The sequence below is a fragment of the Vicia villosa genome, linkage group LG1, assembly GCF_029867415.1.
Source record: "Vicia villosa cultivar HV-30 ecotype Madison, WI linkage group LG1, Vvil1.0, whole genome shotgun sequence".
NCBI lineage: Eukaryota > Viridiplantae > Streptophyta > Magnoliopsida > Fabales > Fabaceae > Vicia > Vicia villosa.
The window spans coordinates 200,662,009-200,734,097 of NC_081180.1; the positions used below are offsets into that span (position 1 = coordinate 200,662,009).

General features: G+C 38.2%; 1 protein-coding gene and 1 long non-coding RNA gene across 2 annotated transcripts; both read left to right on the forward strand.

Annotated features, from left to right (window-relative positions):
- The first annotated feature begins 42,338 nt into the window (after positions 1-42,338).
- LOC131644783 (FT-interacting protein 1-like) lies at positions 42,339-45,260 on the forward strand. Its single transcript, XM_058915372.1, has 2 exons — positions 42,339-44,892; positions 44,979-45,260. Exon 1 carries the CDS (start codon positions 42,499-42,501, stop codon positions 44,890-44,892), a length of 2,394 nt encoding a protein of 797 aa, XP_058771355.1. The 5' UTR covers positions 42,339-42,498; the 3' UTR covers positions 44,979-45,260.
- Positions 45,261-50,857: 5,597 nt separating this feature from the next.
- On the forward strand, positions 50,858-54,488 carry LOC131644784 (uncharacterized). The gene is made up of 2 exons (XR_009296651.1): positions 50,858-51,785; positions 54,237-54,488. It is a non-coding gene; the product is annotated as an uncharacterized LOC131644784 (long non-coding RNA).
- Positions 54,489-72,089: the final 17,601 nt, after the last annotated feature.

Sequence of the window (72,089 nt, forward strand, 5' to 3'; positions counted from 1 at the left end):
CTCTTTTGTCAACTACCTCGAGCCTTGCTTTTCCTGCTTTAACTGACTTTGCCTTTAATAGCTTCTAACGTTCCTTTTGTCAGTCAGCGTAGCCTGCCATCTAGTACTTGCTTCTGATTTGATGTTTGTTGATACAACGTTTGAATTTATCAGAGTCAAACAGCTTGGTGCAGAGCATCTTCTTGTCTTCTAACTTTGAAGTGCTTCTAGCGTGACACCATAAGAACTTCAGTGCTTCTGCTTCTAATCTCAAGTTCTTCTGATGCTTCAATAGACCATGTTCGGATTCTGCTTGACCATCTTCTGATGTCTTGCGAGAGCATGTTCTGATGTTGCATATTTGAACCTTCTGAGTCAGTGCTTCTTGCCCTTAATTGTGCATAGTCTATATATATCTCTTGAAATGGAAAATGCATAGGATTAGAGTACCACATTGTCTTAAGCAAAATTCATATACATTGTTATCATCAAAACTAAGAATATTGATCAGAACAATTCTTGTTCTAACAGTACTTGGTCGATTAAAACAACATGGAGAAACTCAAAAGAAACATAAAATTATTTCAATGAAGGCAAGTGAAATATGAATCAACAAAAAGAAAGTTTAGAAGAAGATGACAACATAAATCTTCTAGTAAAGAAGTTTGATAAACTCTTCAGGAAAGATAAGACAGTAAGATTTGGTCAAAGGAAGAGATTAGTCAAGAAGAAGGAAACATCAACATCAAATCAAAACTTCACTTGCTTTTCATGTAGAAAACATGGGCATATCAAGGCCGATTGGTCATCTCTTCAAAAGAAAAATAAATGTAAAGGAAAGAAGGACATGAGACCAAAGAAAGCATATATTGCATGGGTAGACAATGAAGTAAGTACATCTTTAAATTTTGAAAATGAAGAACAAGCACATATCTCATTAATGGCATCATATAACATCCCAATTTTATTACTATTTTTATTAATTATATTAGTAACTATATTATTTGGTGTTTTTAATAATTATTTATTTATTTAGTTATTATGTGATATAATAATTATTTGAATATTTGATTATGTGTGTAATTGTGCTATTTAAGTTAATTGAGTTATTAGAGAGATATAACTAATTGGGCCTAAGTGTTATAATTATGATGTTAGAAAGATTGTGGGTTAAGCCCAATTAAGAAAAGAAGGATAGTAGGAGAGTTAGGGTTTTAGAGACATAATCTTCATTTGGGAAAATATGAGAAAGAGAGAGGAATAAAAGAAAGAAGAGAAAAAAGAGAAAGAGAAGAGGGAAGTAGATTCTTGAAGAGGGTGGACTAGAGATTCAAGGTAAGGGCGTGAATCCAAGTCTATAGGTTTATATAATTGGGTAATGGTTGTTGGGTTAGTAAATTCATGATTTAGGATTTGGGGATTTTGCTATTTCATGAGTTGTGTTGTGAAATTGAGAGGATAATCCATAAATGATGTGAAACCTAACTTGTATTTATGATTCTATGCATGATTCAATGAAGGGGTATGAGAATAACATGTGAATTGGTGAATATGTGTTGATTTTGGTGAAACCCTAACTTTGTAGAATTGTGAAGTTGTGTTCTAAACATGTTTTTGATGATGATTGTTGTTAATGGATGTTCAATACTGGTTATATGTGGCTTAAATTGTTGTTTTAGAATGGTTTTAGTTAATGGAATAGTGATTTTTGTAGGTCTATTATTGCTGTTGTTTTTCTGCAAAATCACGCGTCCGCTTTAGTTCTGCGAAGCGCTCTTGAGCCCGCTAAGCCAACCTTGCTGTTGAAAACTTTTTGAAACTTCTAATTGATGTATCTTTTGATCCATAACTCTGTTTTAGGTGCCATTCGAAACGTTAGGAAGCTAATGTAATTATCTATATGATAAGATAGATTTTGTTAGCACTTGATGAATTAGTTATGATGTTGTGTGATGAATTATGGCTAACATGTTATTGGTGAATAACGGTGCAATACCTGTTATGTGATGAATTATGGATAACATGTTATTATGTTTGTGTGCGTTATGGATTGATAAACTGTGGATAGCATTAGTGGATATGTCATGGGATATGATATTCATGACAAGTATGTTTTTATTAAAAATTTGAATTAACCGTATCCTGTCGTTACTTGATTTGTGTACTATGATGTTTGTTGTCATTATGATTAGTTGATGTTTACGCGTTGGGTTGACAAAGATGCTTATGATTTTTGTATAATTGGAAATGATTATAATTTCACATAACATGATGTATGCTCTCTGTGATGAATAAAAGTCGTTGTGACGATGTTGTTTTGATTGTTGTTAATACGATGATAAAGTTGTAGGCCTATGGCCAATGTTGAATAAGTTGAATTGTCCCGATTTATGGACATATTTGAGTTGTAGGTCGATTGACCAGTGTTGATTTAAGTTGATGCATCTGATGCATATTTAAGTTGTTGTTGTATGTTGATGTTATTGTCGCATTATTGTGTATTTGTTGTTGAAGTTGAGGTCGCATGGCATACATCGCATTATTAAGTTGGCCTAGATTGGAAAATTAAGTTGAAGGCTTATGCCTTGTTGATGCCTCTATTAACTGGCGGTTTTTAAGTTGGGAGTTCTGCTCCATGGTACCACTGTTTACGGTGATTTCCGGTAAACAACCGCTAGTCTTCCAAACTATAATAAATATGATTTGGTTACTCGCAGGATCGACTAGATTGATCCTAGGACATAGTCAAATAGGTTGTTATTCATGATAGTTCGAATTATGTCTATGATTGGTGTGTCTTGAAATAAGAAGTACTTGATCAAATAAATAAAGATTAGCAATCACCTTGTTATACACGTAAATATAACATCAGCGAAAGGTAAGTTAAAGATAAAACATAAGACAAAACTGTAAAAGTGCAAGAATCTTAAAGTGCAGAAAAGTAAAATGCTTCGAAGATAAATGACATGAAAATAAAGAGTGCAGGAATGTAAATGACAGAAAGTAAACGAAACGCTGTAATATCGAAAGATACTTGAATAAAGGAAAATACACATGTATTTAAATTGGTGTTGGTGTCATACGTACATTTCTCAGCGAACTCTTTCTCTTAACACTTGATACTTGAGCAATATGTGAGTGATTTGTACAAAATGAACACACGGAATCCTAACATTAAGATCCTTATTTATACTAGTTTCGACCCTAACGGTCCTACACTAATCTAATGCCACGTTGCCCACAGAAAATCCAGGGATGCCATCTGTCTTTGTGCGGTTACATAAACTGTTTCGAAATTCAAATCATCCCGCCTGAATCCTCCTTCGACGCGTGGCAACATAGTTATAATCGAGAATGCCACGAAAACACGCTAAGCTTCAGTACTTTGCATATTTCGCAAAAACGTCTAAGTCTTAAAGACCATTCTTCTCGAATTTAGCTTCGGTGCTCACTATCCTTGTTTCAACTTAAACATCATTCTCGAAGCATGGCCATCAGTAGCCATTCTTTATCTTCAAAGATGGTCATCAGTAACCACCTCCTTCGAATTTCAGACCTTCGAAGGACATTTCTTCCCAAACGAAATCTTCAGCTAACAAATTGCCCCCAATAAATGCCTGTTTTGAAAAACAAGAGAAATAGGCGTTTCTTGCTGTAACAAGATTTTGTTTTAGAGTTCCAAGATCATTGACTGACGTCATAATCATTTATGACTCTATTTCCAAAACGTCTTGTCATTTTCAAAGATGTCTACTCATAACTTACATTCCCACGTTCTGGTCTTACTTCCTGATCATTACTCCTATATACTAGGAGTCAAGCTAATAACTATTCGACCGCCGTTGGATGAAATCAACGCCTGCCGCGTGTCTCTTCGCTTTTACCCAAAAGATTTAAAAGGGTTTCCGTTTAAACCTTTAAATACCTGAGCTCTCACCTTCATATAACTTTCACCTCCATTTCCTTATTCCTCCATAGAAAAGAACATTCCTGGTTATATTCAAACCCATTCCCAAGAATCAAACTCATTCATGGCGTCCTCCTCAAACGTTCTTCAACCAGTTTTGAAACTTCAGAAATCTACACAGATGGGGGATCAAGAATACATACCAAACCCAAATACTGCAGAAGTGCGCGCCATTTATGCTTCTCAGGTAATCATTCCCTTTGAACTTTCAGGAAAAACTCATGCCTTCATGGGTCCTTTACCAGGAGAAACTAACTCTTCTCTGAATAAATTCTTTCCTGCTTATTATAAAACTAGGCCTTTAGTTAGTAAGAACAAAATAGATGAAGATGGCCGTCCTATCTTAGCAGATCCTGATAGTGCAGAAGACACTTCGACCGTAACCCCTTCAGCCCTAGAGAAAATTAGGTTAAACTATGTAACCAATTTTGTGAAAGTTTTTAGGTCAATTCCCTTAGCAAAAGACCCTGAACTGTATTATGCCTGGCTAACAAGAGTAGAGAAACACAAGGCTTCTTTCTAGAAACAATTGGGCATTTATGATTTAATCCAACTGTCCAAAACTGGTTTAGAATACAACCAAACCATGTTAGTAGCATCAGTTCATTTCTGGGACGCTTCCCACAACACTTTTCATCTCCCGTGTGGAATGGTCACCCCCACTCTTTTCGACATAGCTGCTATCACGAGGCTTCGACCAACCGGAGAGACCTTTGACCCCAATGTCATGGATACCGATACCATTAATTTCAGCGAAGCAACAGTTACTTACACTGCGTTCATTCAACAATATCATGACGAAAACAATGAGGTAGTCTCGGCCGAAGAGCATATTGCTTTCTTAGCCTTATGGCTTTCGAGGTGCGTTTTCTGCTCTAGGTCCATACAGGTAGCAAAGAGGTATCTTTGTATGGCCTATCAACTACATGCTGGAACACAACTGAACCTAAGCCAGTTAATTCTAGGGTTTCTCTAGGAGAACCTAGGTGAAGCAACAGACCTTGTTAAGAATTATGAATCAGGATCTCTGCTCTTTGCTGGTCCTTTCTGGTTTTTGCAACTGTGGCTAAATGCCACTTTCGAAGCTCACCTCCCATTTCGAGGTACTGTCAACGAAGAAGATCCAGACATAAAAAATCGAGCTGTAGAAGGAACCAGGTTGGCTTCGCTAACTCCTAAAGAAGAAACTGGGAAGCTTCGTGAACACTTTTTAGCATATGTCATGATGTTCGCTCAGTGTTATCAATTTAGCCCTTCAATGGCTCCATTCGTACAAAGGACAGTGGGTCCTGAATGGTTCACTCGAAGGTTTCCAGCGACGTCCCCAGATTAACAGACTAAATATGTAACTATTTGGGAAGCTTTTCTTACCCCAAGGCTGTTCTATCACCGTCTTCGACCCTCCAAAGGCCAATGTGTTCTTCTCTGCTACCAACCAAATTTGGTGTCGAGACAATTTGGATTGGTTCAAATAAAACCCAAATGCCTGTATGAGAAAAGGAACCATATGTGTCTACATACTTTGTATTTAGCTGAAGATAAGTGTGAATCAAAAATCGCCAGATACACTGGTGTTACCAATCTCTCTCCTATTCCTTTCGAACCTGCCTTTTATTCTACTCCAGATTTCCAACAATGGTGAACAGATTACTACACCATGCAGATCTTCGATGCTGAGAGCCTTACTCGAGAACTAACTGAAGCTTTTGCTGATGTGCAGGAAAACTTTCGCAAAGGTACTTCAACCCATATTAAAGAAATACAAGCCTTTCAAAAATTCTTTGAGACTATCTACAGGCCTGATGATCTTAGTCGGACCGTTCGTGAAGCTGCAGTTATTTTGCGCGAAAAGTTCTCTGCTAAACTGGATAAGTTTAAACTGCCCTCGTCTGTTCGACCAGAACTACGTTATGAAGTGGCTTTCAAACTTAATCCTCCAAAATTCCCTCCACTGCCAAGTGCTGATTTTGGTGTGGCTTTAAGCCCTCCTTTCCCAGACTGGTTCGTGTGTGGGAACGCTTTTAAAATTCTTCAAGAAAGCACTAAAAAACGCGCTGAACGAGTGGTCCCGACTAAGCATACCCTGGATACTTTCAAAGGACACCTTCATATAGATCTTGAACATGTTCGTGTCTTGACTCCAATACCTGAAGGTTTGGGTTTAGACAACTTTCGACTAACTTTTCTTTCTTTTGGCTGAAATACTGATTCCAGTTTCAACTACAGCCGTAGCTCGAAAGAGAAAGATCAAAGAAGCCGCTGTACAAAAGGATTCTGGAGTTTCGAAGAGCAACAAGACAAGTAGGAGTGATTCTACCACGACCGGCAAGAAACCCACGGTATATACGCATTTTATATTCCAATTGGTATATTTCTGTGGATAGTACTTACTTTGCTCAATTCATATTCTTCAGACTTTGAAACCTCCGGTGCACTCGAAGCAAAAAGATCCTCAAACCGTTGTTTCAGATGATGAAGACAAATCTCCTCCTCGCACCAGGCAAGGACACAAGAAAAGACAGAAGACTGTCACTCCTTCGGGCAAAGAAAAGGGGTCTGGTTCTTCGAATATTACTTGACCGGCTGATAAGGTATCTTCCGAAGAATCACCTTTGAAAGGTGGTAGTAACGTTCTTATTGTGGAGAGCCACAACTCGAGTCCAGATAACATTCCAACCAAGGTATTTGGATTTCACAACATAATCATCTCTATAAATTTTTAACTTAAACAATTAAGTTAACATTTTACCTTATGGCTGTAGGATGATGCTGGCACAACCACTTCTGATCTCAAAGCTTTCAACCTTACCATCGACCTTGATAGTCTCCAAGGTAAGTGTACGTTTTTTTCTCCTTATGACAAACAAATTTCTTGCAATCTTCCCATCATAAGGTGTTCTAATTACTTAATGCAGATAAATCTCACGTGCTTTCACCAGTTGTCGAAGATGCTCAGCCTTTAGCGACCATCATTCCTAATATGCCAGTTGAAGAAAGCCATTCAACTGATGATTCTCCCCTACCCACAAAAGCGAAAATATGGGGGCAGATCGTCAATGTACAGGTAGTAACAATGCAGCTGAACACCCAACTGGAAGTGAGGATACTGTATCTGAACGAGATGCTATGGAGGAAACTTCCAAACTAGCCACAGCTGGTCCTCACGAAACTTCATCCTTTGGGACCATAGTTTCTCCTGAAACTACTTCGACGCCTGCCCCAGCAAAGCCCACTCCTTCAGAACTGGAGCAGCTTAAACAAACTGATCCTCTCAGCTTCCTCAAGGCTATGATGGACATTGATAACATTTCGGCTTCTGAGCTCGAAACTTTTCTAGCTGTTCAGACAGAATCTGGTGATAAAGAGGATACTTCTAACCTTCTTCATCAGATAAAGGAAAAGTTCTCCGAAACCAACCTCGTCGAAATTCTCAGCAAGGATTCTACCAAAAGTCATAGCCTGAATCAACTTCTGAAAAAGGTGGATCTACTTCTGGTTTCGAAAGAAGTCTCAGAGGTGATTGTTTTGTTGGGTTCCCTGATCGAACAACTTCAATCAAACATTCTTCGACGTTGCAATGTTGAGGAACAACTTACTACGAAGGTGGCTTCTCATAGTTCATCCTGGAAAGCCGCTACTGATGCGTCGAAGAAAGGTGATGCTTTCAAGCTTAAACGCTCAGAGAAACAAAAAGAGTATGATGAATGTGAGCGGAATATCCAATCCTGGAAACAGGAAATTGTCCAGCTTGAAGAAAAGATAAAGGAGGCTGAATCTCGTAAGGCAACCATTCAACAGTCCAATGAGCAGAATTTGACTGAAGTTGCGCGTTTAGGAATCCAGCATTTCGAAGCTGCACAAAAACTAGTTCCTGAAATTGACGAACTGAAGAAACAACGGGCCTTGATTGAACTTCGCATGTCTTCCTGGGAGATTCAGTATTCGAAGATAAAAGACACTCTTCCTAGAGATTTTAATTAGTCCTTTCGAATCTTGTAATGACTTTTCTGTAATGCGCATTGATTTATCTTGTAATCGAATTTCACCAGGAATATATCTATGTAGACCTTTTGTTTGCCAGTTTACATACTCCATTCCATTTTGCAATGATCATGTGTAACACTTTAGCAATTCTTCAAATCTTGCCAAAATATATTTAATTGTCACAGTAATCTTAATAAATGCAAGCACGTGACCTGACTATCCTTCGCACTCCTTTTAGTCTAGACTTGAAGTTTCCACTCCCTTAGCCGTAACCATCATTTAAGTGATGACGTCACTTCCTCCAAAACGTCTCTTTTAAGACATGCGTGCACCAGTTTCTCATGAATACATTTCAACTTCCTAGGGCGGGAAACGGCGGAAGCCATAACTCCTCTTTGGAATACCAAACGCAGTCTAATCAATCATTAAAATTAAACCGTTCCTCTATTGCCCCAGGTCTATATAAAGGATTAACATCACACTTCTTCTTTCACACTTGCTTGAAACCTTTTGCTCAGAACTTTGTTTCTCTTCCTCCGTTTTCTCAAAAAACACAAAGTCTTAAAAAGAACAACCTTTTCAACCTTTCCTTCTTCACATGGCGCAACCTCTTACTTACAACAACATCAGAGCTTGCATAAAAAAGGAGTTCAAACTCTCTGAAGAAGAGTTTGATGAAAACTTCATCAGCATCAGTGCTCTCTTTGCCAATCAAGAACTCGATTTCTATTATGAAATCTTGGAGGGACCTGTTTACCCCAACATGCTGGCAGATTTCTGGATGTTTGCGTCTCTACGCATAGATCCAGAGGGCAGAACTACTATACTTTCTGAGGTTCGACATGCTCAAATCAGAATCACTCCTTCCACCATCTCTAACTTGATGAGATGTAACAACTCTGGTGAAACCTTTGATGATAACAGCTTTAACATGACGACTCACCTTCTTTTGAGGACTCTCATGGACAACGATCCTTACAGCGCCAAAATCATCAGGGTTTGGCATCAACTGCTCGTGGGTAACTTTCAACCACGAAACCATGACCAAAACAGCATTATGGTGGAGGACTTGGAGTTTATTCTCTGTGCCCTTCGTGGGAAGAAAATCAACTTCCCCTTAATGATTTTCAAAGGGCTTGTCGAAGCCGTTTCCATGGCTGCTGCCCGTCAAGGGGTTGTGACCTGTCTTCCATATGGAAGGCTCTTGTCTTACATATTCCTTAAAAAGGGAATAGTGAGAAGGATGCGCAATTCTAGATCCATGAACATGTTCGAGGCAGAGAGCTTGCCCCTGTTGCCTTTGGAAGGCTTAGACCAGAGGATCAACTAGGAGGTGGTTTAGTTTAGGCTTTTATTTGCTTTAGTTTTTTTTTGTAACCTTCCATGTTTTGGAAACCAAACCTCCTGCCATGAATGTATTCTCTTAATATTAATGGAAGATGTTTTGAAGTTTCTTCGTTTTCTTCTCTTTATTTTGCCATACATATTTGTTTAGACAACAAAGCCATTTTGGTGTTAATTCAACCATTTTGGCTTACGCAGTATACTTCAATATCTACGTTTTTGCAATCTTTACTTCATGCATGCTTGGTTTGTATCTCTTTAGATATTTCCCGTTTACTCTTAGGATCCTGCGATCTTCTGCTAACTCTTCTATCTCGTAAGCGTTATTCGAAAAGACTTTCAAGATTCGAAAGGGTCCCTCCCAGTGTGGGGACCATTTACCAAGTGCTTGATTCTTTCGATCTATAGGTAAAATAACTTTCCAAACTAAGTCATTATTGATAAACGTTTTACCTTTCACCTTTTTGTTGTATGCTCTGGACACTCTTTCTTTTTGTCTTTTTATCATCTCCAATGCTCGAAGTCTGTCTTCGTCCAAATCTACTAATTCATTCATCATCAACTCCCAATACATGTTAGGAGGGATTTCTGCTTGTCTCTGTATCCGAACCGACTGCAAATATATCTCAACTGGGAGTACTGCGTCATGTCCAAATGTCAATTGGAAAGGCGTAGTGTTTGTAGCTTCTTTTGGAGATGTTCGACAAGCCCAAAGCGCTTGGTCTAAGGTTTTGTGCCAATTCTTAGGCTTTTTTCCCACATGTTTCTTTATGAGACCGATTATTATTTTGTTTGCTGCTTCGACTTGTCCATTTGCCTGAGCATAGTAAGGTGTAGAGGTGAACAACTTGAAACCCATTTCTTGGGCGAATTCTTGCATCTTTCGCCCAGTGAACACTGATCCTTGATCTGTAGTTATACTTTCTGGGATTCCAAATCTGTATATGATGTGTTTTTGAATAAACTCAATCATAGCTTCTTGGTCCACATTCGCTAGTGGTATCGCTTCGACCCATTTTGTGAAGTAGTCTATTCCTACTAGTATGTATCTTTGACCCTTAGAGGATTTAGGGTGAATTTCTCCAATTAAGTCTAGTGCCCAACCTCTGAAAGGCCATGGTTTTATTATTGGACTTAACTCATTTGCTGGAGCGTGTTGAATACCTGCATGTTCTTGACATTCTTGACACCCTTTTGGGAATTCTATGCAATCTTTTAACATAGAAGGCCAATACATTCCATATCTAAACAAAAGCCATTTCATTTTGTGCCCTGCTTTATGTTCCCCACATGCTCCACTGTGTACATTTGAGAGAGCCAAATATGCTTCTGCTTCACCCAAGCATTTTAACAAGACCCCTTCAGGAGTTTTCTTGAACAATTCGTTCCCCATCAGGAAATATGACAAGGCTCTATATTTCACCTTTCTATCCGTGTCTGTCGAAGGATCTTTTAGATAGTTCACAATTGGACTCCTCCAATCTGTGTCTGCTAAGGAGTCTATATTTAACACTTTGAATTCTTCTTTGCTGGCAAAGCCTAATTGTGAATTCTCCAGGTCACTTGGGGAAAGTTTGGTAGCCATTGCTTTTCCTCTGACTTCGATCAGTTCTTCTAATTTTTCTTTCGATACCTTATATCCTGAGGCTAACTGTGCCAAATCATTTGCTTCTTGATTCTTGGTCCTCGAAACGTGATTTAACTCCACATATTCGAATTTTTTAAGCAGCCTATTTGCTATGACAAAATACATGATCAAGTTTTCTTTGATGCATTTGTATTCCTTTGTTAGTTGCTTAATCACTAGTTCGGAGTCTCCTTTAATTTCGACTCTGGTTGCCCCCAATTCTAACAAAGCTTCAAGTCCAGCAATCAGTGCTTCATATTCAGCTTCGTTGTTGGAGCATAGAGGACCTTCAATCTTGTACTTGAGCTTTGTTGGAATTCCATCAGGAGAAATTATCAATATTCCAACACCAGTTCCCTCTCTATGAGTCGAACCATCGAAGTATAGCTTCCAAGGCTTCAAATCTACATATTGTTGAGGGTTCTCAACTACTGCATGGTCAACAATGAAATCTGATACAATCTGACCTTTCATTGCCTTGAGAGGTTGAAATATCAGTGAGTACTCAATAAGGGCTAAAGCCCATTTGCCAATTCGACTATGCAATATTGGCTTTGATAGCATATGTTTGATAACATCACAATGAGACAAAACATAAACATCAACTGGCTTTGTATAATACTTGAGTTTGATACAAGAGAAATATAAACAAAGGCAGAGTTTTTCTATTGCGTTATACCTAGTCTCTACATCATTGAGCACTCTACTTAAATAATAAATGGCTCTTTCGATGCCATTTTCATCTTCTTGTGCTAACATACTGCCTATTGTATTATCTGAAGATGAAATATACAGGCGCATGTGTTTCTTCCCATTTGGGGGAGACAAGATTGGTGGATGGATCAAGTATTGCTTGATTTTATCAAAAGCCTCTTGATGCTCAGCACGCCATTCGAATTTTCCTTCTCTGAGACGAAGTAGAGGGGAGAAAGCTTGCGTGCGTCCACTCAAATTAGAGATGAATCTTCTCAAGAAGTTTATCTTCCCCACCAAGGACTGCAGTTCTTTCTTCGTGGATGGAGGCTTAGTTTCCATGATAGCCTTCGTTTTATTCTGGTTAATTTCTATTCCCTTTTTATGAACTACAAAGCCCAGGAAGTCTCCAGCCTGCACAAAGAAAGCATATTTAAGGGGATTCATCTTTAAGCCATGTTTTCTCATTCTCTCGAATGATTGGCTTAGATGATCGTAATCTGAGACAGATTTCACAATGATGTCATCTATGTATACTTGCATGAATGTTTCTATAAAATCATGAAATATAGAATTCATTGCTCTTTGATAGGTTGCCCCAGCATTCTTTAAACCGAAAGGCATTACAACCCACTCATAGGTGCCTATTGCCCCTGGGCAACGAAAAGCTGTTTTAGACACATCTTCTTCTGCAATGAAAATATGATTATAACCAGAGTATCCATCCAACATATTTAGGTATTCGAAGCCTGCGGCTGAATCTACTAACATTTTTGCCATAGGCATGGGATATTCATCCTTAGGAGTTGCTGCATTCAGATCACGAAAATCTATGCATACTCTTAATGAACCATTCTTTTTAATAACTGGTACAATATTAGCAATCCATTCGACATACCTTGTGGTTCTGATGAACTTACATCGTAGGAGTCTTTCGACCTCTGCTTTAATCTTCGAATGAACTTCTGGTGCGAACCTTCTAGGAGTTTGCTTGATGGGCTTTTTTCCTTCCTTTATGGGTAACTTTAATTTGACCAAACCGCGCCCTAAACCAGGCATCTCATCGTAATCCCATTCAAAGCAATCTTTGTTCTCCTTCAACAACACGACCACTTTTGACTTCAGCGCTGGCGCTAGTTTCGCACTGACATATGTTACCCTCTTTTGATCTCCATCTCCAAGATTCACTTCTTCGAGTGGATCTTGGGCTAACATTTTGATATTTGATCCCATTGGGTCTTTCTCGAAACCCAAAGGTTCTTCGTCGTAGATTGCATCCAATCTTTGACCTATCTCTTCTCCTGAAATCTCTTCGACTCGAACTGAATCTTCAGGCAGTTGAGGGATCATATATATCCCCAATTCTGGAGTTTCTTCCTTTTTTAGACCTTCATTAAACAACATGTTTGACAATTCGGCTTCGAGAGCCGTCTTTCTTTTATTCCCGGCTACGTAAGCCGAAATTTTTTCGAAGAATGAAGACTCGGACATCATCAACGTCATCATCCCAGCCTGTTGGCCGTATTGTTGGATCATGCTCTATTGGTGCGGTATCTTCTGGGCGTCCATTATTTCTCTGTTCCATTCGAATCCATTTGGGTGCAAAGATAAGTAATACAATGCATTCTTATTCGGGGTATATATATCTTCCGCAGCATGACAAGGCCCTATGTTTGCCAAGTTCCTATCGAAGTTAGTCTTATTAACCTGGTTAACTTCAGCCATGTAGTAACTTTGGTCTCCCTCAATATTCTCTATTATGCCATCTTCTCTCCAAATGGTTAACCTTTGATGCATTGTCGAAGGGACAGCAGCAACCCCATGGATCCATTCCCTTCCGAGCAAGAGGTTATAATTTGCTTTCGCTGGTATGACCATAAACATAGTTGGCCTTGTGACTGATCCCACCGTGAGATTTACTTGGACAACTCCCAAGGTTTGCCCTATTTTGCCTTCATAGTTAGACAAAACCATGTTATGTGGCCTTACATCAATATCAAACATGCTAATTCTTTTCAGCATGTATTGGGGCATTAGGTTCACTGCTGCCCCTCCATCTACCAGGACTTTATTGATTCCAACATTTTCAATCTTAGCCCTTATGTAGAGTGGCTTCAAATGGTTTCGCATACCTTAATCAGGTCTTTCGAAGAAGGCATTCTGCTCCTCAACTGCACCGTTGTTCAGCACATAGTAACACACAGGTCTGTGTTTTGCCATCTCTTCGACGTCAGCCTCCTCACAATCTTCAACTTCAGTTTCTTGATTAAACTCGTGAGGGAGTACAGATACAACATTGCAGTTTAGGTTTATAGATGATACTCCATCAGAGTCAAAATCATTTGTCATTCTATCATCCTCTTTCCAAAGGCTTGAATGCATCCTCTCCTCTTCTTTCTCGTTCTCAGAATCGAACAACTTGCGCTCCAACGGAGGTTTGCTTGTCTTTGCCCCCTGCATTGGGATTTGATTGCTACTTGTCTCTCCAGCCTCCCTTGGTTTGAACTCCCTTTTGGCTTTCTTCATCCTCTAATGCCTTCTCCATTGGGATCTACACATAGGATTTTTCCCTTTGTAGTTTTCCAACCTGTACATCTCTCGATTGGAGGTCTGGAATTGCTTTCTATATGCCATTGCGGTTCTTCCTCCTTGGTCCCAACTTCGCCATTTGTTGGTTCTGGCACCAGCTTGCATCCATCTATCCCTGGGTATGTCTGCAGGAACCTTGAATGTAACCCTTCGAGCTCTAGGGTGTGGGCTGTCAGGCCTTCTCGATGGGGTTCGATCATCAAACCCAAACAAGTTAGGACGCAGTCCCTGGGTCTCCCGACCCATATAAAGATACATCCTTTCGAATGATCCTGCTAGCAGTTCGTCATAGACTGCACCACATCTGGGGCATAGTGCAACTTCAGAATTGTCGCTGTGACACCTGACCAAGAAACCAACCAAGCTTTCTTCATACCTTGGGTACACTTTCAACAGCACGTTTCCTCCTCTCCAAGGTTGCTCTAATCTTTCTTGCAAAGCCCTCTCGAAATTGGCCTGGATCCTCCGATTTGTCATAATTGAACATCTTGGGCACATCACCCTTTTTCCTCCATTCTTTATATGAACATTCCAAAGATAATCTTTCAAACTGTTTCCTCTTGGCGGAATCTCAAGGTTTGCTTTCTCCCACATCAACCATTTTTCTAGTTCTTCCATTTCAGATAAGGGACGTCTAGCATTGACCATGTTAACAACCGCCGGAGGAAATTCAGAAATCTGTATCTGCTGAAGCTTCGCCGTGAGGTCTTCAGTGGCCTCACTTGTTTTTTCTTTCGGATCTTCAGTCATTTCAGAATCGAAGGATCCTTCAACATCAGCATTGAGGATCAGATTGGCAATTAGGCTTTCAGTAGCCTGCTTTCCATCTGAAATTGTCTTTGATCCAGCAACATGAATTTCAGATACTTCCACCATGTTGACATCAAATGGTTCACACAAGTTAGTGTCAGCCACGTTCAACGGATCGGCGTCAACCTTCATAGGGTTCTTGCTTTTGTCAGCGAATTTCAAACGTCCATCCTTGATAGCATTCTGGATTAGATCCCTGAAAAGAAAACATTGTGAGGTTTTGTGGCCTAGGAAACCATGATATTTACAAAAACCTCTCTTCTTCCATTGTTCTAACGGAGGAATTTTAGAATTGGGAGGCACTATCATTTGGCCATCTTTTACTAGTAAATCAAATATTTCGTCACACTTAGTGACATCAAACGTATAAGTTTTCTTGGGAAATCTATCACTTTTATCATTATCTACTGGATTTCTTCCATTAGAAGGGGTGTCTAATTTGCAAGCATAGGGTGGCGCTTCTTTTAACTCGGCAAGATCTACTTCGACCTCTTCCATGTCGCATGAGTCTTCGAAAGGTTCGCCATCAACTTCGTCTGCTTCGACGTATGCTACTCTTTCCTTCTTATAACTCTTACTTGCTCTGGCCTTTTCTGCTTTTAACCGTTCGACTTGTCGAACTCTATCTGCCAATTGGGCCATATCTCTCAGGTATTGAGTATCCAGTTTCTTTCGAATTGAATAATCTAGGCCACCTGCAGCCATTTCAACTAATTCATGCTCCGGGACAGTCGTGAAGCATCTTGATTTCAACAAACGGAACCTGTTTAAGTATTCGTCAATAGACTCTGAGAATTTCCTCTTGATGCTAGCCAATTCTTTCAAACTTATCTTGGTTTGACCCATGTAAAATTGTTCATGGAATAATCTCTCCAAGTGGGCCCATGCATCTATAGAATTTGGAGGTAAGGTAGTAAACCAAACAAACGCATTTTTTGTCAGCGAACTAGGGAAGTATTTAATCCTTAAATCCTCATTCCCTGCTAAGTCTCCGGCTTCTGTCAGATACCTGGCAATATGTTCCACCGTTGATTCATTCGTGTCCCCTGAAAACTTAGTAAATTTTGGCACTTTGGTGCCCCTTGGCAACTCTGTTTGCATGATATAATCCGCTATAGGAGATGTATAATTTGGGCGTCGAAGTCCAGTACTGAGGCCATTATTGGCCATAACTCTCTCTATCATGGCAGTTAAGTTATTTTCTGTGGCTAGGTTTTCTCTCCTGACTCTCTGAACTACTTCGTCTGGGTGTTCATCCCTACCTACTATCCTTAATCTGGGCCTTTCCTCCTCAAACTCTTGTTGAGCGGGGATAGTTCTTCAGTTCGAAGCCTCTAGATCTATTACCCGATTCCTTTCGACCGTTGTTGTTCTCTGTGGAGGGATTACGCCAGCAGTGGTTGCACCAGGTGGAGGCACTGCATTTTGGACACATTCTAGAATGGGGTCTCCTTCTCGATAAGAGGATTGGTTATTTCTCCGCCTGGGTTGTGGAACACCCATGAATTCTGCCATTCGATTCATTTGGGATGATATCTTTTGAAAAGTTTCCATATTCTCCCGATTAGTACTAGCAATATTTGTTGCTAAAGGATTTAAGATTGACGATAATTCTCTGGCCAGGGTTCCTAACATATCGTGATTACTTGCGTCCATCTCTTGTCGGAATGCTGCTTGATTACTTGTGGTAAAATTGGGTATTTGGGCAGAGAAGCCAGTATTTTGTGCGCTTCGACCTACTGAACAAGCATTCGGCGAAAATGTCGCGGGGTTAGTTGTAGTGTATGTAGGTCCTGCTCCTCGTGTACCTGTCATGTATGGATATGGCATTCCATATTGACTGTTTGGTCTCCATTCGAACGCAGATGATCCAGGGGAGAATAATTGGTTTGCAGCATTCGTCGAAGCAAGTTGCATCTCGCTTGCACTTGAGGATAGAGGTGCGGTAGTCGATACCGAAACTGGAATAGTCCCTATCGTTGCTGTATTGTTTTTCAGGTATAGCCTGGGAACTATCCATGGGTCTCGATCCATTCGGACCTGGTATGTTCTGCGCTCCTTGAGTAGAAGTCGAAACATGCGTAGAATTTGCCACTCTTGTTCCTGACCCTTGTGGGGGATCTTGATCTCCCCCCGTACTGGTCGTAACAACCATTTTCTTGTTGTACCTACGTTTGGGAATCGGTTGTGCACTGTTTGTTAATTTACCGTTCCTAAGGTTCATACAAGGTCTTGATATTTTCTAGACAAAACAAAACAATCGATTAATAACAATCTGTTTGACACTGTCCCACTGGGCGTGCCAATTTGTTTACGGTGATTTCCGGTAAACAACCGCTAGTCTTCCAAACTATAATAAATATGATTTGGTTACTCGCAGGATCGACTAGATTGATCCTAGGACATAGTCAAATAGGTTGTTATTCATGATAGTTCGAATTATGTCTATGATTGGTGTGTCTTGAAATAAGAAGTACTTGATCAAATAAATAAAGATTAGCAATCACCTTGTTATACACGTAAATATAACATCAGCGAAAGGTAAGTTAAAGATAAAACATAAGACAAAACTGTAAAAGTGCAAGAATCTTAAAGTGCAGAAAAGTAAAATGCTTCGAAGATAAATGACATGAAAATAAAGAGTGCAGGAATGTAAATGACAGAAAGTAAACGAAACGCTGTAATATCGAAAGATACTTGAATAAAGGAAAATACACATGTATTTAAATTGGTGTTGGTGTCATACGTACATTTCTCAGCGAACTCTTTCTCTTAACACTTGATACTTGAGCAATATGTGAGTGATTTGTACAAAATGAACACACGGAATCCTAACATTAAGATCCTTATTTATACTAGTTTCGACCCTAACGGTCCTACACTAATCTAATGCCACGTTGCCCACAGAAAATCCAGGGATGCCATCTGTCTTTGTGCGGTTACATAAACTGTTTCGAAATTCAAATCATCCCGCCTGAATCCTCCTTCGACGCGTGGCAACATAGTTATAATCGAGAATGCCACGAAAACACGCTAAGCTTCAGTACTTTGCATATTTCGCAAAAACGTCTAAGTCTTAAAGACCATTCTTCTCGAATTTAGCTTCGGTGCTCACTATCCTTGTTTCAACTTAAACATCATTCTCGAAGCATGGCCATCAGTAGCCATTCTTTATCTTCAAAGATGGTCATCAGTAACCACCTCCTTCGAATTTCAGACCTTCGATGGACATTTCTTCCCAAACGAAATCTTCAGCTAACAACCACATGCATATGCATATTAATCTCATTGGTTATGGTTATTAGTTGATCTCATTGGTTAGTCTAGGGACTTCCAATGTGGATTGTATCCTTGTTGTGTTTTTGTACCTTACCGTGAAGAAAACCCCGGATCCTCTGTGGATCTGTTTGATTGTATGCACCCTGTAGAACCGAGTGAACCAATAAGATAGGGGAACTCACTAAGCTTTAGTAATCTCACCCCAATCCTCTTAATAATTTTCAGGAACAGGATGAAGTAGAAGAATTGCTAGATGATAATTATTGAAGACCGTGGATGAGGAGTAAGGATCCTCTCCATTTCTCAAAAGAAATGGAGGTGTCCATTACTATATTTTGGTGTATAAATGTGTAATTAATGTCACCACTTTTAAATATACGTGCATTTATATCTTTTATTTTCTTGAAAACTATAATAATGGACACCTCCATTTCTTTTGAGAAATGGAGAGGATCCTTACTCGTGGACGAGTTGATGGCAGGAAGACCTCGACAGACATCATCTTTCCGTTGTGCAATGTTTTAGACAAGCTGATTGTATACACTTTATACCGAGAGTTGACTTGTATGCGATTTTTATTTCTTGTCTTTTTTCCGCTTATGTATGTTTCTTGTACCATTTATAGCATCACTACATTATTCTAGACGAATATGTACGAGGTGTGACAGTTAGTATCAGAGCAGGTCGATTCTTGTCCCTGCCATGAAACATCACTAGCAATTCTCTTCTCCCTCACATGTGTGTGTTGCTAGCCTGATTTCTACTATCATAGTATTCAGTCGTTGAGCCTGACGAATCGGTAATTTTTTCCCAGAATTGTTGTTAGTAATATTTTGTTTTGAAATTTAACGATTTAACCATTTTGTTATAAGATTTTTTTGGAACTTTATGGTGGCTTTGCAATTCTCTATTTGTGATTGTTGTGTTTCAATCTTTTTATTTCTTATTGAAATTTTGTGATGACTCTATAGTTTTTTGTTTTTAGATTTGTTGTTAGTAATATTATTTTTCTAGATTTTTTTGGTGGATTTAGAGATTTTCTTTTGAGATTTTTTTTTGAAATATTTTTTTGGTCGATTAGGGATTTTTTTTCAGATTTGAAGATATATAATTTTTTTTCCAGATTTAGATAATAACATTGATATTATATTTGAAATTTGGATTTGGTAATTTTTTTTTCAAATTTGAAGATTCCCGATTTTTTATTCCAAATTTAGATAATAATGAGATTGATATTTGAATTTGGTATTTTTTATAGATTTAGTTATTCCAATAATTGATGAGTTTGAAATATGAATTTAGTAATTTTTTGTGTTATTCAATGAATTTATAAGAAAAATATGAATGTTTTTAAAGATGAAGAAGATAAAAAAGATGAATGTTTGAAGATGAAGATGAATATCAAACAAAATTAAGTATTCATATTATTTAAAAATAAAATATTTAATATAAAAAATATTAAAACACTACTAAATAAAATTGGATAAAAAATTAGTAATAGATTACCGGTCATCTATCATCATAGTTCTATACTTACGCAACACAAGTTTTATTTTTATGGGTCAAGTCTCCTTATATTCCCACTTCAGGCTTATAAAAAAAATAAAAAAAATTCCCACTTCATTACCAATGTAAGAAAGCCAAATGGCGAAATTAGGTAAAATTACTTCAGTGTAAAATATTTTGGAAACAACAAATAATTATATTATTTTATAATTAATTAAATGAGTTAAAATTAAATGGGATCTTATAATTAGTCGAATACATTACCCAATTTTTTGTGATGGGTAAAGAAGTTGTTCCGATAAATAAAGAGAATTTTTTTACCCACCTCCCTATGGGGGTGTTAGCTGAAGATTTCGTTTGGGAAGAATATCTTTCGAAGGTTGAAATTCGTAAGAAGATGGTTACTGATGACCATCTTTTGAGATCAAAAATGGCTACTGATGGCCATGTTCGAAAGTGATGGTTTAAGTTGGAGCGGAGACAGTTAGCACTGAAGCTAAATTCGAAAGGAATTTTCTTTGGGGACTTAGATGTTTTTTACGAAATATGCATAGTACTGATGCTTAGCGTATTTCTGTGGTATTCTTGATTCTGATCATGTTGCCACGCGTCGAAAGAAGATTCAGGCGGGATGATTTGAATTTCGAAGTAGTTTTATGTAACCGCACGAAGACAGATGGCATCCTTGGATTTTCTACGGGCAACGTGGTATTAGATTAGCGTAGGACCGTTAGGGTCGAAACTAGTATAAGAGAACGCGTTTCGCTGAGAAATGTACGTATGACACCACCATCAATTTAAATACATTTGCATTTTCCTTTATTCAAGTATCTTTTGATATTATTGCATTTCGTTTACTTCCTGCCATTTACATTCCTGCACTCTTTGTTTTCGTTTTATTTGATTTCGAAGCGTTTAAGTTTCTGTACTTTAAGATTCTTGCACTTTACAGTTTTGTCTTATATCTTATCTTTATTTTATCTTTCGCTGATGTTGTATTTACGTGTATAACAAGGTGATTGTTAATCTTTATTTCTTTGATTAAACATTCCTTATTTCGAGACAAGCCAATCATAGACATGATTCAAACTATCATGAATAACAACCTTTTTGACTATGTCCTAGGATCAATCTAGTCGATCCTGGGAGTAACCAAATCATATTTATTATAGTTTGGAAGACTAGCGGTTGTTTACCGGAAATCACCGTAAACAAATTGACACACCCGGTGGGACAGTGTCAAACAGATTGTTATTAATTGAGTGTTTTTGTTTTCTCTAGAAAATATCAAGACCTTGTATGAACCTTAGGAACGGTAAATTCACCAACAGTGCACAGCCGATTCCTAAACGAAAGTACAACAAGAAAATGGTCAATGTGGCCAGTGCAGGGGGAAATCAGGATCCCCCACAAGGTTCAGGAACGGTGGCTGCAAGTTCTACACATGTTTTGACTTCTGCTCTAGAAACCCAGGCTATACCGGTTTCGACGGAATCTGATCCTATAGGCAATTCCCAGGCGATACCTGAAAATACTACAGGGACGACAGGAACGCTCCCAGTTTCGAGTTCGACTTCTATTCCTTCATTAACAGGTACAAGCAAGATACCGCATTTCGCAACTAATACCACAAATCAGATGTTTACCCCAAGACCACCACCTGCCTCAGAGATGTGGAGATCCAATTTCCAATACGGAATGCCAAATTCATACATGACAGGATTAGGAGGAGCGGGGCCTACATACACTACAACTAACCCAATAGCGTTTTCGCCTAATGTTGGTTCAATAGGTCGAAGCGGGCAGAATACGAGTTTCTCTGCCCAAGTACCCCTTTTTACCACAAGTAGTCAAGCAGCATTTCGACAGGAAATGGATGCAAGTAACCATGATATGTTAGTAAACCTCGCTAAATAATTGGGGTCCATTTTGAATCCGTTAGCAACAAACATTGCTAGGACTAACCAAGATAATGAGGAAACTTTCCAAAAAATATCATCTCAAATGAATCGAATGGCGGATTTTTTAGGAGTTCCACAAAATAGACGAAGGAACAACCAATCAACTTATCAGGAGGGGCAACCCATTCTAGATCAAGTTAGACCCCCAGTACCACCCCCTAGGCCAACATCAGTCGAACAAAATCGAGTCGAACAAAACCAAGTGATAAACTTAAAAGCTCGAAATCAAACGACTAACGTTGGCCAACAAACAGTTACCCAACCACAACCTAATTTAGTGGTGGTAAGAAGAAACGAACATCCTGATGAAGTGGTACATAGGGTTAGGAGAGACAATCTGGCAACAGAGAACAACCTCACTGCCATGATCGAGAGAATAATGGCTAACAATGGCCTTAATACCGGCCTTCGACGCCCAAACTACACATCCCCAATAGCAGAATATATTATGCAAACGGAATTGCCAAGGGGTACCAAAGTACCAAAATTTACTAAGTTTTCAGGGGACACCAATGAATCTACCGTGGAGCACATAGCCAGATACCTGACGGAAGCAGGGGATCTAGCAGGGAACGAAGACTTAAGGATTAAATACTTCCCCAGTTCGCTGACAAAAAATGCTTTTGTTTGGTTCACTACGTTGCCCCCAAATTCCATAGATGCATGGGCACACTTGGAGAGATTATTCCATGAACAATTTTACATGGGTCAAACCAAGATAAGCTTGAAAGAATTGGCTAGCATCAAGAGGAAATTCACGGAGTCTATAGATGATCACTTGAACAGGTTCCGTTTGTTGAAATCAAGATGCTTCACGACTGTCCCAGAACATGAATTGGTTGAAATGGCTGCAGGTGGCCTAGATTATTCAATTCGAAAGAAACTGGATACTCAATACCTGAGAGATATGGCCCAATTGGCAGACAGAGTTCGACAAGTCGAACGGTTAAAAGTAGAAAAGGCCAGAGCAAGTAAGAGTTATAAGAAGGAGAGAGTAGCATACGTCGAAGCAGACGACGATGATGGCGAACCTTTCGAAGATTCGTACAACATGGAAGAGGTCGAAATAGATCTTGCTGAGTTAAAAGAAGCGCCTCCTTATTCTTGCAAATTGCTTACCCCTTCTAATGGAAAGAATCCAGTAGAGAATGACAAAAGCGATAGGTTTCCTAAGAAAACTTATACATTTGACGTCACTAAATGTGACGAAATATTTGACTTATTAGTGAAAGATGGCCAAATGATAGTACCTCCCAACTCAAAAATCCCTCCGTTGGAACAACGGAAGAAGCGAGGTTTTTGCAAATATCACGGGTTTTTAGGCCATAAAACTTCACAATGTTTTCTTTTCAGGGATTTAATTCAGAATGCTATCAAGGATGGACATCTGAAATTTGCCGACAAAAACAAGAACCCTATGAAGATTGATACAGACCCTTTGAATGTGGTTGACACTAACTTGTGTGAACCATTTGACGTCAACATGGTGGAAGTATCTGAAGTTGATGCTGCTGAATCGGAGATAATTGCAGGTGAAAAGCAGGCTACTGAAGGCCTAAATGCCAATTCGATCTTCAATACTGAGGTTGAAGGATCCTTTGGTTCTGAAATGACTGAAGATCTGAAAGGAAAAACAAGTGAGGCCACTGAAGACCTCACAGTAAAGCTTCAGCAAATACGAATTTCTGAGGCTCCTCCGGTGGGTGTTAACATGGTCAATGTCAGACGCCCTTTATCTGAAATTGAAGAACTAGAAAAATGGCTGATAAGGGAGAAAGGAAACATTGAAATCCCGCCAAGGGGGAACAGTCTGAAGGATTATCTCTGGGATTGCCACGTCAAAAATGGTGGAAAAAGGCTGATGTGCCCAAGATGTTCAGTTATGTTAAATCGAAGGGTTCAAGCCAACTTCGAAAGGGCCCTACGAGAAAGAATGGAGCAGCCTTGGAGAGGAGGAAATTTGTTGCTAAAAGTATATCCAAGGTCTGAAGAAAGCTTGGTTGGCTTTTTAGTCAGATGTCACAACGACAACTCTGAAGTTGCACTGTGCCCTAGATGTGGTGCAGTCTATGACGAACTACTAGCAAGATCATTCGAAAGGGTGTATCTCTACATGGGTCGGGAGACACAGGGACTTCGTCCTAATTTGTTTACGTTCGACAACTGGACCCCTGCGAAGAGGCCTGACAGCCCACACCCTAGAGCTCGAAGGGTCACCTTCAGAGTCCTCGCAGATATACCCAGAGATAGATGGATGCAAGCTGGTGCCAGAACCAACAAATGGCGAGGTTGGGACCAAGGAGGAAGAACTGCAGTGGCATATAGGAAGCAATTCCAGGCTTCCAATCGAGAGATGTACAGGTTAAACTACAAAGGCAAGAATCCTATGTCCAGATCCCAATGGAATGGTACCAGAGGATGAAGAAGGCCCAAAGGGAATACAAACCAAGGGAGACTAGAGAATCAAGTAGCAATCAGATCCCAATCCAAGGGGCAAGGACAAGTAAACCTCCAGTGGAGCGTAAGTTATTCAATTCTGAAAATGAGAAAGAAGAAGAAAAGATGCATTCCAACCCTTGGAAGGAAGACGATAGGCTGACAATGACTTCGACTCAGACGGAGTATCGTCTATAAATCTCAATTGCAATGTTGTGTCAGTACTCCCTCATGAGTTTAACCAAGAAACTGGAGTTGAAGATTGTGAGGAAGCTGATGAGGAAGAGATGGCAAGACATAGACCTGTATGTTATTATGTGTTGAACAATGGGGCAGTCGAAGAGTAGAACGCTTTCTTCGAAAGGCCTGATGAAGAGGAGATCAAAGTTACTACATGGCTGAAGTCAATCAGGTCAATAAAACTAGTTTCGACAGGAATCTGGCGAACATAGGACCTTGTCATGCTGCTGAAGACATATACACTCCAAACCGAAATGCTTTGTACTATTTGTCTTTACATCCTAATGGATTCCAATGGAATAGAGAGATAATGGATGGTCCAGAAGATATCCCACCAGCGGAGCATTCACCACCAATACGGCCAACAGGCTGGGATGATGACGTTGTCGATGTCTGAGTCATCCTTCTTCGAAAAGATTTCGGCTTATATAGCCGAGAACAAAAGAAAAACGGCTCTTGAAGCCGAATTATCAAACATGATGGTTAACGCAGTTCCAAGAAAGGAAGAAATGACAGATTCGGGGATACACATGATCCCTCAATCCCTTGAAGATCCAGGTCAAGACGAAGTGATCTCAGGAGAAGGATCGGGTCAAAGATTAGACGCAATCTACGACGAAGAGCCTTTGGGATTCGAGAAAGACCCAATGGGGGAAAATATCAAAATGTTAGCCCAAGATCCACTCGAAGAAGTAAATATCGGAGATGGAGATCAAAAGAGGGTAACATATATCAGTGCAAAATTGGCGCCAACGCTGAAGGCAAAAGTCATCACGTTGTTGAAGGAGAACAAAGATTGCTTTGCATGGGACTACGATGAGATGCCTGGTCTAGGGCTAGATTTGGTCGAATTAAAGTTGCCAATAAAGGAAGGAAAAAAGCCCATCAAGCAAACTCCTAGGAGGTTCGCACCAAAAATTCATTCGAAGATCAAAGCAGAGGTCGAAAGACTTCTACGATGCAAGTTCATCAGAACCACGAGGTATGTTGAATGGATTACTAATATTGTACCGGTCATTAAAAAGAATGGTTCATTAAGAGTATGCATAGATTTTCGTGATCTTAATGCAGCAACGCCTAAAGATGAATATCCCATGCCTGTGGCAGAAATGTTAGTAGATTCAGCCGCAGGCTTCGAATACCTAAGTATGTTGGATGGATATTCTGGGTATAACCAAATATTCATTGCAGAAGAAGATGTGTCTAAAACAACTTTTCGCTGCCTAGGGGCCATAGGCACCAATGAATGGGTTGTAATGCCTTTTGGTCTTAAAATGCTGGGGCAACTTATCAAAGAGCAATGAATTCTATATTCCATGATTTCATAGAAACTTTTATGCAAGTATACATAGATGACATTGTGGTGAAATCTGTTTCAGAAAATAGTCATCTTGACCATCTGAGCCAATCGTTCGAAAGAATGAGAAAACATGGCTTGAAGATGAACCCCCTTAAATGTGCTTTCTTTGTGCAGACTGGAGATTTCCTGGGCTTCGTGGTCCACAAAAAGGGAATAGAAATTAATCAAAATAAAACAAAGGCTATTATGGAAACGAAGCCTCCATCCACGAAGAAAGAATTACAGTCTTTACTGGGAAAGATAAACTTCTTGAGAAGATTCATTTCCAACTTGAGTGGATGCACGCAAGCATTCTCTCCTCTACTTCGAATGAAGCAAGGAAAGTTCGAATGGAGTGCTGAACATCAAGAAGCTTTCGAGAAGATAAAGCAATACTTGACGCATCCACCAATCTTATCTCCCCCAAATGGGAAGAAACACATGCGCCTGTATATTTCAGCGTCAGATAATACAATAGGTAGCATGTTAGCACAAGAAGATGATAATGGCATCGAAAGAGCCATTTATTACTTAAGTAGGGTACTCAATGATGCAGAGACTAGGTATAGTGCAATAGAGAAACTCTGCCTTTGTTTATATTTCTCGTGTATCAAACTAAAGTATTATATAAAGCCAGTTGATGTTTATGTTTCGTCTCATTGTGATGTGATTAAACACATGCTATCAAAGCCTATATTGCACAGTCGAATTGGCAAATGGGCGTTGGCCCTCACTGAGTACTCTTTGATATTTCAACCCCTTAAAGCAATGAAAGGTCAAATTGTATCAGACTTCATTGTTGACCATGCAGTGGTCGAAAACCCCCAACAATACGTAGAATTAAAGCCTTGGAAGCTATACTTCGATGGTTCAACCCATAAGGAAGGGAATGGCGTTGGAATACTAATAATTTCTCCTGATGGAATTCCAACAAAGCTCAAGTATAAGATCGAAGGTCCCTTATGCTCCAACAATGAAGCTGAATACGAAGCATTGATTGCTGGACTTGAAGCTTTGTTAGAATTGGGGGCAACCAGAGTCGAAATTAAAGGAGACTCTGAACTAGTGATTAAGCAGCTGAAGAAAGAATACAAGTGTTCAAAGAAAATCTGATCATGTATTTTGTTATAGCAAATAGGCTGCTCAAAAAATTCGAGTATGTGGATCTAAATCACGTCTCCAGGTTAAAAAATCAAGAAGCGAATGATTTGGCCCAGTTAGCTTCAGGATACAGGGTATCAAAAGAGAAACTAGAAGAACTGATCGAAGTAAGAGGCAAGGCAATGGCTACCAGGCTCTCCCCAAGTGACTTGGAGAACTCACAATTAGGTTTTGCCAACAAGCAAGAGTTTGAAGTTTTGAATGTAGACTCTTTGGCAGACACAGACTGGAGAAGTCCAATTGTGAATTATTTGAAAGATCCTACGACAGACACGGATAGAAAGGTAAAATATCGAGCCTTATCATACTTCTTAATGGGAAATGAATTGTTTAAGAAAACCCCCGAAGGAGTTTTATTAAAATGTCTGGGCGAAGCGGAAGCGTATTTGGCTCTTTCAAATGTGCATAGCGGTGCATGTGGTGCACACCAAGCAGGACACAAAATGAAAGGGTTTTTATTTCGTTATGGAATGTATTGGCCCTCTATGTTGAAAGATTGCATAGAGTTTGCAAAAGGTTGTCAAGAATGTCAAGAGCATGCAGGTATTCAACATGCCCCTGCAAATGAGTTAAGTTCAATAATAAAACCATGGCCTTTCAGAGGTTGGGCATTAGACTTAATTGGAGAAATTCACCCCAAGTCTTCTAGAGGTCAAAGGTACATTTTTGTAGGAATAGACTACTTCACAAAATGGGTCGAAGCGATACCACTTGGGAATGTGGATCAGGAGGCTGTAATTGAGTTTATTCAAAAACACATCATATACAGATTCAGAATCCCAGAAAGTATAACCACAGATCAAGGATCAGTGTTCACTGGGCGAAAGATGCAAGACTTCGCCAAAGAAATGGGGTTCAAATTATTTACCTCTACGCCTTACTATGCTCAGGCAAATGGACAAGTCGAAGCAGCAAATAAAATAATAATTGGTCTCATAAAGAAACATGTAGGGAAAAAACCCAAGAACTGGCATAAGACTCTGGACCAAGCGCTTTGGGCTTGTCGAACATCGCCAAAAGAAGCTACAAACACAACGCCTTTCCAATTAACGTTTGGACATCATGCAGTACTCCCAGTCGAAATATACTTGCAATCTGTCAGAATCCAAAGGCAAGTAGAAATTCCTCCAAACACTTACTGGGAATTAATGATGAATGAATTAGTAGATTTGGACAAAGACAGACTTCGAGCATTGGAGATGATAAAAAGACAGAAAGAAAGAGTGTCCAGAGCATACAATAAAAAGGTGAAAGGTAAAACGTTTATTAATAATGACTTAGTTTGGAAAGCTATTTTACCTATAGATCGAAAGAATCAAGCACTTGGTAAATGGTCCCCACATTGGGAGGGACCCTTTCGAATCTTGAAAGTATTTTCAAACAACGCTTACGAAATAGAAGAATTGGCAGAAGATCGTAGGATTTTAAGGGTAAATGGAAAGTATCTGAAAAGATACAAACCAAGCATGCATGAAGTAAAGATTCTTGCAAAAACGTAGATATTCGAGGTACGTTGCGTAGGCCAAAATGGTGGAACTAACACCAAAATGGTTGTATGTTCAAACAAACATGCATGGTAAGTACAGTAAGAAGGCCAAAGAAACGTCAAAACTTTTTTTTTCATTAATACCAAAGGAGTACATGCGTTACAGAGAAGTTGGTTCCCAAAAAACATTGAAGATTACAAAATGCAAAACATAAAGCCTAAAACAACCCAACTCCTAGTTTATCCTTTGATCTAAGCCCTCTAGAGATAGCAGGGGCAAGCTTTCCGCCTCGAACATGTCCAAAGATCCAGAACTGCGCATCCTTCTCACTATCCCTTTCTTAAGGAACATGTAAGATAAGAGTCTTCCATATGGAAGGCATGTTACTACGCCTTGTCGAGCAGCAGCCATGGAAACTACTTCAACAAGTCCTTTGAAGATCATCAGAGGAAAGTTGATTTTCTTCCCACGGAGGGCACAGAGTATAAACTCTAAATCCTCCACAATGATGCTATTTTGATCATGGTTTCGTGGACGAAAGTTGCCCACGAGGAGTTGATGCCAAACCCTGATGACCTTGGCGCTAAAAGGATCATTGTCCATAAGAGTCCTCAACATAAGATGAGTGGTCATGTTGAAGGTATTGTCGTCAAAAGTCTCCCCAGAATTGTTGCATCTCAGCAGGTTGGAGATGGTGGAGGGAGTGATAGTGATATGGGCCCTTCGAACCTCAGAAACGATAGTGGTTCTGCCTTCCGGATCTATGCGCAGAAACGCAAACATCCAAAAGTCCGCTAACATATTGGGATAAACAGATCCCTCCAGCATTTCATAGTAAGACTCAAGATCTTGGTTAGCAAAAAGGGCGCTAAGACTTATGAAGTTTTCATCAAGCTCTTCTTCAGAAAGTTTGAATTCTTTCTTAATGCAAGCCCTGATGTTAGCATGAGTTAGGGATAGTGCCATTTGGAGAAGAAGAGTTGGAAAAGGTTTTGTCTGATTCTGTGTTTGAGAGAATGCAAGAAGGAGCAAAGTTTTGGGACAAAGAGTTTGAAGAAAGTGTGAAGGAAGAAGTGGAATGCCAACCCTTTATATAGAATAAGATTACAGTAGAGGAACGGTTTGTTTTAATGATTGATTGGACTGCGTTTGGTATTCCAAAGAGAAGTTATGGCTTCCGCCGTTTCCCGCCCTTGGAAGTTGAAATATAATCATGATAAGAACTTATGCACGCACGTCTCAAAGAGACGTTTTGGAAAAGGTGACGTCAGCTTTCAATGATGGTTACGGCTAAGGGTAGTAGAAACGTCAAGTCTAGTCTCAAAGGGCTGCGAAGGATAATCATGTCACGTGGTTACATTTATTAAAATTACTGTGAAAGTGGAAAAAGTATATTTTGGCAAGTTTTAGAGAATTGCTAAGATATTGCTTATGATATTTGCAAGATAAAATATGTGGGAAGATTGAAAGATAAAGTTGCACATACATATATATATATATATATATATATATATATATATATATATATATATATTCTTGGAGAAATTTGATTACAGAACAAGATAAGTACGCAGCACAAAAAAGAGTACAAGGTTCGAGGCAACTAATTAAAATCTTGGGGAAGGTTATCTTTTATCTTCGAGTACTGGATCTCCCATAAGCACATATGACGTTCGATCAATGCATGTTGTCTTTTCAGTTCTTCGATCTCTGGCACTAGCTGCTGTGCCGTCTCGAAGTTTCGAATCCCTGACTGCGCCACTTCAGTTAATTCATCTTGATTAGTTTTTCGGATTTCTACCTGACGAGACTGGGCACCCTTTATCTTCCCTTTGAGTTGCTCAATTTCTTTCTTCCAAGTTTTGATATTTGTCTCACACTCTTCGTATTCCCGTTGGTTCTTCGAACGCTCGAGCTTAAGGGTTTCAACCTTCTTCGTTGCATCGTTAGCAGCTGCCCATGAAGAACTGTGAGAAGTCATTTTTGCCGTGAGCTGTCCGTCAATATCCCGTTTTCGAAGGAGATTAGATTGGAGTTGCTCAATCAGAGAACTCAATTAGACAATTACTTCTGAGATTTCCACCAGAACAAGAAGTAAGTCCACTTTCTTCAGAAGGTTGTTTAGACCATAATATTTGGTGGAATCCTTGCTGAGAGCTTCGACGAGGTTGGTTTCAAAGAACTTCTCTCTTATCTGACGAAGGAGCTTAGGAATATCATCCTTGTCACCAGCACCTGCCAAGATAGTCGAAGAAGTTCCAAGAGACGAAGCGCTATCGATACTCATCATGGTCTTGAGGAAGCTCACAGGATCAGTCTTCTTGAGTTGCTCCAGTTCTGAGGGAGTAGGCATCGCAGGAGCTTGCTTCGAAATAGTCACAGGACTGACCGTAGTTCCAAGGTTTGAGTTTTCATTAGAACCAGGTGTAGCCAGTTTGGAAGTTTCTTCTGCAACATCCTGTTCAGATATAGTGTCTTCGCTGCCAGGTGGTTGTCCATCTACGTTACCACTATTCGAACATTGTGGATTTTCCTCCATAGTTTCATCTTGATGAGTGGGTGGAGACTCATCATTTGAATGGCTTTCTTCAGCAGACGCAGTCGGAATGATGGTTGCAAGAGGTTGATGGTCTTCGAGGACGGGGGAAAGTACATGAGATTCGTGTTGAGAAACACCTGTGATGGACAGTCAGGATCGATTAAAACGAAAAGGCAGAAAATTCATCAGTCATTCGAAAGAGCAGATATTTACCGCGAAGTTTGTCAAGGTCAATGTGTAAACTTGAGGCTTTGAGATCAGAAGTAGCGGCACCAGCATCATCCTACATTTACAAGGTAAAATGTGAGCTTAATCATTGGAATTAGAATGTAAAGAAATGATTAAATGATGAAACCCGAAATACCTTGGTTGGAATGTTGTCTGGACTGGAGTTATGACTCTCCATAATGGGGATAGTGCTAGTGGCCTTTAAAGGTGAGTCCTCGGAGGATACCTTATCACTTGAAGTAGTGAGCTTCGAAGTCCCAGATCCCTTTCCTTTGGCTGAAGGGGTAGCAGCTTTTTGTTTTTTTTTCTTTATCGTTTGTCTGGTGCGAGGAGGAGATTTATCTTCACCGTCTGAGTCGGCTGGTGGAGGAGTTTTTCGTTTCGAAGGCGCTGGAGGCTTCGAGTTCTGAAGTGCATATTAAAACCAAGTGAGTGACATTCATAAAATTTACAGGCTAAAATATAAGGTATCCATGTACCGTAGGTTTTTTGCCAGTAGTGACAGAATCACTCCCACTCGCCCTGGTTTTCCTCGAAGTCCCAGAACCCCTTTGTACAGGGGCTTCCTTGATTTGTCTCCTTCGAGCAACAGCTGTGAACAAAATATAAATCAGTACTTCAATGAAAAAGGGGGAATTAGTCGAAGAATTATCTAAACCCCAACCTTCAGGCATTGGAGTCAAAACGCGAACGTGCTCAATATCTATATGAAGATGTCCTTTGAAAGTATCCAGGGTATGCTTAGTCGGGACCTCTCGTTCAGCGCGTTTTTTTAGTTTGTTCTTGAAGAATTTTCATAAGATTTCCACACACAAACCAGTCTGGAAAGGGAGGACTTAAAGCCACACCAAAATCAGCACTTGGCAGTGGAGGAAATTTTGGAGGATTAAGTTTGAAAGCCACTTCATAACGCAGTTCTGGTCGAACAGACGGGGGCAGTTTCAACTTATCCAGTTTAGCAGAAAACTTTTCACGTAAAGTAACCGCAACCTCGCGAACGGTCCGACTAAGGTCATCAGGCCTATAGATAGTTTCAAAGAACTTTTGAAATGCTTGAATTTCTTTAATATGAGTCGAAGTACCTTTCTGGAAATTTTCCTGCACATCAGCAAAATCTGCAGTTAGTTCCCGAGTAAGGCTGCCAGCATCAAAGATTTGCGTGGAATAATATTCTGTCCACCATTGATGAAAATCTATAGTGAAATAAAAAGCAGGCTCGAAGGAAATAGGAGACAAAGTGGTGATGCCAACATAGCGGGAGATTTTTTATTCATATTTATCTTCTGTCAGATGCGAAGTGTGTAACACATGTGATTCCTTTTGTCATACAAACACTTCGGTTTGAGTTGAACCAGCCCAAATTGTCTTGAGACCAGATTCGGTTGATAGCAAAGGAGACAACAATGACTTTTTGGAGATCGAAGTCGGTGATATAACAGCTTTGGGATGAGGAAAGCTTCCCAGATGGTCATAGACTCAGCTTGTTGATCAGGAGAAGTGGTTGGAAATTCTCGAGTAAACCATTCGGGACCCACCTTACGTTGTACGAATGGAGCCATCGAAGGAGTGAATTGATGACGTTCAGCGAACATCATCATGAATGCCAGGAAAGTTTCACGCCACTTTCTTCCTTCGGAGTTAGGTAAGCCAATCTGGTTCCTTCTACTGTTCGATCCTTTATGGTTTCACTTTCTTCATCAACAACATTTTTATATGGGAGGTGAGCCTCGAAAGTGGCATTAAGCCATAGTTGTTGTTAAAACAAGATTTGTTCTGATCAATATTCTTAGTTTTGATGATAACAAGGATATGAATTTTGTGTGAGATAATGTGGTACTCTAATACATTGCAATTTCCCTTTCAGGAAATATATAAAGAGTATGCACAAATCAGCGCTCAGAAGCTTTGTCTCAGAAGGTTCAGCATGCAACATCAGAACATGGTCTGGCAAGACATCAGAAGATGGTCAAGGCAGAATCAGAACATGGGTCTATGGAAGCATCAGAAGAACTTGAGATCAGAAGCAGAAGCACTGAAGTTCTCATGGTATCACGCTCAGAAGCACTTCAAGGTCAGAAGACAAGAAGATGCTATGCACCAAGTTGTTTGACTCTGATGATATTCAAACGTTGTATACACAAACATCAGATCAGAAGAAAGTACAGGTGGCAGGCTACGCTGACTGACAAAAAGAACGTTGGAAGCTATTAAAGGCAACGTCAGTAGTCACAGCAAACGCAAGGCTCGAGGTAGTTGACAAAAGCGTAAAACATTAAATGCAATGTTGTACGGAATACGCAAAGCATTAAATGCTCCCAACGGTCATCTTCTCAAAGTGCCTATAAATATGAAGTTCTGATGAGAAGCAAGGTTAACATTTCTGAAAGAACTTATTCTGAAAAACTTGCTGAAACGCTGTTCAACTCAAAGCTCAGAAACTTCATCTTCATCAAAGCTCACTACATTGCTGTTGTAATATATTAGTGAGATTAAGCTTAAACGTTAAGAGAAATATCACTGTTGTGATTATAGCTTTTCAGAAGCATTTGTAATACTCTTAGAATTGATTACATTAATTTGTAAGTAACTAGAGTGATCAAGTGTTGATCAGGATATTTTAGGAAGTCTTAGCTTGTGTCTAAGCAGTTGTAATTAGAGTGATCACGTGGTGGTCAGGATACTCTAAGAAAGTCTTATCTTGTGTCTAAGCATTTGTTCCTAGAGTGATCAGGTTGTGATCAGGAAACTCTAGAAGACTTAGTCGTGGGCTAAGTGGAAAACCATTGTAATCTGTTGCGATTAGTGGATTAAATCCTCAGGTGAGGTAAATCACTCCGTGGGGGTGGACTGGAGTAGTTTAGTTAACAACGAACCAGGATAAAAATAACTGTGCAAATTTATTTTTATCGTCCAAGTTTTTAGACTACACTTATTCAAACCCCCCCTTTCTAAGTGTTTTTCTATCCTTCAATTGGCATCAGAGCGCCGGTTCTAAGGTGCAAGCACTTAACCGTGTTTAGAAAAGATTCAGGAAGAGAAAAACGCTTCAGTAAAAGATGGCTAGTGAAATTCCAACAAAAACATCTGCATCTACATCTGGCTCTGCTGAGCAATACAACGGTAACAATGGTTATACTAGACCACCAGTATTTGATGGTGAAAACTTTGAATACTGGAAAGATAAACTGGAAAGTTACTTTCTTGGTCTAGATGGTGAATTATGGGATCTTCTGATGGATGGTTACAAACATCAAGTGAAAGCCAGTGGCGTAAGGCTTACAAGGCAAGAAATGAATGATGATCAGAAGAAGCTTTTCAAGAATCATCATAAATGTAGAACTGTTTTGCTGAATGCTATCTCTCATGCTGAGTATGAGAAGATATCTAACAGGGAAACGGCCTATGATATATATGAGTCATTGAAAATGACCCATGAGGGAAATGCTCAAGTCAAGGAGACTAAAGCTCTTGCTCTAATCCAGAAATATGAAGCCTTCAAGATGGAGGATGATGAAGATATTGAGAAGATGTTCTCAAGATTTCAAACTCTAACTGCTGGATTGAGAGTTCTGGATAAAGGCTACACCAAGGCTGATCATGTAAAGAAGATCATCAGAAGCTTTCCCAGAAGATGGGGTCCAATGGTGACTGCATTCAAGATTGCCAAGAATCTGAATGAAGTTTCGCTGGAAGAGCTTATCAGTGCCTTGAGAAGCCATGAAATAGAGCTGGATGCAAACGAGCCTCAGAAGAAAGGTAAGTCTATTGCATTAAAATCTAATGTTAAAAAATGCACTAACGCTTTTCAGGCTAGAGAAGAAGATCCTGAAGAATCAGAATCTGAAGAAGATGAACTGTCCATGATCTCCAGAAGGGTAAACCAACTCTGGAAGAGCAAGCAAAGGAAGTTCAGAGGCTTCAGAAGTTCAAAGAGATTTGAACGAGGAGAATCTTCCGGTGATAGAAGATCTGACAAGAAGAAGACTGTCTGCTATGAGTGCAATGAGCCTGGACATTACAAGAACGAGTGTCCAAAACTTCAGAAGGAGAATCCCAAGAAGAAGTTTCATAAGAAGAAAGGTCTTATGGCAACATGGGATGATTCTGAATCAGAATCAGAATCAGACTCTGAAGGAGAGCAGGCCAACTTCGCGCTGATGGCTACAGAAGATGATGGATCAGAATCTACATCAGAATCAGATTCTGAAGAGGTATTTTCTGAACTATCTAGAGAAGAGTTAGTTTCCAGTTTAACAGAACTTCTGGAACTCAAGGCTCATCTTAGTATCAAATACAAAAAGCTGAAGAAGCAGTTTGAATTTGAAACTAAGAAGCTGGAAGTGGAAAATTATGAACTGAAGGAAAAAGTTTTAAATCTATCCAAAGATAGTGGATCTCCTTCTGAAACAGAAAAATCCATTCCTAGCATGAATCATATTCTGAAAGAATATGACTCGAGCTTCAGAAAGTTCTTATCTAGAAGTATTGGCAGAAGCCATCTTGCTTCTATGATATATGGTGTTTCTGGAAACAGAAGGTTTGGTTTTGGCTATGAGGGTGATACCTCACATAAATTTGAACCTATTGATGATCTGAAGATCACATACAAGCCATTGTATGATCAGTTCAAATATGGCCATGCACATGATATTAGGCTCACTTCACATGCACAGAATTTTAACACTGTTCACACCAAGAAGCTTGTGACACATCCTAAGAAATATCATGCTGACAAACCTAAAGAATATCATGTTGTTCCTCCTGTTAAATATTCTGCTAAACCCAAGTTCAATCAAAACTTGAGGAGAACTAACAAGAAAGGACCCAAGAAATTGTGGGTACCTACGGAGAAGATAATTTCTGTTGCAGATATCCTTGGCGGCAAAGAGGACAAAAAGCAAAATGTCATGGTACCTGGACTCTGGGTGCTCGCGACACATGACGGGAAGAAGGTCTACATTCCAAGACCTGGTGCTTAAGCCAGGTGGAGAAGTCAAGTTTGGAGGAGATCAGAAGGGCAAAATCATTGGTTCTGGAACCATAAGTCTTGGTAACTCTCCTTCCATAACTAATGTTCTTCTAGTAGATGGATTAACGCATAACTTATTGTCCATAAGTCAATTAAGTGACAATGGTTATGATATAATCTTCAATCAAAGTCTTGCAAGGTTGTAAGTCAGAAGGATGGCTCAATCCTATTTACAGGCAAGAGAAAGAGCAACATTTATAAGACAGATCTTTTTTATATTGAGAATCAGAAGGTGACTTGTCTTATGTCTGTTTCTGAGGAGCAATGGATCTGGCACAGAAGATTAGGACATGCTAGTTTGAGAAAGATTTCTCAGATTAACAAACTAAATCTGGTCAGAGGACTCCCAAATCTGAAATACAAATCAGATGCCCTTTGTGAAGCATGTCAGAAGGGCAAGTTCTCCAGACCTGCATTCAAGTCTAAGAATGTTGTTTCTTCCTCAAGGCCGTTAGAACTCTTGCACATTGATCTGTTTGGCCCAGTCAAAACAGCATCTGTCAAAGGGAAGAAATATGGATTAGTCATCGTTGATGATTATAGCCGCTGGACATGGGTAAAGTTCTTGAAACACAAGGATGAGTCTCATTCAGTGTTCTTTGAATTCTGCACTCAGACCCAAACTGAGAAGGAGTGTAAAATCATAAAGGTCAGAAGTGATCATGGTGGTGAATTTGAGAACAAATTCTTTGAGGAGTTCTTCAAAGAAAATGGTATTGCCCATGATTTCTCTTGTCCTAGAACTCCACAACAAAATGGAGTTGTAGAACGAAAGAATAGGACTCTACAAGAAATGGCCAGAACCATGATCAACGAAACCAATATGGCTAAGCACTTCTGGGCAGAAGCAATAAACACTGCATGTTATATTCAGAATAGAATCTCTATAAGACCTATTCTAAATAAGACTCCGTATGAATTGTGGAAGAACAGAAAGCCCAACATTTCATATTTTCATCCTTTTGGATGTGTTTGTTTTATTCTGAACACTAAAGATCATCTTGGTAAGTTTGATTCTAAGGCACAAAAATGTTTCCTTCTTGGATATTCTGAACGCTCTAAAGGCTACAGAGTATACAATACTGAAACATTGATTGTAGAAGAATCAATCAATATCAGGTTTGATGATAAGCTTGGTCTTGAAAAACCAAAGCAGTTTGAGAATTTTGCAGATTTTGATATTGATATATCAGAAGCAGTAGAACCAAGAAGCAAAGCTGCAGAAGCTGGCAGTCTCAGAAGCAATGGATCAGAAGATCAAGTTGCTGCATCTTTAGAGAATCTCAGGATTTCTGAAGAACCAACAGTCAGAAGATCATCTAGACTCACATATGCTCACTCAGAAGATGTCATTATTGGAAAGAAAGATGATCCTATCAGAACAAGAGCATTCCTCAAGAACAATGTTGAATGTCAATTAGGTCTGGTTTCTCTGATCGAGCCAACTTCTGTTGATCAAGCTCTAGAAGATACAGACTGGATAATTGCCATGCAAGAAGAGTTAAATCAGTTTACAAGGAATGATGTTTGGGATCTTGTTCCAAGACCTAAAGGATTCAATATTATAGGAACAAAATGGGTTTTCAGAAACAAGCTGAGTGAGAAAGGTGAAGTGGTAAGAAACAAAGTCAGACTGGTGGCTCAGGGTTATAGTCAGCAAGAAGGAATTGACTATACAGAAACTTTTGCACCAGTGGCCAAGTTAGAATCTATTCGTCTATTAATTTCTTTTGCCACTCAACACAACATCACTCTTTATCAGATGGATGTTAAGAGTGCTTTCTTAAATGGTTACATAGATGAAGAAGTTTATGTCCATCAACCTCCTGGTTTTGAAGACTCCATGTCTCCAAATCATGTTTTTAAATTAAAGAAATCATTATACGGATTGAAACAAGCTCCTAGAGCTTGGTATGAACGTTTGAGTTCTTTCCTTCTGGAAAATGGTTTCACTAGAGGAAAAGTGGACACTACTCTCTTCTGTAAAACATTTAAAAAGGATATTTTAATTTATCAAATATATGTTGATGATATTATCTTTGGAACATCTAATGCTACACTTGGAAAGGAGTTTGCTGAGTCTATGCAGGCTGAGTTTGAGATAAGCATGATGGGTGAACTCAAGTATTTCCTTGGGATTCAAATCAACCAAACTTCTGATGGAACCTATGTTCATCAAACGAAGTATGTGAAAGAACTTCTGAAGAAGTTTAATCTTTCTGAAAGCAAAGAAGCCAAAACTCCTATGCATCCAATATGTGTCCTAGGTAAGGATGAGGTAAGTAAGAAGGTAGATCAGAAGTTGTACAGAGGTATGATTGGATCTCTTCTATACCTAACTGCTTCTAGACCTGACATTCTCTTCAGTGTTTGCTTGTGTGCTAGATTCCAATCAGATCCGAGAGAATCTCATTTAACTGCGGTTAAGAGAATTTTGAGGTATCTGAAAGGTACTACTAATGTTGGTTTAGTTTACAGAAGATCCAAAGATTACAACTTAGTAGGATTCTGTGATGCTGACTATGCTGGAGATAGAATAGAAAGGAAAAGAACTTCTGGAAGCTGTCAATTTCTTGGAAGTCATCTGATCTCATGGTACAGCAAGAAGCAAGCTACAATTGCTCTCTCAACAACAGAAGTAGAATATGTTGCTGCTGCTGCTGGTTGTAGCACACAAATGCTCTGGATGAGAAGTCAGCTAGAAGATTATCATATATATGAGAGTAACATTCCTATCTTCTGTGATAATACTTCTGCTATATGTTTATCTAAGAATCCTATCTTACATTCAAAAGCTAAACATATTGAGATTAAACATCATTTCATAAGGGACTATGTTCAGAAGGGTGTTATATCTTTAAACTTTGTGAATACAGACCATCAATGGGCTGATATCTGTACAAAACCCCTTGCTGAAGATAAGTTTAAGTTCATTCTGAAGAATATCAGTATGGATTTATGCCCAGAATGAGAAGATGAGAAGATCTTATGTATGAGTATCTTCTGAAATGAGATTGGAGTAGTCTTTTATAAGAAGTTCTGATTGTGATCAATTAGAAGTAGTGATTTTGTTATTACTAACGTTTCATTGTCTAAGTTGACTCAGAATCTCTTTAAAAGTAAAACAGCTGTAACTGGCTATCCAGATGGTAAACACGTGTTCACTATTTCTAGACAAGCGTGCGTGCAGTTGAGGGGACGCCTACTTAGGTAATTGTGCTAATCACTTCTTTTGTCATTATTATCTCTCCTCACGTCATGTAACATTAAATGCTATTCATCATTTCAGTTTAATTTTTTTTCTTCAAACGTTTCTTTTCCCTCTTATATTTCTCTCTCTTTCATTCAGTTTCTTTTTCTCTCTCCATCTCTCTTTGCATTCATATCATAAACCCTAGCAGTTTTCACTATCTGCAACTTCATCATGAATCCCTCGTCAAGTTCTGCAAATCAAGAAACTGATCGTAAACAAAAGAGAAAGGCAACTGATGAACCAGAAAACAAACCAAAAAGAGTAAGGATCACCTATGACCCTCTCAAGGCGTTGGAAGTTGGAGCTTCTGAGTTGCCTGAACCAGAATATGCTGAGGCTGGTCCTGAGTCAGACTCAGATGTTGAGATGGAAGGTACAGAAGCTGAAGACCTCCCAGAAGATCGTCCTGCTGAGATTGCTGTCCCTGTTGGCAGAAATTATGGTGCTTCTTCTTCTGGTGTACCCTCAGCTCTGATGGAGACCTTGGAAGCTCTGCATCAGAATCAAGCTATGCTGGCTTCTCGTTTGGACGCGCAAGAAGCAGTCAACGCTGAGTTTTGCTCCTTCATGGCAAGGCAAACTGAGAGCATTGACGGGGTTCATGACACTCTAGCGCAGATTTTGTCTAAGCTAGGGTCTTAGTCTTCAGTCCTTGTAGTTTTCTTTGTTTGATTGCATCTGTTTATTTTGCATACATCTTTTGTAATCCTGCTTGTTTAATCAATGAAAAGTTTAATTCTGTTTCTTTCCTTTGTCATTTTCTACATCTGAATCTTTTATATTCTTTTTGATGTTATGACAAAAAGGGGGAGAAAATATATGATAAATGATCTGATTAATATTATCAGTTACCGGGTAAAAAGGCCCCACATTACTAACAGAACTTGCAAAGTTCTATGCTTTAAGTTGTGTTGTTGCAGGAAATGAAAATTCTCTTTAAAGATCAACATGAGAAGCAACAAGATGAATCAAGTTCTTGGATTCTTGAAGCAAACTGAGTGCTATGAAGCTTCAGAATCAGAATCAGAAGCAAGAAGGAAGAATGTTCAGATATTCTGATGATAGAATATGATCTGAAACATTATGTCTAGTTGTTCTGATACATTCTATATGGCTTATATGGCACTGATACATATTATGTGTTCTGAAACATATTTTATGTTCTGATTCATTCATGCTGACTTTTGTCGTTTAGTTTTGTTCTGTAACATTTCAGGATGTAGAGATGCTCTGATGATGCTCTGGTACATTCAACAATGTTCTGATACAATCTAGCATGAAGTGATGTAAGTAGAAATTCAAGCTCTGAAGCTGTTCCGATGGAAGCAGAAGTCAGAAGCTGGGAATGTTCTGAAGATCAAAGAAATTCAAGTTCTGAAGTTGTCCGATGGAAGCAGAAGTCAGAAGCTGTAAATGTCCTGTAATTGATTGAGATAGTTTCAGTGAGCTTCATTTTATTGATTCACTTTCATTTTATACTTATTAATTGTATTGATTCACCTTGATTTTAATTTTTTAATAATTATTGAATTCTTTCGGAAGTGTATATCCGAAACATTCCAAGACCAATTTGGTCTTGTAATATTTCGAATATGCATCTCCGAAAACACCCCCTCTTCCAAAAAGGGGTGTTTTCGGAAATGCATCTCCGAAAACTCAAAAAAGGGTGTTTTCGGAAATGCATTTCCGAAAACACCTTTTTTTCGTGTTTTCGGAAGTGCATTTCCGAAAACACCTTTTTTTCAATAAAAGTACGTTTTCGAAAATGTATTTTCGAAACAAGAGAGTATTTTAATAAATTCGCCAGAGGTGACTAAGAAGGTTAGGAGGTGGGTAAAGAAATTCTCTAAATAAATCTACACTACTTTTCTGATGTTCCCACTAGCAAATAAATTTAAAAATTATCGAACATTAAGCTAAAGACGAATAAAGATGAGAGAATAAGTTCAAAAGCAAATTTTTCAAGAGCCACAGCTTTCTGTGATGCTTTCTCTTTTTCTCTAAGCTCAACACATCATACCTTTATTTGCTTCAACTTCTTTGTTACAGACTAACTGCTTTTTTTTTCCTCCACACATCACATTAGTTTATATATATAAAATCAAATTATAGAATGTTTTTTCATGAAAGTCATGAAGAAAAACAAAAAGATTCGAAGAAAGTTGACAACGATTTTTTAAAATACACCTCTATTTTGTCATTCTAGAAGATTATTTTTGTCCACTCAATGCGTGTTTTTATGCATCGACTCATACATAGATACCGAAACACGATAAACGAACACTTTAACACTAATAATATTATGTAAGACATTGATACAGTCACATATTTTATATTAACAATTTGATCTTCATATATGAATTTATTATTTGAAGAGTTAAAAATTGTTCTAATATAGCTTTTATCACTTTTAAATGTGTATGAGAATTGTAAAAATAAAATTTATAAGGTATTATGAAATAAAGAAATAAAACATTTTTTATAAATATTTGTCTAAATTGTCGGCCCCTTATTATAAGAGAGACATATAAGATCGATCACCCATTTAAAAGGTGTTGAAACATTTATCTTCTTTTTTAAAAGACATGTCCGACTTTTTAAATATTTGTTTGACATATATCGCATAGATATATTATACATATCACGGACACATCGATTTTAGGTGTATCCATGATTCATAGTTAATTTAATCAAGTGGTTTTTTCTTATCTGTGCTTTATTTTACAATAAAGCTTTAGTATAAGGTAAATGCACTCATAGTGAATGTTCCTCTAGCATAATTTAAAAGAATACTACATTATTTGATTAGAGAATCATATTCCTATACATTTCACATTTGAAGGAGTTGGACCAGCCTTACTTGGGTTCGATATTGTATATTGAAAGAAATAAGAATGATTCTTGAACAGGATTCTTTTCTTATGATTGAAGTAAAAAAGTGCCTTTATCATTTCTCCAATATTCACTCTCAACTTGCTCACATTGTAAGCATATGATCATAGAATTTGCACTTGAACCATTCAACAAAGACACATAAACAGCACAAGATGAGTTCATCTAAAACTGCTCCAAAACCAAACACAGATGATTACAAGCTAAAAGACACAAAGCCAGAGCTAGGAGAGAAATGGCCACACGGAGGACAACGCGGCGGTACAGGTTGGATTTACAGCGAAAGAGCAACAAGCACATACGATCTCGTCGAACAAATGTATTACCTCTACGTGCGCGTCGTAAAAGCCAAAGAATTGCCACCAAATCCGGTCACCGGAAACGTAGATCCTTACGTTGAAGTAAAAGTTGGTAACTACAAAGGAAAAACAAGACACTTTGAGAAAAAAATGAATCCGGAATGGAAACAAGTATTCGCGTTCTCGAAAGAAAAGATACAATCTTCGGTTGTTGAAGTGTTTGTAAGAGACAAAGAGATGGTAGCAAGAGATGACTACATTGGAAAAGTCGAATTTGATATGCATGAAGTTCCAACAAGAGTTCCACCAGATAGTCCTTTAGCACCTCAATGGTATAGACTCGAGAATTTGCGGGGCGAAACAAGAACAAGAGGTGAAGTTATGTTAGCTGTTTGGATGGGAACACAAGCAGATGAAGCTTTTCCTGAGGCATGGCATTCAGATTCAGCTTCCGTAAAAGGGGAAGGTGTTTACAATATTAGATCAAAGGTTTATGTTAACCCTAAACTTTGGTATTTGAGGGTTAACGTAATTGAAGCTCAAGATGTTGAGCCACATGATAAATCACAACCACCACAAGTTTTTGTTAAAGCTCAAGTTGGACAACAAGTGCTTAAAACCAAGCTTTGTCCGACTAAAACGCCGAATCCGACTTGGAACGAAGATCTTGTGTTTGTAGCTGCCGAGCCGTTTGAAGAACAGCTCGTGTTGACGGTCGAGAATAAGGCGAGTCCTGGTAAAGACGAAGTCGTGGCCAAGTTAACCTTGGCGTTGAACAAATTCGAGACACGGATGGATCATCGCCCGGTGCATTCGCGGTGGTACAACGTGGAGAGATTCGGATTCGGGGTTCTTGAAGGTGATAAAGGGAATGAGCTTAAATTCTCAAGTAGGATTCACCTAAGGGTTTGTCTTGAAGGTGCATATCATGTTCTGGATGAATCAACAATGTATATTAGTGATACAAGAACAACTGCTAGACAACTATGGAAGCAACCAATTGGGATTCTTGAAGTTGGAATATTGAGTGCTCAAGGGCTTCAACCAATGAAAACAAGCAATGGTAAAAGTTCAACAGATGCTTACTGTGTAGCGAAATACGGTATGAAATGGGTTAGAACAAGAACAATCACCGAGAGTTTTAATCCAAAATGGAATGAACAATACACTTGGGAAGTTCATGATCCTTGCACCGTTATAACTTTTGGTGTTTTTGATAACTGTCATCTAGGTGGGGGAAACTCTCAACAAAGTGCGACAAAAACAAATGATGCAAGAATCGGTAAGGTTCGAATCCGTTTGTCAACTTTAGAAATGGATAGAATCTACACAAACTCATATCCATTGCTCGTTCTACGTCCCAACGGATTGAAGAAAATGGGAGAACTTCAACTAGCGATTCGTTTCACATGTCTTTCGTTATCACATATAATTTACCTATACGGACACCCTTTACTACCGAAAATGCATTACTTGCATCCATTCACAGTGAATCAGTTAGATAGTTTAAGATACCAAGCAATGAGCATTGTTGCAGTGAGGCTAGGAAGAGCGGAACCACCTTTGAGGAAAGAAGTTGTTGAATACATGCTTGATGTTGATTCACATATATGGAGTTTAAGAAGAAGCAAGGCAAATTTCTTCCGAATCGTTTCACTTTTCTCGGGTCTAATATCGATGAGTAAATGGCTTGGTGAAGTACAAAAGTGGAAGAATCCGGTGACATCGATTTTGGTTCATGTTCTTTTCTTCATCTTGATATGTTATCCGGAATTGATTCTACCGACGATTTTTCTTTACATGTTTCTCATTGGAATATGGAATTTTCGGAAAAGATCACGACACCCTCCACATATGGACACGAAAATTTCGTGGGCGGAAGCAGCGCATCCAGATGAACTAGATGAAGAGTTTGATACTTTTCCGACTTCCAAGGCGCAAGATGTGATAAGAATGAGATATGATAGGCTTAGGAGTGTGGCTGGGAGAATTCAAACTGTGGTTGGTGATATTGCAACTCAAGGCGAGAGGCTTCAAGCTTTGCTTAGTTGGAGAGATCCAAGAGCAACGTTTTTGTTTGTGATTTTCTGTCTTGTTACTGCTGTTGCATTGTATGTTACACCTTTTAAGATGGTTATTTTTGTTGCTGGGATTTTCTGGCTTAGGCACCCAAAGTTTAGGAGCAAGTTGCCTTCTGTGCCAAGTAATTTCTTCAAGAGGTTGCCATCTGGTGCTGATAGTATGCTTTGAGTAAGTGTGCTTCAAAATCTAATTGAACTCGTTTGTTTGATCGGTTGAAAGTTGAACTCGGCGTTAATACAGTTCAATTATTTCAGTTTGAGAAGTGTAAGGCAGATCAACTATGCTTAAGTGGACTGTGTCCAGTTCTGTTTTTAAAACATTGAGATATGAGGATTTAAATGATACAAAACAGATGGTGTCATGAAGATTTTGTTTTTGTTTGGCTTTTGTTTTCATTTTATGTATTGTTTTGTATGAGTGCAATTGTTAATTCTTACTTTTGGTGTGTACACAATTATTATGGACTCTTCCCCTGTTATCAAATTATTAATTTTTAATTAAGGTATGTTATTTTGGACTATGTGTTTTTTATTGAGTTAAAAGGTAGTAGTGTATTGACGGTGTAAAAAATCTTTACACTGTCATTTAATTGAAATATTTTATTCTGCCATATCATATCAGTAATTTAAACAGTATGACTTTACGCTTAACAAGGTCGTGATTAGTTGACAGTGTAAAATCACCTCCTTTTCTCTTTTTTATTTTTATAATGTAACACAATTGGTTTGTTTAAATTAACTTATTTGAATTGTATAACGTGGGTGTTGCGTCCCAAAATGTGCCCTCCTAATTTTACTTCAAATTGGTTTATGCTTCCCAATTCATTTGCATCTTTCCATTAGGGCATTTAACATGATCTGTTCGCACCTTTTTCGGGACCTTTCAACCAGTCCTTCAAAAAATTGTTTTGGGGGCGTGTTTATTGTAGAACTTTTAATTTATCCTAACGAGGAGGAAGAGGAAAACTCTAAATCAACCCTAGAGTGCTTAGGTGTGGGGATTTCACCTAATATAGAGATCTGGGGTACGGGAGGTTGGTTATACAGAGGGAAGGTATTAGCATCCTAAGTATCTGTAGTACTCTACAAGAATCTTTTGTTGTTTGAGTTCGAACTTGGTTTGTTTGTTGCTTGATTATTGGGAAAGTTTCTCCTTTGTGATATGAGAGGGAATGAATTGAAGAAAAACAGATGAACTGGTTGTTTTTGGTGTTTTGTTTGCTCGTAAAAATTCCTTGTGAATCTCATGCCTACATATCCCTAATGGAAGTCAGAGCTTTTGTAGTTCGGGAAACTAATAGGGAAATAGATTGAATTTGTGTGCCTTGTTCAAAGCTCAAGGTTGAAGCTGAAATTGATCTCTGTTTCTAGAAAAGAGACAAGTCGTCATCTTAATAGAGATATATCTTTACCATTCCACCACAAACATTTTGAAGTGACAGAAAAGGAGGTTCATTTCATAAGAAGGGACCTTACTTGGATGAAGCAAGTATACTAGTCACAATCTCTTGTATGAAAGAACAATTTTCAACCATTTTAGGGAAGGACAACAAGTCTGGATTTGAAATCCACAGAACATGCCACTTACATCACCTAAATGGAAAAATGTTTTGAAAATGATTGATAATGTTTGTATGTATGGATGTGGTGTAATAGAAGAAATGTCTCTTTTGTAAGATGAATCATGTTTCACTTATGTATAAAAGAAATGAACTTTGACTGGCTTGCACAAGGCCCAAGCTTGAGGCTTAAATGACAGTTTGAGACTGACTCTGTTGGAGATTTTTCCACTAGGGGATTGTTTTGACTCAAGGATTTATGTGTTCTGTACTAAGCACAGAATTGAGGCTGACTCTACTGAGGATTACTCTGTTGAGTTTTTATTTGACTGAATGGTTTTGTAAGGTGTTCTGTACTAAGCCCATAATTGGGGCTAACTCATAGGGGAATTGATTTCTTTCTTGCATGAAAGTCCATGATGGAGGTAAACTCTGAGTGGATGATGGTTTATTTTTGTATGGTTTAGATTGACTCTCTTGGGGAACTGAAATGTTTCTGGTTTAGATTGACTCAACTAAGGAGTATTGAAATTCTGGTGCAGCAGACCGAAATGTCCTAAAGGATGTCGAGACACCGGGTATGTCATGAAAAACACAGGCAAGAAATAAACAGTTTTGTGCAGTATTGAAAAGTAAAGAATACAATAAATTGTTGACCCAGTTCGGTGACAAACACACCTACTCTGAGGGCTACCAGGACAGGAAGAAGATTCCACTATCAGTAGTACTATTTAATGTAAACAACCTCCGGTTTACCTAGTCACTACCGAATGAAACCTTTATCTCAAAAACTCATCCAAGACAAGAGAACCTCCGCTCACTCCCCAGTGATACCTGACTGCTACAACCCAGTAACAACTATTTAAACAACAATCGAATGACACACTCTACAAGACAATACCTAGTCAAAACTCTTGACTAAGAACAAATAAATTGGAGTTACTTCAAAGCTTCCTCTAAGAACAATACATCTTTTGCCTACGGGCTTCGAGGTGAACAATATGTCTCTTGCTTCATAGCTTTGAGACAGACATGGTGACCTTCCCACAACCCGGGAGGTTCACGCTTCCAAACCCTAGGATTCTACATCTTCAATCCTTATCGACCTAGGTTACAACTTGTTATATTTATAGCCTAAGCGTAACCTATACCCAACTAGACTTGGGCTTCTAATTGCAACATATTTGCTGTTACAAAATAAGCAGTTACTTCTGCTACAAACAAGGCCTTCAATCTTTAGCTTCCTAAAATGTCTCCATATTTAGAAACCATATATTCTTCGAATATTCTGATTGATTATTTGCTGTATGTTGCACCCTGATTTTTACCCTATGATCTTATCTCATTCGCATCATCGCATTTCATCATATTATGTTTTACGTTTACTAACCATTAATCAAAATTGCAAAAAAATATGTCTTGTTTCTCTTTTGTTGTGTAAGACTGAATCCAGAATATCAAACCTCGCGAGATGATTTGAAACAATCAATTTCAGTTTCATTTCAAGTCTTTTTAGTTTTATTTCTTTTTATTTCTATTTCATGATACTAACCAATTTCTTATTTTTCCTTTATTATTACCACTTTTATTATATGTCTATTATTATTATGCTTTTAGTTTTTATTATATGTTTCTATCATTTGCTTTCTTTATCAAGTTGATGTTTATGGAAAAATTGGAGGGAGGATGATGAAAACAAGACACCCATAATTGCTGTTAGTGTGATTTCGAATAAAACTTTGTTGATGATTTACAAACATTGTTTCAAATCCCAAACACTGGAGAAATAAGGAAGTTAATTCCTTGTCAACCCCTCTGAGCCTTCAAAGTTGGAGTTTCTTTTTAAACAAAAAACCCGCAATATTAACCTGGGGACGGGTAGTTTTCAGTTATTCATTTGTGAATTCAAATACAAGAGTTCCATTCAAGATACCTTTCAATAAAGGTTGCAATCTCAAGCTTTCCTTCGTATACATCAAAGAAGTGTCGAAGATGTATCTCCAAGTCAAAAATGACGATGATGGTTCATCAATTGTTAAGCAAGGCAATCACTATCTTTCTAGAACAAAAAAATGATGAAAAAAATGATTAAAGAAAAGCCCACTAAGTCAAAACCTACGAAGGAGACTTAGGCAAAAAAAAATTGGGGCATCCCGCTGACTGTAAATCTCAAATAAAACATTTCAGGCAAAAGTTAGGGAAATCAAAAGAAAAAATCAGAAAAAAAGAGAAGTCAATAAATTCCTAAACAACAAAATGTTGTAAAAGAAGTGACTGCCATCTCAAAGTAAATTCCTTGGCTTCTGAATCATCTTTTTTATACAAATGCTGCAATTCCAAATTCTCTTATAACCTGAATGCATAGGTTGAATGATTTGAACATAGAATGGATGTTCATCACGAAGAAGGGGTGAGTACAAATAAATTTTGAGCCTTATATCCTTTGTTATTCAAACCGTGAACCAGGCCACGTTACAACCTTTAAAAGTCCTAATTGAGGCACGGTTTATTTTGAAATCATACTACAACAAGGTTGCGTTAACCTGACTCCCAAAAGATGTGCCAATCATTTGTCTTGATCTTGTGCTTTATCTTTCACTTTAAATGCCATGTTTCACCTTTTCTTTGTTTCTTTACAATTCCTTTTCCGTTGATTTCAAAAACTTGCATGAACTTTGCATTTAGATTACCAATTTTAAACAAAATTTTTTGCTTGTAAACAACATTCCTCATCAAGGAATTTCAAACAGTTGAAGAAACTTGGTCCGTGATCTTATCAGGGGATTTTCATTTCAAGGATCCCGTTGGGAGTCAATTCAAGATTATCTTTCACTACAAGTTATTCTCAGATTGGTTTATCAGAAGATCTCTTTCAAGACTCATGCTGGGGAAAATGTTTCCAAGCGCCCAGTAAAACAGTCATTTCAAGAATTGTTCAAACTGAAGCCATGATCAATTTATTCTACATCAATCTGGCGAGCTGGGGAAATCATCTTCAAGAGAATCTCCAAGCAATTTATCAGTCCTTCTCCGAGGATCATCAATTCAGTGCAGTTTGCAAGAAGAGCTTTTTGACAGTGTTCCATGTGTTGGGGAATCAGATGTCCTTTTCTACTGCACAAAAGAGTCTATCTCGGTTGTTGTCCATAATTGCATTGCATTAATCATTCATATCATGCATAGACAAATTTTCGTGCGTAGAAAAATTTCATGCTCACTTACACTTTCCAAGGTCTTGTTGCAAACAATATTCTTACCTTGAGATTAAAGTCCAACTCACTTGTTTATTTTTATATATCTAGTGTTGTTCCTAAATGTTTCATTTCTTCTTTCAGTGTTGTTCCTGAAAAATTGTTACTCACCTTATTCAGTGCCGCTCCTGGATATTGTGATTTTTCACCTCATTCAGATCCATTCTTGGATGTTGTGATACCTTTATTCTCTCAGTGCCGTTCCTGAAAATTTGTTTCTCACCTTATTCAACGTAGTTCCTGGATATTATGATACCTTTCTTCTCTTAGTGCCGTTCTTGAAAATTTGTTTCTCACCTTATTCAGTGTCGTTCCTAGATATTGTGATTTCTCACCTCATTCAGATCCATTACTGGGTGTTGTGATACCTTTATTTTCTCAGTGTCGTTCCTGAAAAATTTGTTTCTCACCTTATTCAATGATGTTCCTGGATATTGTGATTTCTCACCTTTTACCAAGCTAACTCTTTCATCAAGTTTTTATTCGTTCCATTAATAGTTTTTCTCTCGTGGCGCTATATTCCTTACAAAGATTCGAGTCTGTCTCATACCATGTCATTCAAAAGAAATAAAAAAAAGAAAAGAGAATTCATACATTCATACCATTCTTGGGGCATCTTAGGCTAAAAATCGGGCTTTGTTTGTATTTAAGTATCTCCTATCCCCTGATAGAAGAAACTTATATAGGGGCAACTGTTGCACCCTGATTTTTACCCTATGATCTTATCTCATTCGCATCATCGCATTTCATCATATTATGTTTTATTTTTACAAACCATTAATCAAAATTGCAAAAAAAATATGTCTTGTTTCTCTTTTGTTGTGTAAGACATGAACTGAACTCAAAATATCAAGCCTCGCGAGATCATTCGAAACGATCAATTTCAGTTTCATTTCAAGTCAAGGTTTAGAGTTCCATTTTCCCTTCTTTTTAAATTCAAATGTATGGTCATTTTATATTAATTTTTAATTCTAATTCTAGTTTTAATTCAAAATTGAAATATCTTTTTGATTTGAATTATTATTAAAATTAAAATTAACTTTTAATATAAAAGTGTCAAGTCTTTTTAGTTTTATTTCTTTTTATTTTTATTTCATGATACTAACCAATTTATTATTTTTCCTTTATTATTACCACTTTTATTATATGTCTATTATTATTATTACGCTTTTAGTTTTTGTCCAATTAAACAGGAAAATAAAAAAAGAATTGCAAGTGGAGGGACCCCACCACACGTTTTCCACTCATCATAAAGTCACACATTCCATGATTTCTTCACATTTTTCTCAGCAACAAAAGTCACACTTCGCTACCAATCGTTAGTTGGTCCAGTGGTGATTGGCGCTGGACTTGGTAGGGAGAACCACGGTTCGATCCCCCGCAACTGCGATCGGGAGGGGGATGGAACCACTTGATGCCAGAACTCGCCCCCAAACCGGACTAAACCGGTGCTATAAAGAAAAAAAAGAAAAAGTCACACTTCGCTTGCTTAAAATACAAAATCAGAAATTCACAAGTTTCAATCTCAGCCCTCTATTCAAATTAATCAATGGTCTAAAATACTCAAGAGCCTTTCACTTGGATCACCAAAGTTCCTCACACGGTTTGCACAATTTCACTCTCAACTTTTACAAATTTTCCCTCTCTTTTGCTCACACAATCCTCACCTCTCATGCCTATAAAAACAAGCTCAGATCACAGAAGAAAGGAGAGGAAGAAAAGCGTGAAAACTCTGCTAAAATTGATTTCAGTCTTCCTCCAAAATTCAACAACCCTGCTCATCCTTCATCCATCACCATAACCTGCTCATCCTTCATCTTTTTCATACATACAAACAATCCTCCAAAACTGTCAAAACCGATTCACTATAACTCACTTGATTTAACTTCATAAACCATCTATCTGCAACCTTCATTTTCATCATCACCTGCAACAACAACACGACTCCAGCAACCACGCTGAACATCGCCGCAATTTAACTCTGTGTCTTTAATGCACAAAATCATCACCATCGGAAAAACGAATATGCAATTTCTCCGACGAACCTCACACTATCGCAACGACATACCTGCAAACAACAACGCACGGAAATTAACAGAAGCACCATTCTAAATCAGCAACACGGTGCACAATCAACCTGAAGGCAGAGCTCCGATTTATTTTCGAAGAAGAAGGAGCGGAGCACGTTTGTTACCTCTGGTTTTCTTGGTTGTCGGTGTCGGTGTTAAGATTCTCGGACTAGCTCTAAGCTTGTAAGTTTGCTTTTCTTCTCGAATATGACTGTAGTATTGTTTGTTGTTGAGTGTATTTCTCTGCTTGTTGCCATTTTTGTTCTGCCATTTGGTTTAATTTGAATTGACGAGAGAGAGTGATTGAGTGACAGGGTTGTTGCGATTTTGTTGTGTTTTCGGCAAGAGAGGGTAAGAATTAGGGTGAGGTCATGAGGTATCGATGGTGAACCGAAAGAGAATCGTTGAAAAGCAGAGAGAAGAGAAGTACAGAGAGCGTAGATAGAAAACATAGAGAAGGAGAGAGCGTAAGAATTAACTCTGTGTTTTTAATATTTATTTTATTATATGGTTATACTATTTTATTTGATTTTATTTGGTGTGTTAGTTAATTAATTGATTGTTAGATAGTATAATAATTGATTATATTAATTAACTTGGTGTGTATATTTGTGTCTATTTAATTATTGATGTTATTTAATTTAGTAACTAAAATAGAAATACTAAATAGTATATATTATATTGGACTTATTTAGTGATGTTAGGAGTAAATAGGGAGTGTTATAATTAGGTCCGTGTTATATAGTTGGTAAAGGTTAGGGAGTGGGGTACCACATTTCTCTTTATTCCTTTTCATTTTCACAAGTAGAGAGGGAAAGAGGCAGAGAGGAGAAAAAGAGAAAAGGGGAAGAACAACAAGGGGAGCTAGGGTTTGGAGGAGAAATTGAAGAGGTAAGGGGGAGAATCTATATTATTATGTGCTAGTATGATGGAAATAATGGGTAGATTAACATGTGTATGTTTGTTCTTAGTTGGAATTTATATAAAATGTGGTTTAAATCTGTCTTGGTATACTCAGTATGTATGTTAATGGGAACTGGAAAATTATTTGATGTTATAACAAAATGCTACGAAGAACATTCTGGGAAGAACAACAAGGGGAGCTAGGGTTTGGAGGAGAAATTGAAGAGGTAAGGGGGAGAATCTATATTATTATGTGCTAGTATGATGGAAATAATGGGTAGATTAACATGTGTATGTTTGTTCTTAGTTGGAATTTATATAAAATGTGGTTTAAATCTGTCTTGGTATACTCAGTATGTATGTTAATGGGAACTGGAAAATTATTTGATGTTATAACAAAATGCTACGAAGAACATTCTGGGTGTGAGAAAAACGAAGAGAAATAGGTAGTTGATGACGGGCGTCATGCCCATTTAGATGACGGGCGGCACACCCTTAAGGGTGACGGTCGGCAAGGGCTAAGGGTGGCACTTGGTGCCGTCCGACAGCCATTGTATTATATATGTTTTCATTTTGTTACGTTATTGTAGTCTGCCCTGTTCCATTTCCAGTTTTTTCTAGGCTACTGTTTGGAGATTACTTGCAAATAGCATGAGACTAATAGATGATATTAATTGATAACAAATAGTTGGATTAATTGTGATAGGCCTATGTGATTTGGAATATATTTGGAATTGATTAAATCATTTGGTTTATCGGCGAATTGCGGTATTTTGCAAAATGAATTGAATTCATTTATTAGTTGGATAAATATGCTAAGAAATACATATAATGCTTTGCCAATGATGTTGTCTTGATTAAGGTTCTCCGTGGGTAGCCGTATGGCGTGAATTCTAGTGATTACTTGAATTGATTATGAACGTGTGTATTATATATGTATTGGCATATGTGAATTAAGATGAGATAGTATGTTTTACTAGTGTTAATTGTATTTGTGAGATCATAATTGAATATTGTTTCTATTATGTTGATTGATATTAAATGCGTTGTGAATGTTGTGTACAATTTGATGTATAATTCACAGAGTTGAATTATTGTTGGTATGCGGTAGGTTAAGATTGATGAGATAATCTTAATTGCATAGTTGGATGGTAATTGTACATTCATTCATGGCATAGTCGACTTTATTGTGGAAGCGGTGAAACTGTGGGTTCACATGGTAATAGACGTTGATCCTTTAATGGAAATAAGCGTAGCAGACATGATCCTGAATTGGAGATAGACGTAGTGGCTTTGATCTTGTCCGGATCGAAAGCGTGGCTTGGATTCTAGATATTGAATCGGAAAGCGGTGAAACATTGGGTTCACATTGCGGTACCACATGCATAGTGTCACATATCTTGCATTGAGTCACATTAGAGTTATGTGATAATTGAATATGTGAAATTGATGTAGTTGTGATGATTGTATGAGTTTGATAGATTGAAAATGGGTGATGTTTGGATATATACTTGGTTAAATGTGTGAATATGTGATAATTATGGTTGTGTGCATAATTGTTGAATGCTTAATATATGTGAATATATTGAATGGTATTATTTTACATGATTAGGCAAGGTGTAATGTATTCCTATAACTGTTGATTTTGACCATTGTATCTTATTATACTTTCTTCATAATTTCGTATTCTCACCCTTCTATTTTAATGTTCCTTTGTTTGGCGACATGCAGGTTCTGGAGTTTAGTAGCTCGTGCGTGATCTAGCCGGAGTTTTCTTTCCGTGTTTGTTGGAGATTAGGTAGTGAGTCGATGCTCTGGTCATGTAACACTTGGTAGACTAGTCGTGTTGAACTCATGTTTCTATTTGGTTATGTATTATGTTATGACTCGAGAACCTGTTTATTTGGCTACTTGTTATTGAGAGGCTTTTAAGCCAAATATTCTGATTATGGTTTAATTTATGTTAAGATGATTATTGAGATATATGATCATGGTATGGGACATGAATCATTTTATGAAATACATGAGTATTTAATGTTTTCCGCTGTGAATGCATGAAAAATTCTGGTATGATAGACTCAGGATGTCATTCACGATGTCAAGACATCTGATCTGTTATTAACGTAGCAGAGGCAGAACAGAAAGATCCCCAATTTTTAATTACTCCTAAGAAGGAGTTAGTGAGAACTGGGATCATATATGTTCAGTCAACATAACCAGATTCTAAACTTTATTGGTTCTGTAAAGGAACAACTATCAAACCTGAACCTGATATTATACACGATGTTACAACATCCACGACTAAACAAACAATACAATGCAGAAGATAAATAACAGTTAATTGTTAACCTGGTTCGGTTTAACTACCTACTCTAGGGGCTACCAAGCCAGGAAGAAGATTTCACTATCAGTAGTACTATTTTATGTAAACAACCTCTGGTTTACAGATAAACAACCTATGGTTTACCTAGTCACTACCCAATGTAACCTTTATCTCAGACATCCATCTAAGACAAGAGAACCTCTGCTCACTCCCTAGTGATACCCAACTGTTACAACCCTGCAACAGCTATTTACACAATTAACAATGAACAATAACTTGATATTGCTTCATAGCTTGAATCAAGAACACAATACTCAACTCTTACCTACAGGTTTCGAGTGAGAACAATCACTTCTCTTACCTACAGGTTTCGAGAAGGACATGACAGCCATCCCACAACCTAGGTGGTCTACCTATAGAAACCCTAATGACTACATCTTTTCTAAATCCGATTTTCTGTATCAAACTAGGTTACAAAGGTTTCTATTTATAACCTATTCCCAATTGGACTTGGGCTTACAAATCGCTGCACTATTTGCTGTTACAAATCTGTAGAAATCTTCTGCTACAATCAAGGTCTTTTAATCATGAGTTTCCTAATTTATCTCCTAAATTAGAAACTGTTGAATCTTCAATCTTCTGATCTGATTCTTCAATATTCTGACTTGATTCTTTGGACCTTTAAATTTGCGCCACATAGGATTATATAATATTCACTGAATATTCTGTATATGTTGAGAATCAAACTGAATCTTCATTCCAGTTCTGCAGGCGCGATGTCATGGTTGAAGTCATGACATTCCATATAACATCTTGCTTGTACTTGTTTTGTTCTTTTATATTTGCAAGATTATACATTGTATTATGTTTTGCTGCTATTATGTTTTAGCCAAACATAGATGCCAATCAGCCAATAAAAGCACCAACTACCTCCCCCTTTGGCATATTTTGGCTAAAACTAAACATAAAAAAATACAGCAAAACATAAATGCTTCAACTTTCAAGACAACAAGGAAGAACAGAATTTTACATTCTCAGAATTGGGTTCTTCTGTTCTTCAGATACTTCCCCCCCCCCCCTTTTTAGTCATAATATGACAAAGATTGGACCGATGTCATAATATGTAGTGGAACATCTTCATGCAACACTAATGTACACGAGGAAGACGATGGAAGATGGCCTTTGTCTTGTTTAGCAACCTGCCCTAAAATTAGCTTTTTAGAGTCGCCACCTATTCTGAAGGGCGAATAGGAAACCCTATGCAGTATGAAGATTCAGGGTAAGATTATTATAATCAGGTTAAGGGAAGGTGTTAGGCACCCTTAACCCTTTCCTAAGGGTTGCATTGTAAAATAAAGGTTTGTGGCAAAATTATTGAGGTTTATAGCTAAGGAGGTGAAGAGGGCGAAAAGTGAGATTTTAAGATGAATTGAATTTTTAGGGAGGGGGACTCGCCTTGTTACCAAGTGCCTACGTATCTCCTTAGGGAGAATCAGAGTCAACATAATTCGGGCACAGGTTTGTACGCCTTAGAATTAGAGTTTGATTTGATATGGTTTGAAGTTGTTTTAAAGGCTTTTTGAGTGGCCTATAGTAGTTTTGAATTTGTGATTTGAAGATGAAAATGTTTTGAAATTAGGCATACAACCCTGATTTGATATGTCACCGTTAGATGCGATGATCAATAGATTTGATCATTATAGTTAACGAATTATATTGGGTATTGCTGGTTACTCTGACCGATAGATTCGATCGTCACGAGCAGCAAATAAAATGTATTTTAAATTTGTAATTAAATTATGGGTTTTATCATTGCCTCTCATAACCAGTAAATTTGATTATTACACGACAACAAACTCAATTATTTAGTTTTATTACTTTATCTCTCGTCATTGCGACTAATAGATTTAGTCGGGTCGAGGAGATAATTAAATCAAAATTAGTTAAATTATTAATAAATAAATTAATTCAATTAAAATTATTTCTCGTCAATGCGACTAATAGGTATAGTCGGATCGAGGAGAAAATTATATTATCAAAAAATAAACAATTAAATAATTAAAGTTTACAAAATTAATTAATTAGATTTTTATTAATTTTACACAGGGAGGGTGCATATTGCTAAAGAGATAGTAATTATGGGAGGTATAATTAACAAAGGGCTTGGCCCATTAAGGATCAAGGTCCGGTTGATCATGTGTTGCGCAGGCGCATAGTGTTATGGTGTGCTACAAGATGTGAGACGCTGGATTTGGATATGATTTAATCGTATGGTTCGCATGTACAGATAGTGCACCGCGTGATAAGGATGGGCACACAGAATCACGTTCTTTTGTACCAGACGTGTGGCCATAGGAGGGCCACGCGTCATCATCCCTAGCCTATGGGTTTGCCTATAAAAACCCAGATCTAAACTCCTCGCTCCTTTTTTTCCTTTCCCTTTCTCTCTCTTCGTTTCTTACCTTCTCTAACGCTCTCTCCTCACCAAAAAAAAACCCAGGAAATGATCCCCAACCACCGGCCGGAAATCGCCTCCGCCGGTGGCACCACCCCAAACCACCCCATACGCCCAGTTTCCAGTTGAACTTCCACCGGAAAGTTCATAAGCTCATCCTCCCCCACCCAAAAAAACCCAGAAAATCAAACAGACATCTAAATCTTATAGAAAACCCTAACCCCCAAATTTCCAGATTCAATCAAAAACCAAACACAAGCATATAATCGGTTCAACCGTAAGCTAAGTCAAGATTTGGTTACCTTTTGTTCTTGAGTTTCTGGATCGTGTAAGCTCCCCCTCGCTAATCTCTTCTCTCTGTTCTTTTGCATATTCCGATCGGAGATTCAAACCTCAAAAGGCTTCGTGTTCGCGGCGGTGCCTCAAGATTTTTTTCCAGAAAAACTCTCATCCCCTTTTCTGTAGTTCTAAGTTTCTGTTTTATAGTCTTAGGGTTTTCATTGATTAGGAAATTAGAGATTTCAATTAGGTTAGTTTTGATTCAATGGGAACATTTGACTCGATTACGAATTTGTTTGTAATTGATTTGCAATATTTGATTAATAAAATTTATTCAGATTCGATTTTGTTCAATTATTTATTCATCTATTGATTCTATTGAGATTTGATTGCAATTTTTTTGAGATTTGATTTGTTGATTGAAGATTATGCGTGAGATTGGATCTAGGGTTTTTTTCCATGGGCTGCGCAGAAAGGAATCTGGGAGACGGTGGACATGATTCGGGTTAGTTTGACCCGATCCAACACCTTGGCCCACACGTGACAAGCCCATTACTCATTACCGGTCCACTAACTGCCCCCCCTGATTGAACAAATTACATTAGTAAATGTTAATAATAATCTTAATAGTTAATAATATACTATGACATTAAAAGGGAACTAATAATAATCAATAATAGTAATCTTAAATAATAGTAATCTTAACATAAAGATGATTGACCTTAATAATTTTATTAATAAACCTTACTGTCGTGCGCTCGGTTTTTTACTACCTCTCGTGAGAGATACGAACTGACTCTTCTTTTGTTTTTGAGTTTTGAAAATCAGAGAGTCGCCACCGACTTTTATTTTATCCAATTAAGGAAAGGTTTATAAAAGAAACAGAAAAAGACCTTTAAGAGATTTTGGGTAAGGGGGTAGGTTATACAAAGGGAAGGTGTTAGCACCCTTTGTATCCATGGTTATCCATGGGCTCTTAATTGCTTAGCTCACTTGTTTTGAATCATTTGTCTTGCCTTGAAATGCTTGTATGTGGTCTTAAAATTCATTTTGTAAATTGACTTTATAATGATCCTTGTGCGGATGTATACAAAGTGTTTTACCTTTCGAAAGATGTTTTGAAAAAAAGAACGTTAACTTCGTAATGATCCTTGTTTGGATATATACCAAGTATTGTCTTTTTTGAAAGTTTTGTTTTGAAAAACAATGATATATGAGACATTTGTTTGTTTTGATTTGAGCAAGCAATTAGGAGGTCTATCCTAAGTTTATAAGGTCCTTTCCTATTTCCTTTAGAAAATTCTCCTTTTACCGGATGTAAACAAAGGTTTAGATTTGTATTTGAAACAGTAGAATTTGATTTTGAAAAGAGTAACAGAGGGATTACCCTAAGAGGTGCAAGTGTGATTGTGCTTTTTTTGATTCAAATATTTTTATCTTTGAAGTTAGTGATCTAACGCTTCGGTTTTTATCTTTGACATACACGCAGTTTTATATGTACTGGAATTAAAATGCGGGAATGTAAAATGCGGAAAGTAAATCTACGCTATTACATCGATTGTGCGGGAAATGTAAACTACGCTATTTACATGAATTTGACATCCTATACACTTTATCTAGGAATTTAAATTGCAATAAGATAAAAGAAATATTTTTGGACTTTTTGTATGGTTGATTTTAATTAGAATTAATGCATAATTAATTTAATTAAAATGAGAAAAGGTAGAAATAAAATTTAAACCTAAAAATTAAGTTTAAAATATATTCATATTGCTTGTTAATTAATTTAAAAATAAAAACTAATTTTTTTTGGATTTTTGAAGTTGTTTTGAAAATTATTAAGTTAAATTAACATATAATTATATAAACAATTATACAAATAATTAAAACTTAAAGAGAAAAATATTCTAAATATGTACAAAATTAGTCTATAATATATAAACTAAATTTAATAAAAAAGAACAATTTTTTTCTGATTTTTTGATTGGTTGAAATAATTAAAAAGCAAATATATAAATATATACTAATTAATTAGACAAAATATTTTAATTATTAAGAAAAATAAAATATTTTTATGTCAAAAATTAATAGATTATTTTATAAACCTAAAAGTGAAATTAAAATTATTTTTGGATTTTTGAAGGTATTTTTAATTAATTATGCAAGAAAAAACAAATTAATTAAGAAAATACTAATTTATATGATTCAGTGTGGCAAACCCCTAGGGTCTATGGTGAACCTGCAAGACAAGGAGCGTTAAATGAGAGAATCAGAATGATCTGATGGTCATAGATGCGTGGCACATGGAAATAGCCTAGTCAGCGAAGCATCGGATCCAAGGATAAAACAAAACGCGCGTTTTTCAAACTGGCCAATCAGATGGCGCCACGCCTTCGTCTTCAACCTCCAGCCTTCACTTTTAACAGCGTTTTTGCCAAAAAAACGCTGTAATAGATGAACTTCATCCCTGCAAAATAGCGAATAGGGGTAAACATGCACAAAATTTTTTCGCGACCTGTCCATTCTATTCGTCATGATCCACTGAATTCAATCATGCCATTATTTTTGTCTAATTTTGCCTCTAACGAAAAACCCCAAAATAGAGTTGAAAAACCCTAAAATGGTATCTTCATGGATATGTGACCAAACTTCAATTAACTATCCAGAAACGATCAGAACAATAAACTAAACTCAAATATATGTCTACATCTTGTTAAACATGCATGAATGATCAGATATGAGGTGATTTATGTTTGAACAAACCGTGGCTTGTGTGGCTCGATTTGTGAGGCTTTGATGCTTAAAACTTATTTGGATAGGTTCAATGAAGTTCAGAGATGATGTTTGAATACTTAGTTTGGATTGAAACTAACTGAAACTTAAAATTCGAATTTTAAATTTCTTACAAAATTTCAAGTGTGTTACAAGCATAGCAATGGTTCTGAATTCGTGTCCCTTGATTAATGAAGTATTCTACTTCATTTATAGGCCATATAAGTACTTAAAAACTAAGCTAAGAAGCTTTGATGGCTTTGTTGAATTTTTGACTTTTTTAATAATATGTAGCTTTGAATTCAAGCAACCATGGCTTAATTTTCTTCAACCTTCTGCTGTACCATCTCTTTGGGGCAGAGCTTTGAATGATTCTTGATGACTCATGCTTAATGAAGTATTCTACTTCATTTATAGGCCATAGAAGTACTTAAAAACTAAGCTAAGATGCTTTGATGGCTTTGTTGAATTTTTGACTTTTTTAATAATATGTAGCTTTGAATTCAAGCAACCATGGCTTAATTTTCTTCAACCTTCTGCTGTACCATCTCTTTGGGGCAGAGCTTTGAATGATTCTTGATGACTCATGCTTAATGAAGTATTCTACTTCATTTATAGGCCATAGAAGTACTTAAAAACTAAGCTAAGATGCTTTGATGGCTTTGTTGAATTTTTGACTTTTTTAATAATATGTAGCTTTGAATTCAAGCAACCATGGCTTAATTTTCTTCAACCTTCTGCTGTACCATCTCTTTGGGGCAGAGCTTTGAATGATTCTTGATGACTCATGCTTAAGATCAAAGCTACATAACATTGTCTTGCACCATTTCTTTTTCAATTTAATTTTAAATGTAATAAAATTAAACCAAAAAAAGAAATAAAATGTTATGGGCCTTAGGTTGGTCGTGGGAGGCCCTTAACATTATTGGGAACATGTTTGGATCATGTAAACTTGGCCCTTTTTGGAAAAAAACATTTTTGATCAATGTTGATTTCATGTATTTTCCCAAAAAATAGCCAACTTCAACAAGGCATAAATCCCTCAATTTTTATCATATGAAGGAGTTCTTGTACTTTTTAGAAACCTCAAGATGTCCTCTTCAAGCCACTTTGGAAACTTTTTTTCATTTGGAGAAGTTATCTTGATGTTATGGCCTTTGACAAAAAACCACTTTTTGTTGACTTTGAAAATGACCTGTAATGTCTAAGCTCATATTTTTCAAATGGTGAATCCAATGACCATGGGACCAATTGAATTTGAAAGATAATTGAATTTACTTCAAAACAAGCTTTGGTTGGAATTTTTTGAATGAACGAGGAGAGAGTTATGGTCAGTCAAAGTTCAGTTGACTTTTCAGGAGAAAACCCTAATTTTGAAACTTAGGGTTTTGTTGATTTTTGATCTTTCCTTGATGAATCATGATCAAACAATGATCAAATGATGAATCTTTAGACAAAATATGGATGTTGACAAAAAATTTCATTTTTGACTGTCTGTTGACTTTTCGGTCAAACTGGTCGTCTGTTGACTGTTTGAGCTGCTGACTGTGCGTCTGAGCGAATTGAAGTTTGAAAATTTGTATGGTGGTACTTTGAGATATATGGAGATCCATGAAATCCATTTGAGGTCTCAAAAAACTTGTTCTCCTGAAAAAAACAAAAACCCTAGTTAAGGACTGTTCGTGTAGGAGACAGTTGAGCGTACCTGATTTTTGTGCAGTGCTGAGTTTCTGTTGATCATGTGATGTTCAGAAGACTTCTAGAACAAAAATCTTGGAACTTTGAAATGCAAAAAGATTGATTTGATTGATGGTACAAAACACGGAGAATTGCACTGTCAGCGGGTTTGACTGTCAACTAGCTGTTCGTATATTAACGTAACAGTTAAAGTGAAAATTCAACAGTTAAAGTTAATTTTTCTTCTTTTTTTTTGTGTTAATGGTGAAAACTTATTTACATGAATGGTTAGAAAAAACACAGACATAATAAATATACTGTACACGAACGAAATTACCGATAATAACCTTGAAAAATATTTAATGCACAGTGAAATAAATATTTAACCGGCAGAAAACACACAAAATATTATCTGGATAATTAAAATACAGTACGACAAATAATACGACATTTAATACTGACAGTACAAATATTACATAATATAATGAACAGTACGACAAATAAACGGTACATTATTTGAAAACAAAAGATACGACAAACTTTAAAAATGACGATTAAAAATCCATGCTATAAACAACAACATATAGATAATCGGAAGTGTAAACATCGCAGGTCCGCATTTCTCAGGAAACAGTGTATCCACCCACTTTGCCATTTTTGCCGGGGAAGAAGAGAAAATAAATAGGAGGTAGAAATTTGAGGGATGAGTTGAAATTTGATGTGAGAATTTATGGAAAAAATGAGAGGTATTTATAGAGTGAAAAGAAGGATATAGACGTTGGGGAATGAAGTGATTCCGTACAAAAAAGGAAAATTTGAGTGGTAGTAGGATTTGAAAGAAAGTGTGGTAGGGTTTGAAAAAGAGAGATGTGTAGAATAAAGTTAGGATTTGATTTTGAAAGAAAGAGATTTGAAAAGAAAGGAAAAGGTTTTGAAAATAATAGAATATAGTACAAAATTAGTGGGAAACAAAAAACTAATAATAATTTATTTGTTACCAGTACAGTCTGAATCCCGGACTCTGCGCCTGCAAAAAGATTTAATTCTGTACCAATTGCGTCAGTACTATTTATCTGCAAATAAATCTCAAATAAACAGCGTGTGTGAAGTGATAAACAGTACTTGGCGTTTGTGTAAGAATAAATTCAACAGCGAACCAAAATACCGTATAAGAAAAATTCTAAAAATCGAGTATTCATGAAATCAGGATATTTATGAAATAAAATCCAAGATTATATGAAACTCCCAATTTTTAGACAGAAGTCTGTTGCCTTCTTTATGAAAAAGATGCGGGCAAATTTTGGGGTATAACACTAACCAACGTATAGTTATCCCCTAATTGATTAATAAAAGATTAAAAATTAATTCTACTAATATTGATGATAATAATCCTAATCCTAATAAAATGATAATAATAAGAAAATCATTAAGATTATATTGTAGAAGAATAAAAAGATAATAAAACCCTTAGAAGGAAATAGATGGGTCCAAATATTTGGGCCTAAATATTTACTAACCACACATCTTTATTTAATTAAAGGAGGTTTTATAAGAGGTCAGGTTTAACAATAGATATGTTAAACCCCATAGCCCTTAATTTTAACACCTTTATTAATTTCAAAGAATGTGAATTATATCGGGTAAATTTTGGGGTATGACAGCTGCCCCTATTTAATTACCTTGGATTGAATGGCGTGAGAATACGCAGGTCTCACGCTTTTCGAATCGAAGAGTTATTAAATATTGGAAGACCCCTGAATTTACCTTGTGCTCGAATATGAGAGAAAAGAATCGCCCTGCTAAAGCCCGAGTCTTACATAGCGAGGACTTTGTATGATCAGCTTGCTATATTGCTAGCAAGCTTTCGCAGTTTGTGAACCCCACTTACTATAGTTCTAGTAAGTTTCCGTAGTTTGTGAACCCCATTTACTATAGTTCTAGTAAGTTTCTGTAGTTTGTGAACCCCACTTACTATAGTTCTAGTAAGTTTCCGTAGTTTGAGAACCCCAAAAGGATCACTTGCTATAGCTCTAGCAAGCTCACCCGCACCAATAGGATTACTTGTCATAGGTCTGACAAGCTCACCTGCACCATTTGGATCATCTGCCCTAGTTCGGACAAACTTCACCTGCACCATTAGGATTATTTGCCCTTGTTCGGACAAATTTCACCTACACCATTTGGATCATTTGCCCTTGTTCGGACAAATTTCACCTACACCATTAGGATCACCTGCCCTGGTTCGGACAAGTTTCACCTGCACCATTTGGATCATTTGCCCTTGTTCAGACAAATTTCACCTACACCATTTGGATCATTTGCCCTTGTTCGGACAAATTTCACCTACACCATTAGGATCACCTGCCATGATTCGGACAAGTTTCACCTGCACCATTTGGATCATTTATCCTTGTTCGGACAAATTTTTACCTGCACCATTAGGAGTCATTTTCCCTAGTTCGGACAAATTTACCTGTATAGAAGATTGTTTTGTAAATGTGTATGCATCATGCGTATGCATATGCCCCTGTTGTTTGTATAATGTAGATGCATGAATGCTTACATATGTAAATGTTGCGTGTATGCAAATGAGTATGTACGATAACCCCAATGCCTTATCTCCTTATCACCCATTGACTTTGTTTAACCCCTTTTGAAATGTTCGCGAATCCTAGTTCGGATTGCACTTGGATGATCCATTGATATTATCCTTTGTGAAAGAGTTGTGGTAGATCAGAATGATCGCAGCGTAAGGCGTATACTGCCCTCCAGAGATTTCGTAGTTTTATCCTATTGCTTTTGCATTGAAAGTTTGTAAGTTTCTCATATTAAATCCAAGTTAAAGCTTATGAAAATAATTTATCCTTTGCAAATGGTATTGAAATGGGAGAGAGAGCGTAGTATGCAAGAAAATAAACTTTTATTGATATTGCCTTGAATTGGCGAGTGTACAAAAATGCGAAAAAAGAGAATGACAAATAGAAATGATATTAATACTGCTGTTGCTCCTTTGTTATCGAGGGTCCCAATAATCCTTTGACCTCAGAAGTAAATGATTGCACGAATCTTCATCATTCGTAGTTTGCCTTTGGCTTATAGCCTGTAATCCTGCCTTTGCTAGGCGTAATACTTCTTGACCGCATCAGAATTAATTAGGTGCGGTAACTCATCCCCATCCATTGTAGTGAGAACTAATGCTCCACCTGAGAACACCGTTTTTACAATATATGGACCTTCGTAGTTAGGTGTCCATTTTCCACGGGCGTCAAGTCGAGGTAGTAGAATTTTCTTGAGGACAATATCACCTTCTTTGTAAGTTCGAGGATGGACCTTTCTATCGAATGCCTTTTTCATCCTTTTCTGATAGAGTTGCCCATGACACAAAGCCGTCAGTCGCTTTTCTTCAACGAGATTAAGCTGATCAAAACGAGTTTTTACCCATCCTGATTCTTCTAATTTTGTGTCAGCTAGGACTCTTAATGAAGGAATCTCCACTTCGATAGGGAGGACTGCTTCCATACCATAAACCAGGGAGAATGGAGTTGCCCCTGTGGATGTGCGCACCGAGGTTCTGTAACCGTGTAGGGCGAAGGGAAGCATTTCGTGCCAATCCTAGTATGTTTTCACCATCTTTTGTATTATCTTTTTGATGTTCTTATTTGCAGCCTCGACAGCGCCATTCATCTTAGGCCTGTATGGTGAAGAATTATGGTGTTCGATTTTGAACTCCTCGCACAGCTCCCTCATCATGTTATTGTTTAGATTCGACCCGTTGTCAGTGATAATCCTATTTGGAACCCCATACCGACATATGATGTTATGCTTGATGAACCGGGTGACCACTTGTCTCGTCACATTGGTGTAACAGGCAGCTTCAACCCATTTGGTGAAATAATCTATGGCAACCAATATGAATCGGTGTCCGTTGGAAGCTTTCGGTTTGATCATCCCTATCATGTCAATCCCCCACATTGCAAACGGCCACGGTGAACTCAGAACGTTCAACGGATTTGGCGGTACATGTACTTTGTCAGCGTATATTTGGCATTTGTGACATGTTCTTGCATATTGGAAACAGTATGCTTCCATTGTTAACCAGTAGTACCCTGCTCGTAATATTTTTCTCACCATTGAGTGTCCATTTGCATGAGTTCCGAAGGTCCCTTCGTGTACTTCTCTGATAATCTCCTTGGCCTCATTTTTATCCACACACCTTAACAACACCGAGTCGTAGTTCCGTTTGTATAGGATATTTCCGCTTAGGAAGAATTTAGCCGCCAACCTCCTTAGTGTCTTTTTGTCAACTGTAGAGGCGTTCTCCGGGTATTCTTGTTTCTCCAAGTACCTTTTGATATCGTGGTACCACGGTATGTCGTCAGACTGCTCCTCGATTGTGAGACAATAAGCAGGATCATCAAAGTGTCTAACCGTTATCCGTGGTTCATGGTTTGGCCAGGTCACTTTGAACATAGAGGAAAGTGTTGCCAATGCGTCAGGCATTTGATTCTCTTCCCTTGGGATGTGAGTAAAAGTGATTGTCTCAATCTCAGCCATTAACTCCAGTATCAGGTCTCGATATGGGATTAGCTTTGCAGCTCGAGTATCCCATTCTTTATTGACTTGGTGGATTACCAGTGCTGAATCCCCGTACACCTCGAGTAGTTTAATCCTTAGATCGATTGCAGCTTCTAACCCCAATATGCATGCTTCGTATTCTACAATGTTTTTGGTGCAGTCAAAGCATAGTCTCGCGGTAAAGGGTAAGTGGCGATTGTCTGGAGATGTCAAGACTGCCCCTATACCATGTCCTAGTGCATTTGAAGCACCGTCGAACGTAAGTGTCCATATTGCCCCTGGTTCAGGTCCTTCGTCGGGGCCTGGTATTTCGTAGTCCCTTACCACCATAATATCTTCGTTAGGAAAGTCGAACTTTATAGACTGGTATTCTTCGAGGGGTTGATGAGCAAGATGTTCTGCCAGTACACTCCCTTTTATCGCCTTTTGAGTGACGTATTGTATGTCGTATTCTGACAGTAACATCTGCCATCTTGCGATTCTACCCGTGAGAGCCTGTTTTTCGAACACGTATTTCAAAGGATCCATCCTTGATATCAGCCATGTGGAATGGTTCAGCATATATTACCTTAGACGTTTGGAGGCCCATGCTAGGGCGCAAATGTCTTTTCCAATGGTGAATACCGAGATTCGCAATCCGTGAATTTCTTGCTAAGATAGAAAATAGCGTGTTCCTTTCTGCCAGTTTCATCTTGTTGCCCCAGTACACATCCCATAGATCTTTCGAGAACTGTGAGGTACATGATCAGTGGTCTCCCCGGTACAGGAGGTAGGAGTATCGGTGGTTCTTGCAAGTAATTCTTTATAGTTTCAAAGGCTACTTGACAATCGTCATTCTATTTGATTGGTTGATCTTTCCTGAGCAGCTTGAATATAAGTTCACACGTGGTTGTTAGATGTGAAATAAACCTTGAGATGTAATTCAATCGACCCAAGAATCCACGAACCTCTTTTTCTGTCCTCGGAACAGGCATTTCTTGTATAGCCTTCACCTTGTCGGGATCTACCTCTATGCCTCGTTGGCTCACGATGAATCCCAACGGTTTTCCTGACCTTACACCGAATGTGCAGTTGTTCGGGTTTAACCTTAGCTTGAACTTCTTTAAGCGCTCGAACAACTTCTGTAGGTGTGTGATATGCTCTTCTTCTGTGCAAGACTTGGCAATCATATCGTCTACATACACTTCGACCTCCTTGTGAATCATGTCATGGAATAGTGTGACCATGGCTCTTTGATATGTTGCCCCTGCATTTCACAATCCAAAAGGCATTACCTTGTAGCAGAAAGTGCCCCAGGATGTCATGAAGGTGGTATTCTCCATGTCCTCGGGAGCCATTTTGATTTTATTATACCCGGAGAACCCATCCATGAAGGATAACACCGAAGCTTGCGATGTATTATCCACCAAGACATCTATGTGTGATAGTGGAAAGTCGTCTTTCGGACTTGCTTTGTTTAGATCCCTGTAATCCACACACATGCGTACCTTCCCGTCTTTCTTAGGAACTGGCACTATGTTGGCAATCCATGGTGGATAGTCAACCACAGCAAGAAACCCGGCGTCGAACTGTTTGAGCACCTCTTCTCTGATTTTTTTATCCATGTCCGGTCCAACCCTTCTGCGCTTTTGTCTGACCGGAGCACACCCTTCTTTGAGCGGTAACCTATGCACGACGATATCCGTATCCAGCCCCGGCATGTCACGGTATGTCCAAGCAAATATTTTTGCATACTCGTGGAGGGGCTTGATTAGCGTTTCTTTCACGTCCTCGTTCAGAGTTGCCCCAATCTTGATTTCCTTGGGTTCTTTATCTGTACCCAAGTTTATGATTTCAATGGCCTCCTGAGGAGGGAGCATGCTCTTGGATTCCTTGTCCATTAACCTTGACAACTCTTCCGGAAGTTCATCGTCTTCCTCATCCCCTTCTTTGGATTGATTAGCGAGAGCCTCGAGTTTATATAGAGTTTCAGCAGTATTATTGCCGGTAGTGTTAGAAGGTGATCTGCACATGTTTTATATTTTGCTTTTAGTATGCAGATATGGATGCGTTTTTTTTATGCAAGAAATTTATTTGTCATTATGGAAAGAAATAAATGCAAGAAGAGACAATGTTTTCAATACCAAATGCGAACGACAAATTTTATTAATAAACTTTAAACTTTGAAAATAAATGGGGCCCTTACAAACCAACTCTATGCTTCGGGCGAGGCATGAGCGTTATTGTTTTTCTTTATTTGAATGGAAATAAAAACACAAAAGCAAATTACTTTGAAACGAAAACTATCTCCGGTATCTCCAGACTTGTCCAATTCTGAAGCTGCTCTCCTGGTCTGACCCTTCGGATGAAATTGGACGTTCCTTCCTTAGAATCCTTGTTGGATACCATAGCCACATGTTCATACCCGCCTGTCACGAAAGTCTGCATAATCGGGGGAAATTGTTGTTCCTCCTTCACAATGCTTGTGATCTTTGGTGGTTGGTATCCTAGCCCTAGGCAATCCTTCTTCTCTAAGATCTCTGGTACTTTGCCCCAGCCTTCCATATTCAGGTCTTGTAGATCTCTCCAAGATGTTTCCTCCCTTCGCACCTTCTCCATAGGTAGTGTGACAGCAATTGCAATCTCCAGTGCTTGGAATGCAATTTCTAGTGCTCCTTCTCCAACTTCAATGTACCTGTATGAATCCAGGTTGCTGACGAATATGTCCTCTTCTCCATTGATGGTTACTATGGAATTCCCATCCACAAATTTTATCTTCTGATGGAGGGTGGAGGTGACTGTCCCTGCTGCATGAATCCAAGGTCGCCCTAGTAGGCAGGTGTAAGCTGGTTCAATCTCCATTACTTGGAAATTGATGCAGAAAGTATGAGGACCTACTATAACAGGAAGGTCTACTTCTCCAAACACCGGACTTTGTGACCCATCAAAGGCTTTAACCACTAGACGGCTTGGCCTGACAACAAGACCTTCCAAGGCTATCTTGTCGAGAGTAGCTTTAGGCATCACATTTAATGACAAACCCGTGTCGATCAGAACTCTGGCTAGATGAATCTTTCCACATTGTATAGAAATATACAGGCTTTGTTGTGCGCCTTCCCTTGCGGAGGTAGCTCATGATCACTGAACCCCAGACATGCCCCAGCAGTTAGATTAGCCACCATTCCATCAAACTGGTTGACTGTGATGTCTTTAGTTACATGGGCGGCATTCAGAATCTTCATTAAGGCGTCTCGATGCCTCTCGGAGTGTACCAGTAATGATAAGAGTGATATTTTAGAAGGTGTCTGTTGTAACTGATCCACCACCCTATAATCACTCTTCTTGATTAAAGCAAGAAACTCCTCAACATCCTTATTAGTAGCTTCTTTACCCTTAGGGTCAGCCTCGTTATTTGGTCTCATAACAACTTAATCACTAGATTGTGTCAAGTTTCCATTAGACACTAGTTGCGCCTGTGCAGTTTTGAATATACGACCACTACGAGTCATGCTCCCAGGTCCCACAATGCTTGACACAACAGGATTGGTGCCAGAATTGTACTCCCAAGGCACCGCTTTCATTTTGTCCAAAGGATATGGATCTTTGATCGGGATGATCCTAGTGTGCTCTTGTGTAGGTATCATCAATGGTGGTTTAACACAGGGGATAATTAACGGCTTCCTTGCCCCTTGAATGGGTATTATCAATGGCTCGTTCCTATCCACCATAGCCACATATTCTTCCTCATAATGTTCTTTCAGTTGAATCAATCCTTGATCCACGAGTCTTTGCAGAGTGTCTTTAAAAGCCTCGTTGTGTTCTAAGATGAACCCCTTTATAAGTAGATACCTCTTAAGTGCATCTATGGGGAGCTTCTTTGTTGAACCAACTCTTGCTCAGTAACGACCTCAATTGCATTGACTGCGCCATCATGGTGAGGCATAGGATTTGTTTTCACATTAGGTTTGTCAAAGGCGAGTGCCCTTGACTCTATCAGATCCTGAACTATGTACTTGAAAGCCCAACATTTCTCCAAGGTGTGTCCGGGAGAATTAGCGTGGTATTCACACCTTTCATTAGCCCTGTAGTTGGGTGTAGCCTTGCCTGGAAGAGGAGGTGCCAATGGTTTGATTTCTACCAATGATTCATTTATCAAATATCTTAGTATCTCCTTCTTGGAAGTGGGCAAGGGATCATATCTCCTTTGATGGCCTTGAAACCGGTTTTGTTGTGGTGGGAATGACATAGGAGGTCTAGATTCTTGGTGCACCACTGCATTAGTCTCTCCTTCCTTATTTTTTGCGAAGGTTGGAGTGAGTTTCTTTGAATGATAAGATCCAGATGGAGCTCCTTGTATCTTCCCATTTTTAATTCTGTTCTCGATCCTTTCACCGATAACTACTAAATATGAAAATCCTGAGGATACGCTTCCAACCATTTTGTCATAGTATGGTCCTTGTAACGTGGCCATAAACATGTCTACCAGCTCTTTCTCCATCTGGGGAGGTTGGACTCGGGAAGCCATTTCCCTCCACCTTTGGGCATATTCCTTGAACGATTCCTCCTTCTTCTGTGACAAATTTTGTAGTTGCATCCGGTTAAGTGCCATGTCCAGGTTGTACTTGTATTGCTTCAGGAATGTATTAGCAAGGTCATTCCAGCTTCGGATATAGGACTTCTCCAGTTGCATGTACCAATCAACAGACGCTCCGCGCAAGCTATCTTGGAAGAAATGTATCATCAGCTTTTGATCATGAGCATAGGCAGCCATTTTTCGCACATACATGCGCAAGTGATTCCTTGGACATGTGAGCCCTTTGTACTTTTCAAATTTGGGCACCTTGAACTTGTGTGGAATAGTCAGATCTAGGACTAGACTCATTTCGAAAGTATCCACATCGAAGGCATCGTACCCTTCTACAGCCTTTAGTCTGTCTTCCACCGCCTTGATTTGTCCGCTATCCTTAGAATCATCCCCAGAGTTAGGAGAAGTCAGCTTGGGTTGAGGCACTTGGTTTGTGTCTTCCGTGTACCCATACTGTAGATCCAAGTAGTCTTCATCCTTAGGAGGATTGTTAACAGGGATGCGAACTGTGCGGGATGTCCCTTCCTTCTGAGCAGCAAGAATAAATCCTTCCTGAGATGCCTCTCCTTCCTCATGGGTTCTGATGACTCTTTTAGAGGAGTGAGCATTTGCTTTTTAAGGGTCAAAGCCTCGAACATATCCTAACAACGGGTTACCATCGTCTGGTATTTCGTCATACTGATCCTGAACTTCCTTAGCCTTGTCTTGCTTATCCTTGAGATCTTTCATGAAGCTCAGCATCTGAGTCATTCCTCCTTTGATCTCTTCCACAGTACCTTTCAGTTGGGTTACTTCTTCGCGAAGGGAGGCTTGATTCTGCTCTAGTTGTTCCATTGCTTTCTTCTTTTGAGCTCTTGTTTGGTATGGCGGTCGGGTTGCAATGGCGTGACTGGAGATAAAGACAGCTTTCTTTTAATGTTTTGCGAAAAATAAAGATGA

Excerpts from the sequence above, each read along its gene's own strand:
- LOC131644783 (XM_058915372.1), top strand. The coding sequence starts at position 42,499 with ATGAGTTCATCTAAAACTGCTCCAAAACCAAACACAGATGATTACAAG.